Raw genomic sequence first — 72,089 nt, 5'->3', positions numbered from 1 at the left:
ATAAAAGTAGGCATGTAGACTTCAAAGTAAAAATGTTGCTGTGACATGCTATCACTCCACTATGAGCACTGTGGGCACGTTGACATCAGCAAGCCACTATGCTAACGCCTGAGCCTTAAACACAGCCCCCTTCTGATTACAACGACAGAAACCATGCTAAGAGTGAACTCGAAAACATAACTTTTGGGGAAGGCTCAAAATACCATAAGCAGGTCTGGAGTATCATAATAATGCTTTGGGAAGGTGATATTAGTGCCTAGAAAGGGCTCTGGACAACTAGAGGTTGTGTGGTAAACAGAATCAATCCACAGTTATTCAGGGAATCAGTAGCTGGTGGGGGAAGCTGCAGTGAGCTAGTTCTCTGAAAAGAGCTTATGGACAACTATGGGGGAACCATAACTGCACGTCGCTCCTATCCAATACAGCATTTTAGCACTAAAATTCCAATAATAAATGCTAATTGAGAAGTATTTAATAATTGAATACTAAGTAATAATGTAATAGTGTACTCTGTTTACAAGTATCTGTATACAATATGCTCTTTTAATACCATAAACAGCATCCATTTGCTTGTCAGTGCTGTTCTTTAGGAGAGAAATCAGTGTAGCAGCCATGCAGTACTGTAGTAGCTGCTACAAAGTAGTCGAGGCCTTATGAACTCACCCTGAAACATACTACTATACATATTGATTCTGAGTATAAATATTGTTACATAGCATAACTTTATCAATTTAATTTTTAAAACTCCATCAAAATAATTTGGAAATTTACGTTTTTCAAAAATTGAGCAAGATGCCTTATTAACCACATTTGTTTTTATCTAAAAAAAGTCGGGTTCCTCACATTCTACAGTAGCTGTTTCTATATGAGACTGCCAGTACTCAGAGTAGAGGTTGCCTTATGTTACACACATGCAACACAATATACATATTTATCCCTCATATAATATTAATAATAAAATAGCAGAAACAGAAAACCTTAACATGAGCTCAGCAAAACAGTCTAGAAGGAGAAAAAAGGCGGATTAATCATATGTGAAACAAAACTCTTTATGAGTAAGGAGCTGGGCTCGAAATTGACCTAAGTTTTCTCCCATAAGATGTGTTGTTGAAGAGCATTATCCTTTCCTCTGTAGGTGAGATACTAATATTAAGTGTTATAGCAAAGATCCTGCAGAAATGGTTCACACTCTTGAATAGTTCTTCCAAATACCCTATCACATACAGAGTGGATCTGGTTTTCCTCATGTTTTGAGGCATGGGAAAACATGGGGCATGCTTATCCTCAGAGAGTTGGCCCTATCCCCAACTATGCAGAATTAACATTATGATCTTCTCTATAGAGCTATGAGGGTGAAAGGCTTCTCTCTGCTTTCTCTCTAGCCTCTACAAGTCAACATAGTAATTGAGTAAATTGAGGATACCTTCTAAGACAGCTTTTATGTACCGTATATAAACTGGGCAATTAGGGAATTTGTCAATAAGAGCATACACTAGAGACCACAGACATATTGGTAAAATGAAATGCTTGATACACCTCTTAGAAATGTACTTGAGGAAAGGCCTGCAACTGGGGCAGTTATGAAAAGCTACCACTGGGTGTCAGGTAATAGAGAAAGGCTAATGATAAATGGCAAGACTGAAAAAATGCCAAATGCAGACACACAGGGATTGCTCATAGAATTTCTTTACCCACAAGTATCTATCCAGACTGTAGAGGGCTGCAAAATGACTCCAGCACGGTGAAGCTTAAATGCGACAGGAGGCAGGACTAAGCCTGTGCAGGATGGCGGGGAGAGGCTAGGCTCATTTCTGATAAAGCAGGAAAGCATTAATCAAGGTAGGCAGATATTTTGGAGCAATTTGCCAACAAATGAGTGGTGTGGACAGGCCTTGAGCACATTGAGTGAGCAACTGAACCTTGGCTTGCTCACATGCCCCTTGCATTGGCCAAATACAGGGAGTGAAATGGAGCCAACTTCACACCTGGGCTGATTCTAATTTAGGGCCTCAGATAGGTTTAGGTCTTGGTGGTGACTGAGAATATGCCTTATTAAGATGGCTACCACACATTTCTAGTTCCCTGCTTTGTACTGCATACCCTCACGAGTGCCTGGTAGCAGCCCTGTTTGCTTTGCGGCTGCCTTCATGATGAGGGCTCTCAGCTTTCATGGCTGCTGGAAACATCAAAAACAGTCCCAAAGCACAGTCTAGCATATAGTCATCTTTAGGCCACTCCCCAGTGTTAGAGTTATTATATTTTGCCATTTTCCATTCAGGGAAGACAAGATATGCGGTATCAAGGCTCTCAAGCCAATTCTCCCTCCTCAGAGTCACATCAGAGCAGCTCCAGCCTGCTTGGGACAGCATCATTTTATATTTGTCCTACTCATGGGCTTTAGTCCCAGCTGCAGCAGTAATTAGTTCCTTGCTTACATATTTTACCATTTGCTGTTGTCTGGAATCTACATTTGTCATTTATCTGTCTCTGAGTGATTCAGCGTCCTATGTTACATGTGGAGGGACAACGAGAGCGCTTGCTCTGAAGGTGTAGCACAGACCTTGCTCTATCAAATGCCTGGGCACTGATATACTACAGAGCTCATAGCAATCCCTGGCAGTGGGGTCATTCACCATAAATATTCAACAGAAAGATGCTTGGAAAATAGTGATACCGAGATAACTAAGGGTGATAGCTCTAGAGAAATAAATTACCCCCAAAGCCTGTATGATTTCCTGCCTCATACACTGAAGCATCAAGACACAGAATAGCCTTATTAATAGCTTATTGTGAGGGAGATTTGGGACTGGGGGTTTATTTTGCTGAGAGACACCAAACATCTTGAGAGAGATAATATACTTTATCAGGCCATATGAGAAAGCTGGAAAAAGCAACTACATTTTCTAGAACACGGGACCTGCATGAAGTCATTTAATGTTTTGATCCTTTGAACATCACCTCTCTTGGCTCAGTTTGGGCACTGCATCTTTCCAAAGGCACTAAATGATTTGGCTCTGCACGAGATGAATAAGAATACAACAACTAAAGATTTATTCTTGAATAGAATGCTGAGGAATGAGTAATATACCTCTTTTTCCACTAATTTCTATAATAGGTTCTAATTAAATATGGCAAAGAAAAAGATAGGTAGGTTGCCTCATTCAGAAACAAGTAGATCATCCAAGCAACAAATTTGTGGTACGGCAGTTTGGCATTTACCTCTAGCCTAGAAATTTGTACCAATTATCTTACCATTAGTGGAACATGGTACACACAGATTGCATACTCCAGGCATGTAATTTCAAGGGCAGGAAAGGCATATCAAAACCATCATTTTCTAATTCTGTAGATGAGGGTTTGTTTACACAATCTTATACCATTTCAGATGAATGGAAGCAAGATCAGTAGAAAAAATACGCTTTCCTATAGATAATGTGAGCCTCAGCAGGCCTATTTCTTAAGGCTTATATTAATGTCAATACAAGTTTAAAGGGATTACCCATAGGATACTCTTGAAAATAAGATGTCACATTTCAATGAATTTAACCCAAGGCACAAATTTTTAAGTGTACACTATAAATATTAAATAAATTTGTCTACTCTCTTGTAGCTGCTGATTATTGTTTGAGAAATATTTCAACTTAACTAAAAACTGTGAAAATTTTGGCATGTGCCAAAAGAATTTTAGAATTTTGACATAAACTGTGATCTAATTAAACAATAAGACCTGACAAAACAGTCACCACTGTCTGATAATCACCTCCTGGGGCAGTTATACTAAAGCAAAGCAGAACAGACTGAGAAGGTCAGCAGCAGCACTAAGAAACCTATTACAAGAGGTCTAATCATTCTTGTAGCTCTCACTTTCTTTGTTTTATTTTTCTTCTATTTAAAAAATAAACCACACATACAGAAATATAGAAAAAACATTGTTCTGAATTATTTGCAAGTACAAAAACTCTGAAATATAACTATGTGGTCTGATAAATAGTCTCAGTCTGGCTGGCATATTATTTTGCAAATTCCATTAAAACATAATTATTGTTCTCATCTAGGATAATGAATACCAACACACTGGGGCTAAAAAGAATGTGATGGAGACAGACTGTACAAGGTATTTATACTACTGCTAGTTTATGTATCCCTCTAAAATGGAGGCCAGAATGTATACAGCTCTGCATCTTCTGTCAGATATTAGCAAAAGGTTCAAGTTCACAGTGTGGACAGAGTCTTTTTATACGGATTGCCCCAAACTGAGCTATTCACATGAAATTTAGGATTTTCAGGCATTTTACTAATGTGCAATTGAAAGTACCTAATTTCAGTGAGTTAAGCTGTGCCCATATAGTAACTCAAAATGATGGATACATTCATGGGTTAATTCAAGGTTTTTAAGTGATATACCTAAGTTTACACTGCAAAACATACTTCTGTGGCCAGCTTCCTTTTCATCCACGACAAAATAGAGCACTTTTTAAGGTACAGAATTAATCTAGGGAGATATTTATATTACTTCTTTTTTATAATGCAGTTAAGTAACTGGAAACACAGCACAGGCATCTCCTCATGGAGCTGACAGAAATATAGCATTTCTCTTTACAGACCAGCAGTAGGGCCCATTCGTTTGTTATTTGCTCGTTCTTTGAAAGACCACTGGTTGAGAAAAATGTGCTACATACAACATCAAATTACTCTATAAATTCGATTTCTGAAGTCAATTAAAAGTTTACACATAACACAAAAAAGGTAATTCCCTGCAGAAAGGTAGGGACCATATCCTGGTATAAAGTCTCTTCCTAATTTGGAGAAAAAATCCACAGAAATACATGTACGTGCATACACTGAAACTGCATGTAACTTGCTGCTCTGTAACATCCCAGCAGCATGGCAATTATTACAGTAATCTTATGACATTTACTCCCTCTAAGGATAGGTTTTTGTATATTCCAGAAAAATTAATCCCAATATGCTAATATTTTTTTTGCTAATTAAGAATATCAGAGCACATGATATGCAAAAAATGATCCTATTTGCTTTTGTATATGCAAAAAGGATTCATTCACCCTCCTTTTCCCCTAAAACATTTTGATTTGTTTTTTAGTTTTTAAGTAGTTAATGCTATCTTTACCTGCCGACTTCCACTGGGGTTTCTGCATGGTTTAGTCTAATTACTCTTGATGCTGGACCTCTCATGCTATGAGCAACTTCAAAGGAGAAAACTAGAAAAGGGATTGCTTTTCTAAAAAGTGCAATATCAAGGAGAAAAGATAGCATTTTGTTCTCATGATATGATGGACAAATCATAGAGAAAATCTATTGAAATGATAAATGGTATAAATTTTAATATAAAACACCAGCAGAGATGCATTTTTTTTCCTGGAGTGGCTTTGAAATTATACAGTCTCTGTTTTGTCCAAATTTATTGCTAAAGCCTCTAGTTGAAAAGTTTGCCAATGAACAGAATCAAAGTAATCAGATTTTTACATTACAAGAACTAGTAAAATCTTGGTTCACAGCTATGATTTCCTAATGAAGCACCAGCACCTATAAATGAATATAATTTCCTGCCTCAAGGCTCCCCTGTGTTTTAAGTACAGCGCCCGTTTATCCATCAGCACTGACCAGATACTGTTGGATTATGATCTGCTTTTTGGACGCAGCATAAAGCAGGTCCGTTTTTTTAAGGTTTAATGTAGCATGGAGTTTATTGTATTTTTTCTGGTCAAAGGAATTTTTCCATAAATATTCCAATACATCCCAATCAAAACATAGTTTTGGTTCCTAGAGCAAACTTTTTTTCCTGATCAACAATTGGTGCTTTATTATTAATCCAAACAAATATACGTGTTAAAGCAACGTTATGATGTTTTGATTAGAAGATGCAGACTGGCAGTCAGTCACTCAGTGGTACTGATCAGAGGGAACAAATTTAAGCTAAGGTTCCAGAACAAATTCAAACCAAAATTATGTCAGCTTCTACCAATCTATGCCAAAGCCCAGTGCCCTGTTCAGTGGTGGCAGCAGGGGAATGAAAGTACCACAGCTGCCCAAAACGTGTGCTATACAGCCAAGCAGCAAATGGCCAGAGCAATAGAGGAATGCACTGATTCAGCAGCCGCTAACAGCAAGGCTCATATGAAATCCCAACCACAAATTAAATTAATCTCCTTCCATCATCAGAAAACACCAAAGGAAGGCAGAGTGCAACGAGCCATGCTGAAACAAGAAAGTGTTATTTATATCTTCCAGACCCAGCACTGGTGAATTTGGCCCTTCATCTATAAATTACCCATTTATGCCTTTAATAGGTATTTCAGGGCCAATGATTTGTAAGACAAAAAAGAGGGTTGAGACTCATGCAATAGCTCAGTGCAGTTATGTGTTAACCAATAGGTTCAGCCTTCGCCCTAAATTTTCTGGGCCAAACTATAGCATTAATCAGAGTGCAGTTAACCAAGTTGCAGGGCTATATTTGAAGGTAGAAGTTAGTTCCCTGTTTGGTGGGTTTCAGTGTCTTCAGTAGCACAATATGTTCCCAAGCATTATTTCCATGCATTTGTCAAGATTTGCGGGCTTCTGGAAAGAACATATGTTTGAGACCATTTTGTAGTTTATTATATCCCAGCATCTGAGGTGTTAACTTGTTTCATTGTTGGTCTGAGTGGAAATCTGGCAAACAATGGGATTTTTAAATGATCAAATAAAAATAATAAAAAGCTTTCTTACATTGTAAACCATTCTTAAGCATTATTTTTTTGGCATTTTGTAAATGTAAAAATAACCAGATTTTAAAAAAAAGCAATAGTTTATAATTATATGGGTAAGTTCATCTTAAAGAGCAGGTTGTCTGTCTAAGTTACAACTCCTAATAAACGTGGATTTATAATAAAACTAATGACAAACATTAACCACAGAGGTGTCAGCAGGTACCACTGTAATTATTACTGTGAACCGCTTATTGACAGCTGTAACAAATTCTAGCAGACAGAAGCTGGAATCTTAAGGGTAGCAACTGGACTACATGTAAGTACTATTAGATACTAACTAGTAAGAACTGTCAGGCTGGCCTTACTTCAAAACATAAGGAAAATATCCCCAAAAGGAAGACTTTTTTTTTAGCTCATCCCTCTTCCTTTTTCTTGAAAGAGCTTAACAGGCTGCAAAAAATTTCTGAGTAGTGGTCATTAGGGTGACGTAAAGGGCTGCAGTCTGCTCTCCAGTACTGCGTTCAGAGAGAATCAGCCTACAAACAAGTTACCATAGGGTAACCCAGGGTGTGAACTTAACAGTGCATCAGCTGCTCTCCGGTAATTGCCTGTGTGCGTGCTTTTATCGTCTGGTTACTTCAAGGTTGTTTATCTTTCTTTCATAGAGAGGTAAACTGCCTTGAATTATCTGATTAGCTGAGGGGCAAGAGGGTGCAGATGGGCTGACCCTCTGAAGCAGGTGATGTGCTGTGGGTCCACACTCTCCCTTACCCCACAGTAACGGGCTCTGAGTTCTTCCAGCTCCAGTGACCTAACTCCAGCTGAGTGGTGTGACTCAGGATTTACATCACTGGATCTGTGAGCAATCCTGAGCCGTTACTCTTCATCACACAGGGCCAAACTGTATCATCAATTTTTAAGTCTAAGTCCCAATTGGAATCAGTTAAGAGATCAGCCTAAAAATCAATGACACAATATGGCCCAGAGATAGCAGCAATCCTTCCTGTAGATCTCACATCTTTGCTTTTAAATCTCCTCTCTTGGGCAGACCTGGCTTGTTTTGTTCTACCTCTACTATATCTGAGTAAAAATCAGAGATGGGTCCACAGTAAAACATGGTGCCTGAATTCCAGTCACCTGGATATCTCTGATATTTGAATTCAGACCTTGGCTCTCATTTTGTACATGGTCCTAACGTCACACAGATGGCCACATCCTACACTTGCTGATTCTCCTGAGTGCTGGGGGAATGCAAATTCTCTACTAATGATGGCAAAGAGCAACAGAAGTAATTTTCAAGCAATTTTCACTACTTTGCAAGATCACGTACTTATCACTATGGGATAAGACACTATGATACCTCTTAAAATGGAAAGTCTCACTCTGACCTTCTACCTTCAGCCCTTGCAGAGCTCCAGAGCAGCCGAAGAACCTCTCTGTTTGGGACTTCCACTTTGGTTTCACACCTGAATGCCAAGAGTTCAGCTCTGCATCTGTCTCTGTAACTGGAAAGAAGAATGTCTTCTTAATAGCAGTCTCCATGAGTGTATCTTCCTGAATGAAAGACACACAGTTATCTTTCAGCAGTGCAAAGGGTTTATGGGTTCTCCCTGTTCAGCTGCCCGTGCTCATAAGCTGCTACTCAAAGAAGGTGGTATGTGGATGTCTCATTTAAACATGATCAAGATGATTGACAGGTGGAAGCTCACAAATTCAATGAAAAGTACCAGGGCAGTACAGATTTCTTAAACTAAGTGCATTTGGCTAGTTTTTAAAATAGCAATATATTTTGGAGACAAAAATGCCACTGTCAAGGCTGGCTATAACTTCTGTGAGGTGAAAAAGATTAAAAAGATTTTTGGCATTCTTGCCATAGGGACGCCACCCCACAAGCATACCACAGCAACCTCCACCTGCAGGGGTGAGAGTCGGACCGTGTGTGTCTGTGCATGTAGGTGTACACATGCCCACACTTGGTTTCTCAGCCAAAGTGGATTTAGAATCCCGTGGCTAAATTCTGTGCTCATTTACACCCCCTCTAATCCCAGCAAAATTAGTGGGAACGCAGGCATGTGAGGCAGCACAGAGCTGGCCTCCAGGCTGTGTGATTCCATTCAATAAACACACTGAGGCACTTGTGTTGAATGAATGCTTTTACCTTCTCCCTTTAAACCTGATATTTTAGATATTAAGAGAAAATAATTACATCCTCCTCCTGGGAGGTTTATTTCAAATCCTTGCTAGGGCCCCACTGTGGCCAGTGCTTACATTTTTCAAAATTGATTTTAGGCAGTATAAATAGTCTGAAGCTGCACGTGACATTTCCTCACCCTAACAATGACATACTATTGCGGAAATGTTTCCGAATGCAACACGTGGTTTTGGTTTTTGGCACCACTTATTCATTAACCCTTTTGTCCTACACCAATAAGTGATACCTTTACCACGTGAACAAACTTATTACTTTTGACAATTAGAAGAGGGCCTCAGATTAATATCATAGTATACAGGCTCATGCTTAAAAGTGGTTGTGGTCCTGTAACTTCTTAACTTACTGCTTGTCAGCTGAACAACAGAAACAGATCACGCATGTGCCTTCAGCTAGTCCTAAAGGTGGACTAAAATACATCAGTTTAAATCACCTTCCTCGTATTGCCTGCTCCTCTCAAACTGCATGCATGAACACTCTCCGTTGAGAAGCAAATCAAATCAATTTACCCCCTATTTCATATAAAAACTGTTCTTAGCAATTCTTTGTTAAGGTGAGGGAAGAACATTTTAATTCTTAAATTTGCTTAATTATTTCTATTTCTGACTCTGTTTCTGGACAGCTAATCTGGGGAAAAAAATAAAAGAAAAAGACAACCCGTCTCTCATGAAATAGGCTTTGACTACTAGAGCTTATGTTAATTTAAAAATAAAAATCAATGTAAGTCTTTATTTCTAGGCTGGTATTCTAAGCCCATAAATGCAGGGTAAAAGGCATATATATGAAGAAAAACCTATTTAGTAACTTTAATGATTGAGCTGTGTGGATCAAAGGTATTCAGCACGTTGTAACTTCTGGAGGTAAATGCTCCAAGTTATAATTTTTATGCTTGATATTTACACAGACCTCTTTCTGCTGCAAGCCACAGAGACTCTGTCCATCCTTTCAGCTTTCACCTTTCTTCCTATTTCTATATATGTATTTTTAAATCCAGGATGTCATGAGGTGACAAAATGCTTATGATGATTGATGTAAATACTTTAAATGTGAAAGCAAATAGCTACTATCCCAGCTGAGCACCATGACCACTAATAGCTTGCCTAAAATCAACTTCTGAAGATGAGAGGCACTGATGAAACAGTACAGAGTGTTTCATCATTCCACAGCTTGAAGGCTGAGTCCAATACAAACGTCTTAACTAACCTGGCAAAATCTGCAGAGCTCTGCGAGGAACTCTAATGTTAGTGGCCTTCTTACTTCCACCACATGCAGAACCGGCTCACTACTTCAATTAAAATGTAATCTTAAAGGAAAATCCCCAAAGGCCAATTTCAGTAGAAAAACACTTCTACAGATTTTTATTGGCTCTAGACATGGCCACCGATACTCCTAGCCGTGTCTTGATATGATTTTGGTCTGAAGAAGTCTGAATGCTTTAAATCCCTGAGCTTAAAACTCCTTCCTATGAGCTGAATTTAAAACACATGGGTGTGACTGTGCTATGCACACAAACACACATCAGTGAAAACAGCAGCGACTGCCCTTTGCTAAAACATTTGTCTATTGATTTTGTTACAGTATTAGTTACAGCCATATCGTGAGTCTATGCTGTAAATCTGTTGCTGTTTAAATGATAGTATAAAACTCAGATCATATTGATGTTGCGGGTAAATGATGTTTTAGCTCAGTGAGTTGCTGGAACAACGCTTAGCCAACTCTCTGAATTACTGCACTTCCTAGAAATTCTGTACTTCTGGAATGTGAGCAGAGTTTCAGTCTCTGGTTTTCTAACGTTACAGTAGCTGCTTAGCAAGAGCTCCTTTCTTCCACAATAAGCCTTTTCCATGAGTATTTCAGTTTGCTATATTTCATTAACACTTGTGTGTGCATGCACACATATGCATGCACACATTTAGTTGTTTATTTATAAAGCACAGGATTCAATATGATAATGTTGTATCAAAAAGAATCCAGGAGACAGCAGCAGTAAAGAATTTGGCCTGAAAACCTTCCATCAAACATCTTGAAGTGAAGTTGCTTTGTTTGTTACACTGACCTACATGAGCTGTTATTGCCATTTGGCTCTGAATTATTAACAATCAGTAGAAAGATTTAGCACCTCTTCAACTCCATCCTTGTCTGTATCCTCCAAGATAAAAACAGTTTACTCTCTGTGTTAGTTAGAAAACATCTGTGAGCACCCCAGCACTCAGCTTCTAGTGATAACCTTGTTAGTGCTCCATATAACTACATGTAACCACTCAGCATGACAACCTTTAGCATTTCTCTTTATGAATAATTTTGTTATACCACATCCATTTTCATGTGCTCTTTATTACAGCATGCGACTACATTTATTAGAGTCCCCATAAGAGAATTCTTCTTCTTGTTATCCTTAATGGTACCATGTACTGCCCTCTCTGGACTAGAAGCTTGACACTTTTCAAATCCCATTCACTAGGGGTTTTTTCACATTTTTTTTTAAATTCCTGCAAAGAATTTCATAGGTGGAAAAATACTTAAATAAGTACTCAACACACATATAAGAAGCAAGTTAAACACAGAAGGAAGAATTTCAGAGGAGTGTAGGATGAAAATGGAGTGGAAGGTGAACTCTCTGTTACTTCAATATAACATTTTATGTGGGAACACTGTGATTTTTCAACCAAAAATTTAATTTTCTCTTGACTGACAAATGAGACCAAATCTTGGACCTATCCACAAACTTTTTTTTGGGACCAGTTACCAATTTATTTACCATATAAACTGGAAAATTGACAACAGAGTAGGAAAAAAAGACTAGATGTACTGCTCTACTTTCACTAAGGTGACAAAAAGGACCAATTACAGAATTTGAGGGGAAATGTAATGCTATTTGTGGTGTATTTTCATATCCCTAAATCTGGTTTCATTCAAAAATATCATGACCTTCAGGGCATGCTTTAAAGCCTAATGTTCCCAGGCATTTAATAGAGATTTGTAGGTGGGAACCAGGACCCAAGCTCCTTCCTCTTTGCTAATAAAGATGATACACTTTGGGAAATTGAGGTGTCAGGGGGAAAGGTTCTTGAGCAAACTGGTAATTATAAAAACAATGAGTCATCAGGAACAGATGATGACATTACACCAAGAGTTCAGAAGGCCTAGCAGCTAGGCTGCTGGCAAAAGGCAAGCTCTTACCTGAGAAAGGTACTGTTCCAAAGCAGTCAGGCCAAGTGAATATCACCTCTTCAGTGCATAAGTGACATCTCAGAATGATCAGGGAATTAGAGCCTTGTATCATCCATCATATGTCTGACCATCTGAATTTGGTAAACTGGTTCAAGTAATAGGAAATTGTACCTCACTTAATTTCTTGTGATTCATCATGTCTGTGCCAGTATCACAGTAGCTAAGGAAAGCTGCTTGACACAGGGTAACTCCAGTTAGAAAGGGCCTATGATAACTTTTTTCATGAGAAGCTACTAAGGAAGCCAAATGGTTAGGAAGACATACACTGCAGGGGTAAAAATCTGTGTAGCAGAAAGTTGACTACAGCATTCAGGTCAATTTGCTGTGTAACAAAAGGCTAACTATTGAAGGTCTCATGTTCTGTACTATACCTCTAGTTATTTAATTGTCTACTAATGCTTTGGGAGGTCCAGGAGCAGTGAAATGGCAGCAAGAGTATTTAACTTACGACAAAGGAAGACCGTGATGATACGCTGAGACATCAGAAGAAGCTATGCGAATGGACAAGAGATTAATTGTTGACAGTTGTGAAGTAATGTACATCAAAGTAAAAAATTTGCACCTTTTAAGTCAAGAGCAGGACCTAAAAAACCACAATGAAACCTCAGCAAAATCTGCAACTGCCAGAAAAGAGGGGGAAAAAAGTGTTAGGTGATTAATGAGATATAGTGAATAACAATTAGTCTGTTTGAATGCTCTGAAAAGACTAAGATTATTTACCCTAGAAGGCAGATGAACAAGAGGGGGACATATTGAAAGCATACTAATGAATGGCACAGAGAAGGTAAATCATGTCTTTTCTGTCATGACCAAGAACTAAAAAAACCTCTATCAAGTCAAAAGTTGGGAAATTCAAAACATTTTGTACCATTTATAGCCACTGGAAATAAATGAGACAAAAGACTTTTCAAAATACAAAACTGGCACAACGTCTACAGAAGGAAAGGAAAAAAAAAAAAAAACAGATTTATCAAAACTGAGTTTTGAAAATACTGTTGAAGGAATACTAAAATCCTTCCTTCCAAATTTAAATCAGTCTCAGAATATTATGTATTATCAAGACATTGAATACTGTAAGGCAGAAAAGTCATTCCATACCTTCCTAATGCAGGACAAATGTAGCCACTTGTTATCTCAAGTGTCTGCCATGGATCACTGTCAGAGACAAATCTAAAGTACTTTCCAGAGTGCAGACAGCTCCATTTCTTTGTTTTGATTGTATTTATTTCAATTTGCCAAGCAGGCAGGTCAACACTGCAGGATCAGTAACCAACTAATAGCAGATGAACGTTAAACTATCTGCTGTCACTAAATAATGATATATTCACAATGTTCATAATGGAGAAGGTGGTTATTTTGTTACATGGACTATAATTCAGACCCTCCTTTGTACTCTTTTGGCCGTGAGAAACAGTCCACTTCTCCAAATGCTGCAGGTGCTGATACTTAAGCCAGTCATTAAGACTCTGCTCTTCACACACACTGAAGACTTGCCTAGCTATATCATACAGAAGAACTCAGTGTTTGCAGAGTGCTACAGACTTGACTTGATGTGGTATGAAAACTGATAGTCACCTTAGGACTCAACTACAAGAATACAAAAATGAATGCCACAATACTTTGAAACACGTTTTTCACTGTAAATTTCCAAATAATATTTTTCAATATTCATAACAGAAAAATAGTTGGCAAAGTAGTAATATTTTTTGTAAAATTACTATTAAGATTTCATATGCTCTAATGTCAAGTTTTGTGAAGGAGAACCCAAAAATCTGCTGCAGTCCATGTGGAGAGGACATCTGGGCCTTTCATTCACACTCCAAAGTCTCACATTTATTTAAAAATGAATAAGCTTATAGTTTGTATAATTTCAAAGAAAAAAAAAAAAAAACATAATACAAACCAAGTAAAACAAATGCAGATAGATTTGCTTGAGTTTGGAAGGAGCCTGAAAAAGTAGCTCAAAATATAAACTGTCCTGTTCATCTCAAAATGGAAAAACTATGAAACTAAGTGATATATTCAATGTTAGCACCTGTAACTTATTCACTAGAATATACAGCAAAGGTGAGGAACGTTATTGACTAAAATCTACAGAGAATAACCCAGACTACAACATGCCTCCCTGGGAGAACATGTGTGAAAGCCTAGCTATACAGGATACAGAAGGTTAAGACAGGTATATCTTAATCAACACACTGGGGTTGGGTTGCAGGGACTCAATCTTTGAACAGTTCATGAAACAAAGTTATAAGAGCCAGTCAAAGTACATTTCCACAGCAGCTTGCAATTAGACAAGGTATGCACTGTTCAACACTACAAACAAGTTTCAATGATACCAGCAAGTTTCATGAACCAAATGCAATGGTGGTCACACGGTATTCTACAAAGTCCTCTTTTTTATGAACAAGTAATAAAGAGTTACAATGAATTTTGTCAAGATTAATGAGTAAGATGCTTAAATCATTGCTTCGTTGGTAGAGCAAAATTCAGCTTTCCAGTAAAAGTTTAAACAAATATTAAAGCTGGTCATCCGTAAGGGGGAAAACTGGGTCTATTGCTATTAGTAAAAAAGGGGTCTATTGCTACCAGTAAAAGAAGGAAGAATTGGAAAAGTCCTTCAAGAACATCACACTGCCAGTGGAAGATTATCTGTGGAAGGTTTACAGATTATTTGTACACGTCCTTGTTACATAAGAGGCTACAATGAAAATCAGATGGCTCAGCTCCTACCTTTGTCTTTATTCAGACTGATGAAATTAACCTTTAACCAATTTTGCTGTGCAAACTTCTATAAGAGAGGCATACGGATGTATGTGTCTTAGAGCTGGAACGCTTAACGACTCACTGTAATATGTTTTTCTAAATGCACTGAGAGGTACTTGGGTGAAAGGCTCTAACTATGCATATGGTATAACTGTAGGTTAACAGTAATGAAAACCTGTTTGGGTAAAAGGATTTTTCTTGCTTGCAACTCTACATGTGAAAACTGCAGGGCTAAGCAATACTGATGCCTTCAAAATTCCAAGAGAGGGGATACAGTTTTCCCCTACAGTGTCATCCAACTAGTGCACAGTAATATATGAATGAAAATACATGTATTTATAACTTTTAAATATATAATTCAAGGTACAAATTGAAGTATTTTTTTTCTTTTAAATGTCCAGGAATACATCCCATTCATAAATTAACTGTTCAAAGATTGCACTGGGACTCAGAAGACACACCAGCCACCATCTTCACAAGACAATCAGCCTACTAGGCATCCCCAGTGCTCTCTGAATGGCTCAGATACTTCTGGCAAAATAAAAGAGAAGCATCTGAGAACACTGGGGAATAATGAGCGGTGACTGGCTGCTTATGAGATGTATTAATAATATGTCTTGGAGGAAAGGTAGCAGATGACTTCATTTAATAACTTGGTTACAGTGAGTCATTGCCAGGAATGGAAAGAGGTGACCAAGCTGATCTGCTGACTTTCCATTCTGACATTCCTTATGCTATCACAGTGCCTTGTCGCCTCTGCAACCACAGGGCATGTGCAACAGCTGCACCCCAAGCACTTGCTTTGCTCACCTTTTCCCCAGTATAAGAAGAGGAAAAAGGTCAGTATCTCCTCTTGGCCACAATTCTTGACCCAAACCATGATGGGACAGGAGAGATGAGAAGGTGGCAGGGACCAGCCCATTTTAAAGATTTGATTTGCTTTGTCCATGATACTTTGCATTGCTGCTACAGGCAAGAATTGACAAGAGAGGGAGAAAACCATATCCCATAGCAAACTGATCTATCCGTTGGCTTCTCAGGAGGAGTTGGCTGTATATCCTGGAATGCTTAATGTTCAGAAAATTTATCTTGGTAAAGGCTCAGGAAAATGTATGTTTTTATTTTACCCAAAGTAAAAATATTGGTCAATGTGAAATTAAAAAGTGAAAATAATACTCCCCCTTGTAAAAAATTCCAGCCTCCTACACTCACTGTATCTCATAGACTTCTAAAACAAATAACATGCATTTTATGTGGGTTTTTTTCTACTAACATTTTATTGGTATTTATAATGTAGTACAGAAGAGACTTTTAAGAGGGAAAAAGGCAAGTTACAATAACATACCAAAGCGTTTAGAAAAGGCTGTGATTGCAGAGGACACAGACCATGCTACCTTCCTTTTTCTTTCAAGGTGAGGAACAGAAAACATCAAGCAAGTAATGCAAATCCTTTCTGTTGCCACTGAGGCACACATTGGCATAGAAAGAATATATTTCAGAAGGCCACCTTTTCAGACCTCCTATTCTGATTCAAGCAAAAAAACTATGTCTGCAGACCCGCAGAAGTAGTATATCTAGATCACCATAAACACAGGGGGTATCAAACAATCCCCAAAGCCCCTAAGCATAGTAGGCTATGCTCAGCTAAAAAAGAATATGCAGAAGGGGGAACAGCATGGGTGATAGCTTCATAACTAAACAGAGTTCAGAGTACATTTTTCTCTTAATTGCTTGAGCCAGGTGTCAGTAACTACACTGTTTGGAAAGGTGAAGTTTCTAATTATGCTTTTTATATCTCTGACCAGGTATCCAAGACATGTTTGAGATGTACCAATATGATTGCTCATGGCACTTGTTGAACATAGCAGATTTTATACCCAGAGTGCATGACTGATGTTAGCCAGTTAATCCTTCAGAATTCCCATAAATTAGCTCTCAAGACTTCTCTTCAGGAGAGTAATGGATAGTCTGTTATTTGGATTTTACAGTTATTGACACCTGACAACCTTTTTCAGCTGCCAGTGTCATCTACTGCTGTCCTAATAGGGAAAATTTAAGCAAGACCTCCTTCCCCTCCCAGCCCCAAGGACAATGGTCTTGAAATTAGAAGCTCTGGTGTCTTATTTCAAATCCAAAAGTTGTCCCTATTTAGAGGGATATCTGGTCATCTGGATTCAGACTAGACACAGAGCAAAGCACAGAGCTGCCTTTGCAAGACTGGATACAGAAAGTGATGGGCCTCCAACAAGCTAGCTGAAAGACTCAGCTGATCCTCTAATGCCCCGGGCTGGGGTGTGAGGGGCTGCCGGTACTCCACTGAGGGGTGGGCTGAATTCTACATCATTTCTGGCATGTTGCTAATAACATATGTGAATCTGGTGCTTTTTCTCATGACTTCCACCAACGCTTGTAAGTTTTGAAAGACAATGCTACTGATACCACATCTTCCTTCTGCTGCTGTCCCTTCGTCCTCAGGATTGCTGTAATCACAGCTGCTCAGTCCTATTTCAGAGTGGCAGAATTAAACTGCACATGTCCATCAACCTAACACTTATCTGACGCTAAAAGAGATATACAATGGACAATTGTTTTCCTTACAGTATGAAGCAATATAACCACTGCTTACCTCAAGTTGTTTCAGTAAATACAAGGTACTGAAGTAAGTTTAGCATAAGTTATATTAATACACACATCTCTCACTTAAGGGCATACTGCCCTTAAATATGTTTTATGTTTGTGAATTAAGCCAGAAGTTCTTTCACAGATCTGCTTTTTTCAGAACTGTAGTCACAATAAAGGCATCAAAGTAATAAAGGCCTGGTATCCAATAATAATAATCTGTTAATTCCAATACCACATAATGGTAAAATTCCTTCACATGTCAGCAAACAATCTGTCTTTCTTGCAGGCTATAACTGCACAGATGACTAAGGCAGTCTCTGAGGGGGTGGAAAGGCATGTAGAAATGTTCTGGGTTGCAGCTTGTTAACCATTCCAATGGAAGCAGAGTCTACCACCTATAATGAGCTCACTATTTTAAAACAAAGATATGGCAACAACTGCAGAGCTCACTGGTGCCACCAATTAGTGAAAATACAGGTTTGGCTATTGTTCCTCCTAAGGTAAAACTGTCATTTGAGAGCATCAAAGCCACTCTCATCATTGGTGAAAGCACAGTTCACTGTACCATCTCTGAAAAATCATCCACAGGACGGAAAAATAAAAATAAATAGTATATTAAGAATAATGTTATGATGGCTGCTATACAGACGCAGTTGTTAGCTCTTACTCCTCTATTTAATTTTTTCAAGCATGGAACCTTGTAAATGTGTGACTTTTATATCAGACTGCCTGTCTGCAAGGCACAATGTTTTCGATTAGTGAATTAGTTTAACATGAGATACTAGGACATGGAAAAAGATGGGAGTTTCTGATACAATGTCAGACACAACACCACCACCTTTCTCGTGCAGTAGTGAAAGTCAGTCTGAGGTTAAGAAAGAGGCTGTTACTGAAACCAGTAGGAACATGATGACCATGTTACATCACTGCACAATTTGGTGAGACACACAGGAAATGAGGAAGCCTTCAGGGAACCAGCACAAGGGTTTAGGACAAAAAGCACCTTGAGCTAGGAACCTGGACAGCAGGGAGGAAACAGAAGAGTTGCTGAAATACTACCAGGTCAAAACAAGTCCAAGGAGCAACCCCAGTAAAACTAGGGCACAAATGAGTGTCAGGCTCTGTCACAGACATTTTTGTCCCAAAACTAAAAAAGAATGAGGAGATACATTAGAAACACAGTGGGTTCTGTTCACATGACAGACTGAAACCTCCACAAGAGAAACACATAGGCTATGTAGCATGTTTAGTTCCTAAGGGTGCAAGAGAGGCAGTCCTGATTGAGAACCTATAACTGATCATTAAGTTGTTAGTTCTGTCCTCTAGGAAGAATCAGAAATCACAACATCGAACAGCACTTCTCCCTTTGAGGCTGCAGCTATTGACTTCCCCACCACCACCCCTTTACTGTCTGACTAGCCAGGCTGTTCCATCTAGGAAGTAGTCAGGAGGCAAATTCCTCAAACTCCTGTCCTGTCAGTAACCCACGCCCCAAAACAGATAACTTTTATTACATCATACTTTTGCACTTAGTAATTGCCATTTGCTTGCATTTTACAAGAAGTGCTGGTCTAAAACCAAACAACATATGAACTATCTCAAATCGCTGGAAACTAGAGCTCATTGGGAATTCTCCAGTGAAACTTGCTTGTTGAAAATGCTGGTTCATCAAAATCTATGTATTTCCCCCAAAGTCTCTATTTCAGCCAACATCTGATGAAATCCTGTCTGTCAGGCAGGTCGTGGCATGTCTGGCTTCCTGCCAGCCTGTCTGCTGAGCTACTGGGAAGCCCAGTTTCCCAGACTGTTGTTATGTCCTTCTGCTGAAGTTCTCAGAACTGGATTCTTATCTGTCCAGAAGCCTTGCCAACCTCGGTCAAACCAGAGCTTTTGGGACCAAGGACCCTTGCCACATGCCTGAAAATGGCTTTCAGGGCCTATAGGTTTTAGGTGCCTGCAGGATGACATCTGTCATCATACTGAATCCTAAAGCTTTCAGATTCCCACTTCTGCTACCTGTGCAGGCTGCTTGGCTCCTATACTGCTCCATAAGTTGAGAGTCAAGAGGTCTAGAAATCTTGGGTTCTTGCTCTTAGGAAGGTTGTACGATGGAGTGGGGGCACTGGAAGCTTTGGCACCAACAGAATTCCCTCCACTTTGACTCTTCTCTGCAACTTACAGCACTAAAACTGACCAAAATTATGTCAGACACCATCAGTCAGCTCAGCGTTCCCTGCAGCACAGTTAATTTTGGATATACCATGTTTCCTGTGGTTTTGGCTTTTGTCAAAAATCGGAGGTAATTCTCCCCTCTTCCTTCCTCCAACCTCAAAGAAAACATTAAAATCAATGGTAGAATGGAAATTTGATTTCCCAGCCAGCTCTACCTGCACTGTTAGAAGCGACGTATTTGGCTATTTCATGACAATATCCAGAGATGTCTGTAATGCAGACATTGGTATTTCAAGGTCTGTTTTCTACAGCTCTTCTCTATTAGGAAGAGATTTATTTTCCTTTCACCAGGGAGAGGAGAATGCACCTTGCCCTGCAGAGGCATTTTTAAGTTTCGAAATAGGCTTTTCTATTTCCAGCATTTTCTTTGCGATTGCTTCAGTCAGTGCTTGATAAAGTAACCTGCACTGTATCAAACTGTTGATGCAGAAGCCCCAGGAAATCATAATTTTCCAAAACCTTTATGCTAAGTCTCTCAACTTCTGCTACAGGAGCTAATACAGTATGAACAACACTCATCCCCTTAAAACTTTGGGTTCCTATGTCTAAAAATTAATTCCTTTAGGGTTTGTTTGTTTCTAGATATCACAGGCTCAGTGCAGGATACATAACGCTTTGTCAAGAATATGAAGAAAAAAGCAAAAGCATCTTCAAGAAGTATAACTGAAAGACTGCCAGAAAGCTCACAGAACGTCAAAATGGTGTGCAACATGTCCAGGCTTGTTTTCTTTTCCAGTTAACTGAATGTTAGGCATAATTTAAAGCCTGATTTAGTACAAAATACACTGACAGTTTCCCTAAAGTAAAAGCTTGCATAAGGCTTCTGTAACGCTGAGCCTGAATGAGTTCTTTGCTAAATCAGGCCCTCAGGATTCCCAGCGTGCATACGTAAGCATGGCTGGAAACGGAGAAAGAAAAGGGGGCAGACTCCTTACCACTGCAGTGCAGGCCTGAGCTGTGTAGCAGACCAGAAGGTCACAGTGGAGGGTGGGAGGAAGCACTGTTCTGCTCCACTCGGGCAGAAGAATTTTATGTTTGTTCAGAAGCATAAGAAACTTTGAAACACCATATAAGGGCTGAGACTCAAGCTCTGCTGGAAAAACCTGCTGGAGCTGAGCTCTGTGCATAACTCATATGAACATTAATGAGAGTTAAATGCATGCATTGAAAGAAGAATAGACCCCTTAGTGATTTGTCAAGATAAAATTCAAAATAACTTTGAATGCTCAGAGGTAAATATTAGGTTTAGGAATTAAAAACAGCAGAAGTAGTGGAACAATTGCTTATAATGAGATCCAGGAACAATCTACCCCCTGTACCAGGTTTTCATTAGAGTTATGGCCTGCAGCCATACCACCTTGTGCTGTGATCTTAAAAGCTAAGACGGGTTGGGCTGGTTAGTATTTGGAAGGGAGACCTCCAAGCAAGCTTACCACTGCAGGAACAGCTTAGTGATGCCATAGATAATGTTCTTCCTTCTGATTCAGTATTGAATCCAGGTGTTAGGAGATCTGAAGGTCTTTTGTGCAATATCTAAATCTGAGGATCTGATGATCTGTGGTCATTAAATATGCCTGTCATTTCGTATGAGTGTACAATGTCACTTTGAAATGGCTACTGCATTTCACTGTAGAGGTGGTTGCATGTCAGCAATAGATAAGTGCTGCCAATGTAACGTAACAATCAACTTCAGAGGGAGGTTGAAAAGCTGTATTTGCCAATATGGGATAAGTGGTTTAAGTCCCAAAAGCTCCAGAGAGGTGCTAGAAAGTGTTTTCTGTAATTGTTTATGGGTCCATATCTACCCTGGAAACATCGTTCCACCTCAGAGCTCTGAGAAGGGAGGGCACTTTTAACCCTGGGGTACCACTGACGACATTATCACATGCATGTCTATGTGCTCTAACCCCTGCACACACAGCTGAGCTGCCTTTGCAGCAGCACCTGAACAGTCAGAGCCCACAAAATGGGCTCCAAGCTGTTAACAGTGGTGGTGGAGGAGCAGCACCTGAGGAAGCTCAGCTGTCTAGCTGATGGGAGAATGGCAGACAGCTTGTCAACTGTCCCATCCTTGCTCTTAAATCTGCTGGGATTAAACCCCTCAGGCATTAGCCTTGCAAGGAATTAGGTGCATATTCAGTTGTACACACTGAATAGTTCCCTATATCTAAATCAGTTGAACTAGGCACAGTGCATGAAGTTAAAGATGCATCTGTCTCCAAAGAATGAAGGCATAAATGAGCAGTGCAGCTACACAATTACTAATTGATGTTCTTGATTTATTAACCTCCCCGGTTGTCATCCAGGACACTGTACTAACATTGTTTTGTTTGTCCATGTACGACATGATCCTGAATACTGCTGAGAGCCCTTGAGTCTGTAGTGCTCAGAGGGCTGACTTCATCAGGAATTCACTGAAATACATCAATTGGAGTTCATTGAATTCAATGGGATTTGAGAGCATTTGGCATCCCTTAGGAGGCAATTAGCACCTTCCAGAAAATGGGCCTTAGACAATCAGGTCTAGGAAGTTCAGACAGGTTTTCCTCTGGGTTTTGGAGCAGTTACTATTTGTATATATAGTAAATAGCTGTTTTAATTTTTTGCTTTCATTTTAACTGTAATTTTGAACAGAGCTTGAGGTGTCTATTAACATTTGGTATCATGCTAGGACTGGACACAGCAACAGGTCTCTGATACTGGTGAGTAACCTACTGGTGATTTGCCAGAACTGAGTTGCTAAATGGATCTAATATGGAAATTAATTATAACGTGACACAAATAAAACATCTCTCCCCCTTTACCATGTGGCTGAATAAAGTGATCTGTTCGAGATACCCATACAACTTCCAATAGTTGCTCATCTCTGACTTCTTGCAGTGGCAAGGAGGAATCTGTGAGTCTGTTGGCTTTAAGTAGCTTCCAGGCTATGTCATGACTTGTGTTTGTACATGAGCCATATTTGCTTAATATCCCAGTTTCACCATTGACTTCATGGGAACAAGCAGGGTCACATAAACCAGCTGGTGATACATATTTGTGAAGAGAAGGGAAACTATCAGCACACATTAGCCGCTGTCTTATATCAAAAACTCTTCCAACTTACTGTAAATGAAGTTGGAAACTGGAGCCGTAAGAAAAGCCCTTCCTTAATTTTGATATTTTTCTTTGCACTAAAATTTAGCCCTATGACTTCACTCCTATTGCCACAGGCATTCCTCTTGAATGAATATGTTTGATATCTGTGTCTGTTATCATAACGCTGAGAAAATGCTGTGGCTGTTCAGCACAATGAAGACTTTACTACCCAAAATGCTGGATAGGCTCCTGTGAACTGACAAATTGCATATGAAATCAGTTATTCAGGACAACCTGGTGATCTGCTTGAGTGAAAAGACCTTGGAAGATTTTCTGTGAACAAAATGGTGGTCAGGGAAGAGAAATTACCAGCTGAAAATATCTGTTATAGCCAATGATAGTGTTAAGGCAAGCACCTTGAGCCCACTCAGAGAGACCTTTCAATGGCGTCCTGCGTTTGCAACAGCTCCAACCTTGTTTGGATAAATGAGACTTCCTTCCTTCCTTGAGGTATGATCCAAAGACCACTGGAGTCCATAGGAATCAAATAGAATAGGTTTTGGATTAGTCTCTTAAAAAAGGACAATTTTGCAGGAAAAAGAAGCATTGTAGTTAGTACATTTTGTCAACTAAGTATTTCATACTAATAAATAACAGAATGCATTAAAGCCTGCACACTGTTCCTTCTCTGCTTTGCTGTTTGTATGTTTATAACTACAAATTATAACACAACGAATCATGTAAATGTTCGGTACTCAATACAATCAGAAGAACTGAAGGAAGCATGTCCCCATTTAGTTTTCAAATGCTGCTCTAATCCCTCCTAAAATCCTAACAGCTTCTACAGCACTGCATGGAAATCCTTATGCTTCAGAAATACATCTTATTTATCCATGCAATAGGCAGCTCAAGGCAATAGAAAAAATCCACATTAGAAAGAAGAAGAGTGTAATGCTTTTATAGCATCCTATATCAGCCTTCACACCAGAAAGATGTAAACCACCAAATGTCGAAAGAGTGTATTATCCAGGATAAACTGAGCACTGCTGCCACTGTCAACTGCTTTAATATATATGCACTTGAAGCACTGACAGCAAAAAGCGAAATTCCTGTTTACTTTTTTTTTTTTAAGAAATACACATCCACTTTTTTTTTTTTTTCTCCAGATAATGATGTAAAGTTCTACCAAGAGGTTACACAAAACAACTGCAAATAAAGTGCATGTACATAAATAACCTTGTCTGACTTTTCATTTAATGTCCAAGATGATTGGAACAGATTGTATCATGAACTACTTTCCCTTTGGCTAACTAAATAGCCGTCCCCGCTTACCATAAAGCATATTCTTATTAAAAGAAGTATCTATATTCACTCTCTTGGATAAATTACTTCCAAGTAAGTGCCATAAAGCCCATTACATTCCTGCTTTAGAAGTGGATCAGGTCCAAACAGACAATCAAAGGATTTCACTGGGATTATTTTAGATTAGAAAAACTACGGAAGACATGAGGCACTGACAAGATCGTAAAGACATAAAGGATAAATTAGCAGTTACATACCAAATAAAGTACTCCAGCAGTTCCTAGCACATTCAAAAAGGGGGGAAAAAAGAAGAAAGAAAAAAAGGAAAAAACTCTTCTTGTACTAATCTAAACCCAAATGGAAATATGTTTATGCAGAAATAAAATGTCATGACTAAATGTTATCTCCCATACAAATCAAATATTTGAAAGTTTAAAAAACAACAATATACAAAAATAACCAAGTTCACCAACTAGCTGAGTAGGAACTTATTTCTCTCCACAAGTTCCTTTTTAAATTGAATAGAAAAGACCATGTTATGATTTACCATATTAATGAGCCATTATTGCATAACTGTATTTTTATTGCAGATATATTACCTGCTAAATGATGTTGTTTTTCCAGAATAAGTTCACAGTACAGATTCTATGGGAATGTTTCCTGCTGACAGTTCCTAAATCTTTCAGAAGCTGTCAGCAACCTCAGAAATCAAGTTTGCAGTACCCTAGCAAGCAGCAGCACATGCACAGGCTTTCTATTTTTAAACTGCAATCCAAACCATTAAAGAAATGCCTTAAACATAAAAGATTATTGAAAATAAGATGATCCTATCTCACTTGTCAATCTAAAGGACACTGTCAATTACATGTAATCTAAGCTGCAATTTCTATAAATATAACTTGACATTTAAAATCTACTTTTTTTTTCCCCCACTAACTTCTGCCCAAACTGATTATCCTCAGAAGCACATTAACAAATCCTTGATACTAAAATAAGTAACATTAAGTAAAATAAACATTTCCACAGACAACACTGATCCATGGGGAACACCCTGTCTTTTCTGTTTACCTGTGCCCAGCCTGCCTATCACACATTATTCACCCATGGAGCTCATGAAAAGATAGCAAGTTAGCCAGAAGGTTACAAGGAATTAAGCAAAAAAAAAAAAAAAAAGGCTATAATTGCAATCAGTTACTAATGATGACCTGCCAGAATTTTGTAATGTCCTCATGCTTTGCTTCACTGTAATGCTCTTGTTCTGCTTTTTACATTTTTTTTTGGAATGAAGACACAGAGGAACCAGACCCAACTGAGTGTAACTGTTTGCTAGAAACCAGACTGTACCAGTACAGTGCCCTATTATACACTGAACATGAGCACAAACATTACTTACCAAAGCTTACTAGAAAAACTGATTACCAATGCTTCCATCCAATCTGATTACTCCCTTTTTATTATAGTGGCCATTTTCAAAGTGGTGCTCAGGAGTTTACAGACACAAACTCCGTTACTAGTAAATTGGATTTTTATGACTAATTTCCCCATTTGCTGTTTGTTATGAAGATTTGTGCACATAAACCTGGTACACAATTTCATTACTGGATTTTAGAATGTCCCTTTGTTTTGGATCTCAGCTAGAAGATAACTTTCTCAAGAGCATAATGTACTCTAATATACAATATTCCACGCTGCTTTTCAGCTGGCTTGAACAACACAGAGTAGCAAGAAAACTGCCACAGTGGGAAAGGGAAATTTCCTCATCACAGCCAAGAGTTTGAAGGTTTTACTACCTCCAAACCGACCTCTCTTACATTCTTCAGGGCTGTGAATCAGGGCAAGGGTTGTATTCCAGAAATCACTGGCTGGCAGAACATTTTCTGTGAAGACCTGCTGATCTTAGCTTAATAAGTAATGATTCAAACAGATGTAGATCAACTTCAAGACAGGAAAGAAAAGGCAACTTAGAGCAGTCATTTCCACATATCTTGCAGATGCTGCCTTGAGACCTAGTTTAGTAGTCCAGCCCATCATCTATACACATCTGTGTGAAAACTACTGGCTACTCACAAACAAAACTAAACTGATTCATAACTCCTGGATGGGATCTCATCAGAACAAACTGCGACTGCTCTGAAGGGCAGACAAAATCTGCAGTTTTTTAACTTTATCACCACAAGTGCTGCAGGTTCAACAGTTCCATACTCATTACACTTAAATAATAAAAAGTGATAGTAAAAATTATTTCTGAAAAGTATTAAGGATTTTTTTGCTAGTCTCAATTAAGCTTTTCAAATAAACACTTAACTGCAGTTGGCACTATAGAAAATTCTGTAAAAGCAGAACCCATGGCCATGAAGGCTGCTTTAAAACTGAAGCCCAAGAAAAGAACAGGAAAATGTGGATTTTGATTTCTTACAAAGAGAGAAAGCAAAGGATGGATCATAAAATATAAAGTATGTGCATGGAGACATATATATATTTTATACACACACTTGTATCTATATGCATACTTATATACACTTCTGATCTATGTGTATATTTGACAACATACATATTGTTCAGCAAGTAAGCAAACTACAGTGCAGGGTTTTCATTTTGCGTAAGACTTACAGTAAGTCCAGAATCTAAAAATATTTCTGTATTTTATTATTTTATCATTGCCAGTTGCCTCTCCTCTGCTGTGGATTGACGTAAACATCTTCACGTGAAAAACAGGAGTTTGCCTTCCACCCCTAACTTCAGTTACAAAACTTCTAACTGAACTTCAACAAACTAACATCAATCCAGCAAACACTTTACAGATCTGCTCCTGTGTAGATAGGCATTTTCTGGGGTAATAGCACACTTTTAACAAAGTTTTGGAGAGACCAGAGAACAAATGTTCAGCGGATATTGTTTGTCATATACTGTCAAAAGCTTTTCAGAAAACCACCACTTGGTGTTGAGAACTACTTTTAGGTCTTCAGCAAATCTACAAAGCCCTCCTTAATTTCAGTTCTCCACCTGCAAAGTAGAGACAGTGATCATACTTAACTTCCTTCATAAAAACCTTTGATACCTATTGAATAAAAACACCTTGTAAGAAACTTGCACACAGAGTTGATTTCCTATATAAGTGAATTACACCTATGTGTATAGATGCATGTATAGAACAGATTGGCAAATTAATGTTCCTACAAAAACAGAACTATAGAAGTATGATAACACTTATGGTCAAACTTTATTTGTTTTGTAAATTGTATGGAGCCATAAGCCAAGCTTGAGCATTATGCTATATACTATGTATTCTGAATGGACAGAATTTCTAAAGAACTACCTACTAGACACTTAATGCGTTTCTTAACCCAGAGGTTTGTCTTCAGTCTCAAATGAGCACTCCAAAGAAGTCTTCTTACGAAAAACTACAACCATTCTTACAGCTAAGTTTCTCATATATATCATACATCACTCACATACTCTACATAAGTATGACTGGAATGGATTGAATAATTTGTAGGTTTTTTAAAAATTCAAATCTTCACATTTGTTTTTATTTGCATATATGGAAATAAAACTACTTTCCCCCCAAAAAATTTCCATTTTTTCCAATGAATATATTAAAAGACCTCTCAAAGCTGTTACTCAGATACTTTTAAAAACGTACACTGAGCTTCAACAAGGCAGGATAATATTTTGCTCTAAGTGCATTAAGTCTTCTGAAGAGGATTGATTGTATATGATACACACGAGCTCACTTACTAGAATTGTTCATTTTTCTGAGGTGAATGTTCAGCTATATGCCTCAGGGCACAATTATTGGGCTGAGTCACTTTTTGAGGTAGCATATTTTGGTGAGTGTGTAGTGGTTACACATATGCAAACACAGACTAGTGGGAGCAAAAGGAGCAGCAGAAAGATGAATGCTAATATTTATGAAGTTAAAGGGTTTAGCAGGCTTAGAAACAGAAGCATTTTGTTTATCCATAATCCAGCTACAATTTAGAGGGTGTCAATGCAAACTTCTAACAATCATGCAAAAAAATGACAAAAACCAGTAAGAACCAGCTCAGTATAAAGTCTGCCTGTGGTTAAAAAAAAGTCATTAAAATATGGTAACAGTTACATAGCAGATTTTAAATATGCTTTTTATCTGATTTTCTCCATACTTTTAATCTCAGCAGACATCTACTATCAGCAATGTTGACTGACTGTGTCCTCTAGCCAGCCCTTGCAGGCATCAGCATGTCCCTCAGGCTTTCATCCTCCTAGAACACCTGGTTCGTAGCTATCACATAATCTCTCTTTTTGCCTCTCCATGGTCCTTCTCAACTGAGACTTGGTATCTGCAAAACCCTTGAGATTCTCCTCTCCAAGGAGCTCTATTTCCCATCTTCCTCTCATGCTTGTTTCTTTCAGCAGGCAACATGCTGTGCTAGAGGCCAACTTTTTTTTTTTGTCAAGTTTTAACAAGCCTTGTAAAATGTGTTACCTCAAATCTCCTGATTTTTATCATGAAGTGAATGAACTACTACTAAACACTTGGGAATTGCTAAAATGGGAAGAAAAGGGTTTCCTTCTGCTGTGGCCTTTAAGTGTTGTTTAGTGGTATATTTTGGTTATTTCAGCCTTTCCCAGCAGCAAGTCCTTCTCCCTCTCTTCTTTACAGCTCAGATTACAGATATTTGCTAGTTCCCTGTCTCTCCAGCATCTGTCCTTCCCTGGGCCTACAAACGTAAGAAGAATCTATAGCTGAAGGTCACAGGAGGTATTGTCAGTCTTAGGTAAGTGGACAGTGACCCACATCTTCTTTGGACCATTCTGTCTAATTGAGAGGTGCACCTACCTCACAGGATGCTGTTTTGGTCTGTTACCACTGTTGTACAACTGCATTTAGGACTCTCTCTGAGCAGTAGAGGAATAACCCTTGTTTCTTCTTCCCCTCCCAGGTGTTACAGTGGGTGTCTCCTTAGAATTTCACCAATACGTCATGCCTGGAAAAGAATGGGATGAAGTTAAAACAGCAGTTCCTTAGATGTGAACAAATGGCCCTGGTGTTAGATGACAACACTGCCTACCTTCTGCTTAGTTTTAACAGAAAATGCTATGTATTGTCTAACAACAGAGCTCTAATAGCTCTCTGGCTTATGGTTGCTATTGAAATAAAGTGATATATCTATCCATACCAGCAACACCATCTTTCTTAGGGCCTAAATACAATTTATCAATTCCAGAAGCCACATTTCTAATACAATCATCATTCAGATTTTCCAAGAACCCTGTGGACAGACATAGTCTAGCAGATAGGGGAGTCTATCCTGCCATCATTCTGACATTGAGGACAAGAATCAAGAAGTCATTTAATATTTCAGTAAAATCAGGTTATTTCTCCAGGCTTTTTCCTTTTTGTGGTATTTAAGAATGGAACCATGTCAGATAAAAGATCCATCTAGTGAAGTATCCTGACTCTGACGATGTCCAGCAGACACTGACAAACACACAAATAGAAGTAAGCACGTAGTGATATTTCTCCAGAACACTTTCCCAGCAGAGATACCAGCACTAGGCTTGTATACAATAACCCCGATGGATTCCCCCTTGACTCTGGTTGTCCCCTATCATTTTTGAAGTTGTGTAAAATTTTAGCATCATGTGACGAGGATTTCCACAGTGCCTGCCTGTTCTGCTGTAACAGATCACCTTCAATCAGGAAGTGTCACTCAGAATTCCAGGTTCTTTTTAAACGATACATCTTTTACACAATCTTGAGAATAAGTAAGAAAAAATATATTTTTTCTTTATCAATCAAACACTTCCCTTTGAAACACTGTATTTATGTTATTACATAAAAATCCCAAAATAAAGCAAGTAAGAAATGACAAATCAAGTAAGCAACATTTGTTACAGGAAACAGAAAAACCCCAAAGAACCCAGGAAAGAGAATTTTGGGGTTTTAAAAAACAATTTCAGTTTACCCGATGGAAGAAAGGCTGCTAGGTACCGTTAAACATGCTCAGCCATAGCACATGGAGGGGTGGTGATGCCCAGGCATCCTCATTGCCAGCACTCCTGCTCAGGCTCCTTCACAACCACAGGAAGACATTACCAAGAGCCCTTTGTGCCTGCTGGTTTCAGAGGTATGCCAAGCAAAAGCAGAGAGCATATCCCATAAAACAGATCTGACTGCCTCAGATAAACTTTCTCCTGTGTTTCCATACAAGGACTCACATAGAGCAGAACACAGTTCCTACCATCACACAGTAATTTCTTTTGAAATCCTTGCCACACAGGCAGCATGGTAAGGCAGAGGGTTGAAGACAAGAACTTTCAAGAGATACTTAGAAGACTGAAAGTACAGGCATGGACAAGTGCCTTGTAGAGGTAAGTACCCCCTCTACTGACCCTAAGATGATATCTTCCCAACAGACTAGAAGTATAGCATGTACATGTGTGTGATTACACACACTATATGGGCATATATGTATGCACTGATATATTCACAAAAATGCCAACCAGTAATATGGCAATTTTTTCTCTCTCGAGATGTATCAATATTGGTTTATTTCAAAGGTCTAAAGCTAATTTAAACTCTGGGTCATACAAACTTCATCTTATAGCACACCCATTTATCAAGTATGTCATACTGCATCACCAAGAAAAAGTGTTGAGCTGCTTTCTAAATCAGCTCCTTTTGCCAAGAGTATTTTGGACAATGCCACCTGCCCAAGGAATTATTCCTGCTAAACTGTGTCTTAAAGCCCTGTTGGCTGTGGGGCTGCTTCCACTCTTCAGTAAAATCAATGGATACCCTTGACTTCAGTGACAACAGGGTAAGGCTTCATGCTATAAAAATATAATGCCCACAATATTTGTCAGAGAAACTTAATTCTGAGATCCTCTGTCACTGTGAGGAAAACCCAATTACTGGCTCACTTTAAAACTGAACTGTGGTTTAAGACCAAGTGCTAAATCAAATTCAGTCATACACAGCTTAGGATTTAAATATATATTTCAGAAAGACAGTTAAAGAGCAGTTTAGGCACCACATCCACCAGCTAATTCATGTTTAAAGTAAGTCTGATGCAATCTGAAGTATGTAGTATATTTGTACTTCAGAATGCAATGTTTGTTGGGATATCTGAGGCAGTTCAGTACCAGAAATATACAACCCATGACTGTCCAGCACTCAGTGAGTCCAACATGCTCGCAGAAGCTCGTTTAAAGCTCAAATAAGCTCACATAGTGTAGAACTGGGTGGTATAGAAATACACATCTTATTAAGGTCAGCTAGCTAAAATACATCTGTTCACATCTGGTGGGATGGAGTTGAAAATCATCTGTCCTAATTCAGACAAGGCCTCAGAACTGATGTGTGAAGGACAGTTAGGCTAAAATGAGAGAAAGATGCATGTGTAAGACAGTCCAGGATGATGAAAAGATGGAACATGCCAAAGAAGAGAAGTTGCTCAGAAGTTGCATTAGTTTGGGCTCTCTTTATATTAATTTAAAATAATCCTGGAACTACCCTGTGCTAGTAAGCTGTTTCCTGAAATTCCAGCTGCTCATTTAAAATTTTAGTTGCATAAGCTTTTAAGCTTCTAGAATTATTAAATAATGATAAAATAAAATGTCTGAAGAACATAAGAGCAGTCAAGGCATGAAAATGAGTATAACAGCACTAAGTTGTTTGTTAACAAAAACATTATTTCATACAAATTTAGGTATCAGTGATAATGAGAATTATTACTTTCATGACTGCTAGATTGCTAAAGGATATTTGAATGCCAGCTTTTAAAGATGAGGATTTAATCAAATTCATACTTGTAAGACATCAGTGGCAGACAACTTGAAATACTTCTATATCAGCAATAGCATAATGTAATGAGAAAGAGCTGATACCTTGTGAAGTCAACATCATCATCTGTTCTGGTACAGGCCAAATTTAAGTGATTCCTGCTAGTTCTGCCACTTACCTTGGCCATTCCCTTTTATCACACCTTATATTTGTGTTGATCCCAAGGTAGGTCACTGAAAGATTTTTTGTTGACAAGAAATCCAGTTACTGAGGTCAGCCCTTCAAAATGGAAATGTACAACTAGCAGGTAGGAATAATCTAAAACTATCCTGTAGTTCTCTTAACTCCTCAAGCAATTGCTTCATTCCCACTAGCAGCACCTTTGTACACAAGTACGGTAAGTGTTAAGCCTCACAAACCATGAAAACTTGAGATAACAGTGGCTGTACATCAAGGTCCATCAGGTGGTGGATATCAAACTGCTGCTCTCAGTGCTGTGGGCTCCATATATTAGCACTCAGAATAGTTGAATCAGCACACAAGTCCATTTCTTGAAAGGTATTAATCTTTTTAAAGGTGAAGAATTAATAACACAGAGAGAGAGAAAGGGTGAGAGAAATGCAATCTGTTACAGGACTGGGAGAGTGCAAATGAAGATTAGAGCTGTAGTTAGCTGTCGCAAGAGACTGCAGCCTCTGGTGAACAAACCCTCTAAACTCTCTGGCATTTGTCACTCTCCAGCTTTCTAACCTAAATTACATTTAAAATAATTTGAGACAGTGGAATTGTTCATAACCTGTGTATAAGAGAATATGAGTATGGCAGGAGGCTGGAAGTAATGAAAAGGTGGGGATAGATTCTTTATTGATTAACATGTATTCCTTGCAGAAGAAATAGGCAGAAGGGAGCAAAGCAGTATGGATTTTCTAGCTTGTATTAAACTACAAGATGGAAATAACTGCAAGTACATAACTATCTGCAAAATTTCAGAGACTCAGCAGGGCTTTTAAAATAATCCATGTTTCTCTAATCCCAGTCTTCTACTTGATGTGTTTCAGAAAAGGCAAATGAGAATCAGGAATACATCTGCAGAATAGATGCAAGCAGATCAGACATGTCCAAATATGGTCAGCAGCCACACTAAATCCTCCTGGGACTGGAGCTGATGGGACAGCAACTGGAACCTCCAGGTCTAGAAGCTGTTTCCTGTCATTCCCCTCTGCTACTGAAATCAGCCCATAAAGCTAGATGGAGCCACTCTGGGTTTGGGATTCTGCTGGACTGTACAGACTGAAAGCTCAAGGCTTGTGCCAGCACCAACACATCCACCGGCAAAGGGATGGTGGCGCCGCGTCCGAGCGATGGGCTCAACACCCAGTGCCACACAGTGCAGTAAGAGATTGTTTAAGGTTTCTGCTGCCAGTAGAGCTGCAAGAGAAAGATGTATAGAACTTCCTTTTCACAGCAAGTACCCAGCCATAGTGAAATGAGGGATGACTTAAAAGAAACAGGCTTCAGCCAGGCTAGTTCATGCCAGATCCCAACTTTTGGGAGTGATTTTCCCTATGCTATGAAGACTCACAGCAATTACATATTTTTATCTTTACTAATACATACTACTGACATACACACATATATATGGATATTGACCCTTTTTGTTCATTTGTTTTACCTAATCTGGCTTACAACTTCAAGGATAACCTGTGGTAAGAGAGCATATATGTTTATTCTGTGATAAGGAAAACCCATTGCCACAGTTATGTCCTGTCTTTTATCGTAATTTTGTATCCCTTTGTTCTTGCCATAGGTAGGAAGCTTCAGTGGTGCACCTGAGAGAGCTGCTCTAAACTTCTCTGTTTTCATTTGCCTACTTTGCCAGTTGCCAAAGTGTCCCATAAACAGGCCTAAATCTTTTCAATCTCCTTCATGATCAGTGGGAGAACTCATGTGGAAGAGTTTGCAAGACTGACGTCTAAATATTTCATTTTAGTCTTGCAAATTAATTTACAAGCAATAACATAACATAATTAAGATTTTTTGTTACTATTTGAGAGAAAAAACATGCAAAAAAATGGTTAGAATACAGCACAGTAACTACATTGTGTAGTAGCCTTCATACAAACTGTGGCCCAAAACACTGTACAAAGTTATAAAAAATAATAGCTTAAATTACATAGTGCAGTTACAAAGACATTGTATGATTAATAAATTAAAGTACTTGATCATAAATCCAATGAGAGAGAGGAATTAACAAGCAAAAGCAAGGCCGAAAGATGCATTTTAAGATGGATGTGAGAGGAGATGGAGAATCAGTGAAGCAGACACAAAAGAAGGTTGGTCCATGCTGGCAAAGCACAGAAAAAGAGTCTTGTGATGAGGAGCTGTGGTTAAGGGCAGAAAAACTCGAGAAAGAGGGTGGGAGCAGTAACAAAGGAGCTGGTGCTCCACTGCCTTGCCGCTCATCCTCTTAATTTACCCCTAGGAAATGGGATGAAGTACAGACACATTAGACCTCACTCATCCCTCCTTCATCTGAAACAGACCCAAGCCTGGGCCAACCGCCACTGATCTGTGGGTGATTAATTTACAATGTTTTTCCATTGGAATGCAGATTCACCATGATTTAACATAAAATAATATCTGAATATCAAGTCATGTTAATAGATACAGACTAAAAGAGCACAAACAGAATTTGTAAATGTGCTGCACAGCTCCTTGTGACAAGATACCATGAGTTAACCCTTTGTGGTAAGCTGCAGTGACTCTCCACTCAATGTAACAATGAAAGTCTGCCACTAAGGTATCAGACCAGTCCTTGCCTCACCCTTCCTCATTCAACATTGTATGCTGAAAACATTTTCCAGACAGAGCACCTCGTCTTTAAAGACAGGATAAAACCAGAAAGAGAAAATGGGAGGCAGAAAGATAGGTCTAACCCAGTTCGGTGTAATTTTTAAATGGAGTCAGTGTTTTTTCACTCTAGATGCCTACTTACTTATTCAACTCAAGTTCATTCTTAGGGGGATCTTGTCAATAAAGTCAAATAAGGCTCTCTGTGAGCAGTGAGGTTTTTGAGGGTCTTTTTAGAGGGCTTCATTAAAAGCAGACAGTTTCTCTAACCTTTTAGCAGAACCTGTTATCTGATGACGTGAATTAAAGTCTCTCAAATGACTAATAATCATATCAAGGCTGCCATGTCAGCTTGTAGATTTGAATAAGAGGGTCTGAAAACATTTGCATGCCTCGATGTGCCAGTGCTAAGAAGCTAATGTGATAGTGCTGTCATAAAGCACTGGAAAGACATGACTTAATGTAATCTGTCATGTCATATGCTAATCTTCAGCCATTACTTGAGTGCAGTAAGTAAGTAGAAAGCATTTGGGAGAAATCCTTTTCAATTTCTCTGAGTACCACTTCTGCTGCTGGTCAGCTCAAATGGGTTTTCTGCATTTAATGCAGAGCTCAAGTCAAGTTGGTTTAGGTCACACTTAATTAACCAGCACATTGATGGGTTGGGCTGGTACAGCACTATGGAAAATGGGTATTCCTGATACTGCCTAACAAGTAAATATTTCATATGCTAAAGGAACAAAAAAAAAAAAAAAAAAAAAAGGACTTTCTCAGTCCTTGCTAAGCATGTGTCCTTTCACAAAAACACACTGACTTTTTAGCGCGATACTGTTTTCTGTGCCTCACCTTGCTTCTATGTGTGAAGACAATTTAAACAAAAATGATTATAAATAGTTAAAGACATTTCCACTTGTAACTGCAAACTTTTAAAGCACCTGCTCTGGACTTGTCATTTAAACAGCAATAGAGAAGAGGCAGCTTTAAATGCAATGTATTTTTTAATAAGAACAGAGAAAATGATCAAAGGGAAAATTTTACTTTACTTATTTGTTTTAGGAAAATGACACCAACATTTCTTTAATGTACAGCAGGTAGAAGAGGAAGAAATTCTCACACTGCTAAGTACAGCATGTGGGACGGAAAATGAAACATATTAGTGAGAATGACAGAAATTTCAGGACAATTTTAGCAAAGTGTGAAGGGATTTTGAGTCAACACTTGAAGGTTATTTTAATAATAGCTACAGCCTATTCAAATAAAAGCTTAAGAACCCTGTGCCTTTTGCAGCTATGAGGATGTTTAGCAGGGCTCAGCAGTTTGCAACCTGCCCCAGCTAAACACGAAGGCTTTGTGCTCAAGGATTTCAGATCATTTAGATTAAGACCACCATAAGGAAACGTGGGAACATTAAACCCACACCAAGAATAAGAAAACTTTCCTTGTTCTGTTTTCTCAGTGGTCATACTGGAATCAAATCCTACAAATGCTAGACACTTCATAGATCTCCAGGAAAGAGACACAGACAATCTTTACAGTATTAGGTCATTATATTCATTCTCTTGCCAATGCTGGATTGTTCCCCATAGTAAATTCTGAAGTGCTTCATTCAGTCTAAATTTAAAATGACTCATTTTAATAGGGCTTCCATCATTCCCAAAGGGAAAGTCTAAAGTATTCTTACCCTCCAGCGTCAAGAGTGGCTGTTCCCTCTTCAGTTCTAAGTCCCTGACCTACCTTGCCACAGCACAGGGAAAACTGTGTTACAATTTCAAGCCTCAGTTTCCCTTCATACTAAAACACTTTAGCGTTTCTTATCAAGAAACAGTCTTCCTCATGTGGAGGAATAAAAAGACACAAAATACACTGTCATCTCTGTATGGGATCAATAATCCTTCAGTCCTTTAATACTCGGCTGTTCAGCTGTGCTCTCAAGCTAAAGACCTCCTTCCTTCCCATTTAATGGGACTAATCCTTTAAAACACTAGTCTTTTAGAGGCTTTTTTCTCAAGTTCCTTATTTGCTGATGAGAATACTACAATGAAATAAAGTTGTTTTTCTGCATCACAGTGCTATGACAGCAGGTCTTCCTCCCATTCTTACTAGAAGTACCAACTGGAAAGGTAAGGACTTAGGGCAGAGGCAACTACAGGACCTCAAGCCTTCACCGGTTCATCAGTATAGTAAAATGAGGGTCTCATCTCCTGGTGATCTGTCTGGCTTCAAATCATCTGAGTACTTTTGCTGTGGAGTAACTCAGGACCAGATGTAGTCCAACCGTATGCACAACAGTTTTACAGAGACAGTTTCCCTGATTATTGAGAGTCATGTCTATAATCTAAAAGATGTCACTATCATGAAGATGCCCCAGACAGCCAGAGAGCCAACCTATTTATATTTCTTTTCCTCCTTCCTCATATATTCTTCATTCCAACTTGTTAATAATTTTTGTAGTGTTCTCTTAACTCCTTTCAAATTGTCTACCTTTGGATGTAATGGTGTCCAGAACTATTTGTTAAGAAGTTCCTCAGAGCTGTGAGAGGGACTGCATATCTAGAAGGTGAGGCTGATTCATTTCATCGTCCTGTACTGTATTTAAGGGGAAGCATGCCATTTCATTCACCAGCAAACAGAAAGGGGCTGTTTTCAGAGATGAACAGACAAGCAAGCTGGACTTCAGCTGTATTGACTTGCTTGTCTCATACTTATCATTGCCAGGTATTATGTTTTTTGGAGTATTTGCCTTTTGCTAGAGACAAACATCTACTCAAACACACATTGGGCTTTGTCTTTGCTGTATTAGCTCGAACTGTAACTCCAGCTGTGCATATAATTTGAGTTCCATCTGCACACAGTAGGCAAGCTTTGGTGGAGGACCTAATAAATACTAATTCAAACTAACCCTTGCAGTGAGATGACTTAGCAGACATTCTAAAGCATAGGTGATACTCTCAGTCTATCTCCAATTCATCATTGCCTTCTGAAGGCCATCCCAAAGACTGCAGGTCAATATTTGATTCACCTGTTGAGGATACCATGAAGGGCCCTAGTTAACACCATCTGTGATGGTACTTGCCAACCAGGAGGAGTGTGATAAAGCTACCTGCTGATTTCACTTGTGGCAAATATAGCCAGCCATCAGGAAGAAGCATTTTCAATTATTGTCATCTGAGTTGGCAGGCTATGACTCAGAATGTCTGTGTGCATGAGTACACACACTCCGTTATCCAAACAAAGCAAACAAGGTCTAAGCTAGTTCAAAATTACTATTTACTGGTCTACATAGTGATATTTATCATGTGTCACAGAAGTATGGAGCATCAAAAAAGACTGTAAAGGCATCCATTATTGTAAAACCCACTTACAATTGGTTTCAAAAGTTTGTAATAAACTTTTAAAAGAAGATGAAATGTATCTTAAGTTTTTCATGGTTTATGACCAATAGACTATAGGAAATCAGCTCAAAATGACAATATTCAACTATGAATGTTTGTGTGCACCACTGCAGATAACTACCTGAAAGATGGAAATCAATAATATAACAGATGGGAAAAAGAGAGATTATTTTTGTATGCAAATGGAATGACTTAAACTAGTACAAATCAGAAATCAAGACTGTTCAGCAAAAGGTTTTCTGAAGGTTATCAAATTTATATTTATTAGTGATTTCTTCTTGTCATTGGGGGGAACACTGAGACTGGAAAAATACAAAAGTGAGATCCTCCATATTGCTTTCTCTGATACCAATGTGATTTTATTCTTCAGAAATATGATGCAGCAGTACTGAAAGGAGACAAAGTTTATAGACAAGCTAAGTAAACTATGATTCAGAAATACTAATCAACACAGATTATTAACAGACTAACTGCACAAAGAAGCAATTAAAAGCAGAGAGATGAATGTAACTGTTTAAAAACCTCCTCATCCCATGTTAAACTGACTTTTTCAAAGTAATTTATGGCTTGATCTGTCTGTATGAGAGTGATCACTGCGGAAGGCACCTCATGGGCTAGCTTTATAGGACTGACATCCAGATGTGAGAGACAGATTTGAGGATCCGTTTGTATTTACTTGCCAATTGTAAGGCAATTTGATGATAAAATTTCTTAAACTCCGTTAATATGGATTAATGAAACTAATATGGACAAATGAAAGAACAGTGTTTTACATTTTCACTGAAATACGGTCAGATTTTTTAATATAACACAAGAAATCCATACTCAATATTCTCCAGGCCTTACAGCATAAAATCGTTCAAATTAGGAATGAAGAGATATTTCCTCATTTGGGAAACCTAACATTTACCATATCAGATTAATCAGAAATACTTGCACACAAAGAAAGTCTTCCCACCAGTACCACCATTTTCCACAGTAAACTAGGCAGGTTGGATATTTGTAGGACTTCACAGATGTAGTTTTCTGTTCTCTAGACACATCTGCTAGTGTCATTAGTCACAGACACAGGGGTGGGTCCCCCATTTTCTTGGCCCAAGTTATGACCTCCCTTAAAAAGGCATACGAAAAGCCAGCGGGCACCAATTTAGCTCCTTGCTTTTCCATAAGCAACAGGGCCAATGGCAAACAGTCAAAATATTCCCTTAGAAGCTTGAAGTGTCATTAATACGAGCTTGGGACTTTACCAAGATCTTTGAGTACAGAATTTAAACTTTTCTGCTGTAACTCTACACATATGAATGTTCTGAAGCTTCCATTACCTGCAGGCTTTTTTAAAAACAGAAGAATGTTTGATTTGGATGGTTGCATTAAATTAGGGGATATTAATGGATTATACCCACAGCCTCAAAAGTAATTGCCAGTTGTCTACAAGTGACTACTTCTATATGAAGGCCAAAATTATCAAAGCAAACCACAAACAGTAATTCACAAGCACCGAACATGTGCTCCCTGTTTATCTTTCTAGGTCAGTGCCTCCAGTCTAGGCAGAAACTTCATTACTTCTCAAATACAATAGACAGCAGTTAGAATTCAGAAACTCAGCTTTATTTACACATTAATGTCCTCTTTTGGGGCAATTATTGCAACATGGGCATCCTAGAGACATATACACACTCACACTCAAACCTAAAATGAGTGCATTTGGAAGATAGCAAGAAAAAATGTGTATTGGATGTTCCTTAGTAGTGCTATTGTACAGGCAAATAGAGGGCTTCAGATTTTCTTTAGTACAGACTCTTTCACAAGTACATCATCCTCAAATCCAAACTACAGTATAGATTTATAAACACATGTATATATGTGTGCATGTACAAACATAAAACTTGCATATAGTTTTAACTGTATAATGCTACAAAGATACACTGCAAAGGGAAATAGAAATACAATATTAAAACCAAAAGATTGAATTTAAGAAAAAAGTTCATCTGAACCTCTTATGGTCTGAAGCATCATAATGCAAATTGCCATTCAGCAGTGCCAATCTACTAACCAACAACATGATGGTCAACCGAGAAGAAACCTAAAAAGTGCATTTGAGTAGACCATATCAGTTCTGAAGTCTGAAGAAATTAACTAAATAAGTATTTATAGAGAGCTGTTGTTTATCCATAGACTTTCGAGTAAGATTAATACACCTTAAAACTTTTGGAAATAGCTAACAGGACAGTTCTGCCCTCACAGGAGCATTTGTGTCCACGTGCTATAACTAGTAATGGACCCTGTTTGCATGTTCACAACAAAATATTGTTAACTCTTACACACTGTGACTGGACACACACATATTTGGATCTGATGACTAATGCTAGACACTCAAGTTTGTACAAGTCTGCCAAAACACCTATACCATGCATTTGCACATAGCCTACAAATTGTTCTGATGCCTTCTATGCAAACAGTTATAAACCTGAAGCTGCCTCAATGGAAATAAAGTATATGCACCACCCAACCCTGACTGGGAGTATATCTATCCACAATACTTATACAACAAGCAATGGTTTCTCACTCAGATTTGTTTGTTTGTTGTTTGTTTGTTTGTTTTAATTTCTTCTATTCAGTCCAATTTAAAATAAACCATTTTTTTTCTGGTTTTCCTTTCTTCACCGTATTGTGTCTTTTTTTGTATTTTGAATTTTACAGTAGCTATGCATAATATAGATGAGAAAATACCTGTATCAACACAGAAAATAATTCTAGACATTAGTATTTAAATGATAATGCATAGTATATTTATTTTCAGAGTAGCTGTAGCTTGACTACTTCGCACATCTTCAAACACAAAAACATTTACATCTCTAGGATGAAGTCTCACATAATAGGGTAAAAGTAATATTTTATGAAATATAACAGAATTAAGAATATGAGCAACACCTCTTATTGTTTGCACCATCGTTGCTTCCATAACATCACAAAACTATCCAATTCTTTCTTTGGGAAGCTGACCCTTTGAAAAAAGTAGCAGAAATCTGGGTTGTATAATTTACTTCAACATTCTGAAATTTCAACGTTGACACTGACCTCTGACAAAGAACCAAGAGAGCCAAAAAGAAGGTGGAACAGTGTAAGAATGCACTGATAGATCTGAACGTAAAATCCAACTCATCATATCATCAGACCAGTTCTGAGAACACACAGATGCCCAAAGTAAACAACAAAAGATTTGGGTATCTAGAAAGAATTGCCTGAAGAATAAAAATTCAATAGAAAGGCCTCCTTCAAGAAAAGAGGGGTATAACATTCACTCTCAGGAAGTTCATGATTTCGTAAGACAAGCCTCTTGTCAGGATTCTGTTTTTAGACAGGATGACAGAACAGAAATCAAGTTCTAAGTATGCAGTGGTATCAACTTGGAAGAAACAACAAATTATGAGGAACAACATAATGTGATATGGAAGACATTTGATCTTTTAAAAATCCAAGTTAATAGATACTAAATGCAATTTGGTGGAAGTATTCACCCATGAAGGAAACAAAACCTACAAAATGATAAATAGTCTGCTGATCAAAGAAAGATTACTTTGAAAATACATTATATTGAAATGATTGCTGGTAGAAAGAGAGAGTTGTTTGTCAGAAGGAAAGCAGACAGGCATTCTCATGTGAATTTAGCAGTCTCCAACCACATGGCTATGGCTAGGGCGTAACAATATAAATCCCGTTTTATTTTAGGTATGAAATGGGATCTCTGTGCTTCTGAGATGTCAGGGTCTCTACTAACTGAGCCAAAGTCAACTTCTTGTATGGTGAAACAGTGTTTCTAAAAGATTTTAGACTTCAAAATAGCTGTTATTAAAGAGCTGTTCAGATTTGAGTCAAATTTTATCTGTACAGAAGACTTGGAAAAGGATTAGTCCACACACAAGGACCGGACATCCACATACATACTGGAAGGATCATACAGCCAAGACTTTCTTCATCCCTAAAAGTATCACTAGAATTCACAGCTATTACCATCATTATGGCAGCTTTCCACATTATGTTTTTCTGGTTTAAGTGCCATCTGAATGCCTGCAGAGTATGAAGGGTGGGTTTATTCTAGCCAAAATTCTGTAAATAAAGTCTAAATTGATTATATGGTGCAAAACCATTAAAAAAAGACCACAACGATTAGAACACAGTGCTCCAACCTTAGAAAGTTAATACAGAGAAGAGAAAAAACAAATATTCCACCAAAATGTTTAACAGATTAGGCCCAAATCAGTCACCAACGATATCTTCAGATATGTTATAATAACATTTAGCCATAACAGACAGGTATAAATGGCTTTCTGAAGTCTTTCCATACTTTTTTTCTCCAGCCTATGATGTACATGGACAAGAACTGAAACTCTTCTAATCTAGGAAGACAAATATCTTCTAATACACTGTCATTAGTGAAAGCAATGTTTCAAGCAGGAAACATTCTTTTATAAACTACCCTGAAACTTTGTGAAGGTAAGCTGAAGTAAAATGAGTGCTGCAACTAAGGTTTAAAGTGGATTTGAACTGGGCCATGAGTGTCTGATGTGAGACAGCATGGCAAGGGAAAGGGAGAAGAAAGTGATAGAAAACAAGTGGAATGCAAGAGGAAAACGCCAAATATTGTAAGGTTCAAATTCTTCTCAGTGCCTGTACTTTGGGGTCCTCATTTGGCAGAATGAATACTTTTTTTTTTTTTTTCCTGGAGCAGAGCGTAATTTTTCCTTCTTTCCCTCTCTTTCCACATCTTTATATTGCCTTTGGCATAACAGAGAAAAACAAAGTTAACAAAGAAAGGACTAGTTTTCTTTAAAATGTTTCATTGTCAATTGTAATTCAGCTTTAAATGGACTCTTGTCAGTTAGGGAATTGGTCTCAATTATACTTTTTCTGAATGTAAGAACACCGAGTGTGAACTACAAAATATGACTTTATTTATCAGCATTGTACAAGATGCCCTATGGGATCTCCCCTTTCTTTTCCATTCCACCCTCTTTGAAGCATTTCTGTCATTATGGTACCATGCCTCAGGATTGCTGTTTATCTGAAGACTCTTCTAGAAGCAAGAACTGAGAATAAAATGGGGAAGAAAAGGGAGGAGGGAAAAAAATCTGAGGTTTGTGGCTTTGCCTATATGCTTATGTCCATATGCTTTTTTTTCTCCTCTTCCTGCTGCCTTCTGTCAACCAAATTTTTTAAAAAAATATTCAGTGTCTGCTATTGTATTGAAATATCTCAGGCAGTTCATCAGTCTATCACAGCTAATATTGGTTTTAGTCTTTAGATAAAAAGTGAATACTTTTTCTCTGGCTCTTGTTATATATACACGACTCCTAAAAAATGCCTCAAAATTCACCTGCATGTACTTTGACTGACATTAATATAGTCTAGAGAACTCAGTTCCTGTAGAATATCTGTACATGTAGGTGCTACCAGTCTTCTCTCAAAAAGGAAAAGTTATTTATATTGAGTGTCATTCATTCACTTTCATCTTCACCCACACAGAAGAAAGTGCCAAGATCCGACTTTCAAAGGGATCAGACCTTTGACCAATCTGACTTTCCCCACAGGCTGAGGAAGGTTCAAAAGAGCAATAGAGGAAGTCTGACACATCCTTGTTCTGTGAAATAGACTGTAAATGAAAACTATTGAGAAGCAGCATGGCTTCGCTACTCAACACACAAAGGACAATATTAAAGAATGCAATTAAGTGTTTCCCAGATCCTCAGCTCTTAAAAAGATGATCCATTGCTCACTGCTTTGATAGAAATTCCAATATTACACCAAGCATAAATGACCATATTAAAATTGTAAAGAGAAACTGAAATCTTAACTGAAGGTCAAGTAAGACACCGGCTGATTGGACCAGCAGCATAGTTATTATCATAATACTAAAATGTAAGGTACAGGTCTGAAAGACTAAACACAGCCAGAAAACAGTAAGTGCAATGGAAAATATCATGTCTAAGTTTAGTGACAGATTTCTAATGATGAAATAACAGAAGTATGAAATAAAAGGATTAAAAATGTTAGAAATTGCCCACTGGACTTTTCAGCCCATAAATAGCTTTGAAAATCCATTCTAGCAGAACTTTTGAAAGTGTAATTCCAAAACCTTCTACCAAAATATCTCAGTACAAAGAATGCAGATCGTGTATCTTCAGTCTTATCACTGTCAGTTCTACAGCTAGGTAGTTTTCCTTCAGTCTTAGAACCTGCAATGTAGCAAATTACCATGATCTACAGACTTTCTTTAATTTTTAATTAACGATGATGTCTCACTTTGGGGTAGAAATACTCAAGATAGTGTAAAATCATGCAGCAGTCCAAAAAAATATTGCCTTGAGTAGTAAACAGAAGAAAACTAATGTAATCAGGATGAAGTTGGAAGTGTGCAGACTGTGAATGTTAGAAGTGAGGCAGTTGAGATTGAGAAAGAAAGCTGATGACAGTAGCGTAAATGGGGTGTTGAATATCTTAACCACTTATTTCCTTGCTTTTTGTTTGTGTTGGCATACAGGAAGTCTAGCAGTCTTAACCAGAAGCTGATAAAATCTGAGTGTGTGGCTAGACAGACAGAGAAGTAGACAAATACAAGCGTAATATACATTATCACAGAGCATAAATAACATTGACTAAGAATCTAGAACAGCTTTGTTCATATATCACAAAGTAGAGACAGAAATACTATATAGCATAATACAACACAGCTGAATGGAAGTGAAAAAACAAATTGAGGACTTACGTGATTTTAGCTCAACAGGAGGCAGTAGCACTTGCAGACTTGTTTAAAAGTAGTTCAAGGTTCTTCATACGTGAACCATTCTGTTTGTAAGAAAAGACACGCTGAGTAAAAGTTTGAGACATGGGGACTGGCCCACCTCAACTGAAAGAGACAAGGAGAGTTTGGAGACATTCATTGCAGAAGGACAAAGGAATATGTTTTAAGAACGACTGACACCAGTGACCAGTGATCAGTGAGCTTTAGAGGAACCCAAGAAAAGGTGTCATGTTCAAATGAGTAAATGACAACATGGAAAACAGGTAAGCAGACTATGTTATCTAGTACTCCCTTTACAACAAACCATGAGAGCACATGGGAATTGCAACAGTGAATAGGACCCATTCAGAAAGGCTCCAAAAGCACCTACTGTGTATTTTTTTTAAATGATGAGGTACCTTGTGTTCCCCACATGCCAAGTTCTTTGTCACAACATCCTAAACCAATGCAAGGCAACTACTTTGATCTTCATCTGAAAGTGGAATGCATAATCCAATGAATCATATATGCACTCTGCATGGTTAAAGAACTGTTGAAAGAATTACTACGCAGAGCTCCAGAAACCAGCCTCAATGGCAAACTGTGCTACAGTATCATCCCTTTTGCTTTTCTGATCAGGCCTGTTCCTGTCATTGCTACGCTCGGAACACGTATTGTTTTTCCCCTATCAAAAAAAAAAAAGTTCATGGCTGCAAGGAGAGGCAAGTATGGCAATGGATAAGTCTCTTTATTGACTGGAGAAGTTTGCAAAAGCAGGGAGAAATGTAGAGTGGAGGGTAATCACACTGATGATGTCTAGCCAAGGAGGACAGGCAAATTCCCTACATCACCAATAAATAGATGGACTCCTCTTGAGGGTCACTTAGGGGAACAGAATTTTCCTCTCTGAACAACTTTGAAATGCTTTCTTGTCCCACCTTTATTTTTTTTGTTTGGTTTGGTTTGGGGGTTTTTGTTAAGTTTCCCAACTAGACTTTGCAATTGCAGACCTAAAGTAAAATCACTATTAGTTCTTTCTTCCTGTGAACTGGACCACAAAGCTAGATTTTATATTTGTTTAAAAGAAAGGGTCCAGGTCCTGGAAGATGCTGAGTGCTCTCAGCTTGATGACTTCGTAGATCAGAAAATCACTTGGCAGCAGTACAGATGCAATTGTTTTTGGATTACGTAGTCTGACATCTGTCTCTCTTATGCAGACTTTTCCCCTCCCAGTCTCTCCTACCCACCCCACCATCTCCATACAACCTCTTCTTGCTTTTCTCTTCTGAATTCCACATACATAAGTATAACAGCCCCCAGGTTTCTTCCTTCCTAGGATAGTTGGGAAATAATGCAGGACTTCTGTAGGGGTGTTTTTTCTTCACACAGAGTCCACAGTCTTACCAACCAGTAAGGGTGAATGGTATCAAGACAGTGACAAAGAGTGTCCAAGAGACCCTTCTAGTCAGAGTAATACAGTCAATTCCTCTCCCCTTCCAAGGCATGGCCAGAAGCTGGACACTTCACTGTATCACTTATGTCATTGTTCTGGAACACTATGGCAGAGCTTCCTCGCAAACAATGTGCATTTTGAAAATGCCTTTCTAAAGGCTGAAGTCATATTTCTAAATAAAATCATAAATGTACATACCACATTTTGAACAGTAAAATAATATTATAATTTTTAAAACCTGCATTATATTCTATCAAGATACAATTTACCATTAGACAAGTGAAACAAGAGCTCAATGAAAAAGTGTTAGGGTGAGAGTTTGGTTGAAGACAGTATTTCAACAGGTATATTTCAAAGTTATAATGCAATTAGAATTAAACCCACCCTGAGACCTGTGTAGCTGAAGACTTGAAGTTTAAAAAGAACTGTGTCACTCTGCTATAGTAGCTTATTCCAGACTTCCCTATCTCTGTGATATAGTGTGCATGAATTATATAACATTAACCAAAATTTAAAGGTATAAGAGCAAAAAAAACCTCCAAACAAGTTGAAAGCTGTTTTTCAGCCAGTATGCATGATTGTCTACATGAATTAATTCAATTAACAGAATACAGAATATCATTAACTTTTTTTCTTCATCTATCTTAATTTTCTAAGCAGCTCAGTTAAAAAAAAAAAAAAAAGTGCTGTTTCTTATTCATTGCCATGAGTTTCATATGTTAAACAAAGACAGATCAACCTTAAGCCTTTTGATAAATATGATACTGTGGTAACTGCAGCATTCACTTCATATCCCATTTCTCCAAGTTCCTGTCAGCCAGATGTCACTTGCAATGCAAACACGAGAAAAATATGAAATAATAATTTCATACATCATCTATGTGAGCACGAGCCAGTCAAACATTCATTACAAATTCAAACTGCTACTACACATAAAGCAAATATCATCCAAATAATATTTAGAATGATTGAAAGGCTTTTGATTTGGAAGTGTATTCTCTTAAACTAAGTGGTCCCCAAGACCATCTAGAAAATTCAATTGTTTCATTTTAAAATGTTTTCTGCCCAAAATTATATCAAATCCTAATGTCTCAGTAGAAACACATGGGATTGGATTGCTGACTGGGCGCCTGATGTCAAAGAAGAATCTAATTTTCCAATGGCATTTCCTCATACTGTCTCACCAAAACACAAAATTGATAAAATTTTAATGGATAATTTTCAGAGCAGGACATTAGCCATCATGCTGGGAAATAGTGAAGGAGAACACCATGTAGCATCAGAAAGGCAATGTATCAGAAGACAGTTTGAATAAATATTACTGTACAGCACACATGTCGCATTCTGCATTTTTCTCTTGTAAGCAGAAACAGAATTCAGAAGGTAAGTTTTGCAATAATAGGCACATCTCTCTTTCCCTCCTTTTCCAGGGTATTTTTTACAAGTGATCTCTTAAAAATATAGGTGCAATACATTATTTAAAAGGGTACAGTGTTCATCTTTTACTGGGGTGACACAGTCACAGTCAACACGGTCCTGACTGAAATAAATTGTGAAAGTCATATTGACTTCAGTGACTACACCACTACACACTTCATATAACTAAATGTTTTTGTTAAGTAACTCTACAGCAAAGATTGCAGTGATGGAATAAATGAAATATCAGCCTTCTGGATCTCCTGATGGGGCTAGGTACTGCAAGCATTGAACATAACACAAGATAAAAAGGACTAAAATCTGCTCCTGATGACAAAGAATTTATACTAGGGAGAAAGGTACTCATTAACTGTATTATGTTATCACTCAGTAATGATGCAAAATATGTGTATGGCAATGTGCTATTTAAGCATGTTCTCCTCCAAAGAATTTTCCTTTCGATTAAGTTAGGTCATTAATCATGTAAAATTTAAAACTTATTTAGGAGATACAAGTGGGCAAGCGGAAAAAAAAAAAAAAAGTGAAATAAGATTATACTAACCTTTGTAATTTACTCTGAATTTATAATGAAAGTGTAACACAGTGAAATATATGGTGAACAGGACTGACCCAGCAATCATTTCATGTCACTTATTACTAGTGGGGTTTTGACATCTGTATGTATATATTCAGTATATTCAGGTTATTGTTTATGCCAATTCAGAGAGGAAGAGCAGCATTTATGGCTAGGAGACCTGTATCTTCTTTCATCAAGACTTAAGCATTAAAAAACTTCAATAAATATCTAAGTAAAACTTGCAGAACATTAAAAAGACCACAACAAAGGAAATCACAGTGATTAAAGTGGAGAAGTTTAATCTTCTGGGGGAAAAAAGGCCTGTCCACACCACATGCCAAGTCTGCCACAGGTTAGGATTTTTCTTTCACAGTGATCTGAAAAACATCACTGAAGTCCTCAAATTGGTTAAAGACTAGGGCTGGTCATGTAGCCAAAGATACCTCTGTAACTACACCATTCTTTCAGAAATGCTCAGTTTTATTTCACTGCTCAGAGGCCAGAACTCTTCTGAAGAAGAAATTAGTATTTTTCCAAGTTCTTTGTGGTTAAATGCATGCTCTCTTCCAGTTAGCCTTGGTAAGAGATTTCTCTAGATGTAGTCAATAAGATGCTTTTGGCACAATGCAAAAGCCAGGCTAGAGATTGATAAGACGTAGTTTCCCCAAACCCGAACTATGAACATAACCAACCCACAATTGCCTGTCCCATGAATCCATCAGTTAGTTATGCCCTTTCTCAGTGCTTTCATCATTTCTACAACAACAGTCTGAGAGATTGCCACATCCAGTCCATCCTCCACTGCCAGTCACCTTTGTTTCTCCTGCAACTCAAAGGAGTTCCCCTTTTAGAATTAAAAACAAAATGGAAAAACAGAAGGCTGAGTTGGATGCTTTTTCTTCAGTGTGTGAGTGGGAGAAACAAGATACCCCCTCCTTCTTTCCTCTTTCCCAGTCAATACAATTATAAGGGAGTCTCTGTTCTCTATTCTTCAAAGGCAGTAGAGGAGAGCTCTGCTTACATTGCATAAAGGTTCAATTGGGAAAGGCATCCAGTGCAGGAAAGGAACTGTTTCCAGAGAGGACTGAAATTCTCAGAGGGTTGGCAAGATCTGTATTGTCTTGATTTGGCTGCTCACAGTAATGAAATCTAAACAGACTTTTATTAACAAGCCTTTTCACACCTCCTCTGCTCTCAGCAGCTGAGCTCAGCACAGAGAGACAGACTATAATGCAGTAACTTTGAGAAGCTTTCTGTGCCTCTCTTAAATGGAGCATGCATTGGTTACCTAACTGTGCATGAGTACAATACAGCACAGGCGTCAGCTTCTGCCAAAACTCTATTACTGGAGGAAATTGCAAAGTTGACAGATTTGCCATCCTAAAGTCATAATGGCCTAAGAATGAAGAGGAGAGTGAAATGGCCAATTCCCCCAGTAGACTTTGCTCTGAATCCTGGCTGATTTGCACTGATAGCCCTTGGTAGTTCAAGGGCTCGGAAGAACTCTTTAATTATCAAATTGACTTATGAGTCTACTTCCAGCTTTGCAAACACCACCGAACTTTTACTTTAACCAGAAAAAAAGCACACTGAAAACACACCATAGCTGCCAACACTTTTCTTCCTCATTTCTAGAGAAATGTTCAGTCTGAGGCTTGTAGTTTTACCTTCCAGTCTGTCCCTTCTCCTCCTCAAAAGAATTTCACTGCACTCAGTGCCAGCTGAACCTCTCTTTCCTGGTTCTCTCCTTGTAAAACTTTGAACTTTCTAAGCAAGCAGATTAGATGGATATCTATCTGTCCAAGAGTACAAGACTCTGTGGGCCATATTCATAATACCTAATACAAGGCGGGTAGATGCTGGAGCTGATGGAGAGAAGCAGGCATAGCAGAAGTGCTGCAGAGGCTGTTGGTAGTCTGAATAACTGGTGTGTCTGTGCAACGTAACTACATATTTTGACTCTACTCAAACAACACACCCCTTTGTATGACTTGCCAGTGGTTTCCTATAGCAGGCACTTCATCAAATAAAACCTGAAATTACTACAGTAAGTTCTTCACACAATGAAGAAGGAGCCCTGCATGCAATAACACAGTGTTGCTTTCCACAAGCTGGGATCATTGACCCACTACAGGGAGAAATGATACCATAAATGCCACTTTGCGCTATTTAACCTTGAAAATGTGCAATGGGGCATAGGTTGGACTTACACGTCTGTATTCTCTGTGCTTAAGGGTTGTTTAGATACACATCTGCATCTCCAAGACAAAGCGCTTGTTAACTACCTCATGTTTGCACTGCACTTTTAGGAAAGAAAAAGCTATATAAGTGCTAAGTGCTATTAACATCATCCCCTTCTATTTTTCTTTTTCAGCTTTTAAGTGAATATAGTGCTTGTGAAAGTTGTTGGATTGACAGCCCTGGAGACTGAAGTCTAAAGTGCAGCACACCCACTGAGCCAAACAGAACTAAAATGTACAAAAGCTTCTCACCAAATTTTAAATACATGCTTCATTTAGTTATTGTTATATGGCTGGGTGTAATACTAATACTGAAAGTTTTGCTGCTCCCATTTATTTGTTCTAAACATCAGTTCAAACTCTTTATTTTCTACTTTCAAAAATAATTTCTTACTGATGTGCAACACTCCAGAGACTGCTTCCCTGCCTTCAAAATCCTACGTTACAATGGAATGCTGTTGAAGCATAACTTCATGCTACTGCAGTCAGGTACAATGCTGCGTCCTGGCATTCACTTTGCACATCACAGAAAAGTACATTAGCTAATCTCATACAGTTTTAGTACCGATCACACTAAGTGCTTGGCTGCAGAAGTGCTGCTCTATACTATAATCTAAATCTGAAGCTAGGAGACTTCCAATGGAAGATCTGCTCCTTTAGTTAGGAATACTAGTGTTTCTGAGCAGACTAAGTCAATACTTAAACAACAATTCAACGTTTTCTGAGAAAGGGGACATTTTGTTTTGGTTTGAACACTCTAGATTTCCAGGAGTACACTTTTAACCACTGAACTATAGTGTTCTGGGGTTCTTTTACTTACTTTTTAAAAATCCTTTTTTGGTATACCTATATACAAATCTTAACCTTCTGAGAAATCTCTCTTTGTACAAATACATTCAGCTTGCTTGTAAAGTTTCCCCATGACTTCAGCTAGGGCCACCACTCCTTCTAGGAGACTGCCATTCCTGCTTTCTTGTAAACAGGTTCTCCGAATTACATAAACATTTACTGGCTGTAGGTTTCACACTCTCCTTTTATCCACTGTCTGCTTGCTTCCAGATGGGAGTGTTTCAGATTTAAGTGAAGGCACTGATCCCCACTGAGCAGAGTGAGCACATGAGATGCAGAACACCTTCAGTGTGTAGAGCTGCTAGTAACAGCTGCAGTTTCACATGCTTCCAGGACATTCTTTCACTTGTCTTGACAGGTCCAAATTTGGTGCCTGGGTCATCTTCAGTCCAGAGTAACTTCAAGACCTGGCACTTACAGAAAGTCATTCCTTAGCATTTCCAGTTACTTTTCAGTTCAGGAAATTTCTCAGGGTTTCCTGTCAGGGCAGGCTGGTCTTTTATGATTTTCAGCCTGCAATGCTGCTCCTTTCTATTTCATCTTGACTTAATGTCATTAGTCTTCTTTCACAGAAACCTGAGCATTCTTTTCTTAATTTATCTAGATGGTACCCTGACAGCATCTCCCTTGATCAAGACTTTGCCATTTATGTCGCTTCTCCCGTTAATCATTCTCTGAAATGAGATTTGTAGTAAGAAAGAATTAAATCAAGTCTGACTGCCTTCAAATTTCTTTCTGGGATTCTGAATGCTCACTCAGGCCAGGCCCTTTGGAGACACTGTGCTTTCTCTGATTTACTAAACAGGCTGTTAGGGCTATTTTCCTATACTGCAGGGTCAAAGCAGGTTTTACAATTGGTGAAACTAAGTAGAGGTTTACAAGACACAGCTATGACACCAAGACACATTGCTGTTTGATAATTCTCCCCAAAAGTATCCATCTTTTTCTATTTCTGGTTGCACATTTAAAAAATTTAATCTGGAGGCAAAGTGGCCACCTGATAATTTTTCTTGTCTGTGCTTCCTGAAAACAAGAATTCTCTATTATGCACAAATGTCTACATTGAACTCCAGGCTCCCAGCTGTTCTCTTTCCTTCAGATATTGATCTTCTACCACTTCATATGTGGGGAGAAGAAGGTAAAAGACTAGTGATTCATTGGAAAGTGATATTTAAAAAACCCTTTTTGTAAGAGTGGTCTACACCTTATGTTTATCTGCTCCATGTTTCATGAGGTCTGATTTTGAATTAAAATCTCCAGCTTGTACAATGCTGCAGGATCTCTTCTCAGCAGGATGATCCATCTCATACAGGTCAGACTTGTTCTCTGCTGCCAGCAGATTTTTGCAAGTTCAATTATTAGTCGCTGTGTCCGAGGCATCTGTGGCCTGGTCCCTAAAAGTTTAAAAGGCGAATCATGCCCAACATCTCTATTTCTCTGATCAGTGGAAGTCTCTACATTAAGAGTAAAGCTCATTTGTGAAGATAAAACCTTCATCAACCTGAGATGATAAAATTAACTGCCCCAAGTGAATAAAAAAATACCACAGTATTTAGCACTTTCCACCTCAATGCAAGGCACATTTCTTTATGACTGCTGACATAAACACAGATATAAGATGAGCCCAAACTTCTTAAACAGGAAGTGTTATTGGTGATCTCCCAGCTTGGGGAAAAGCAGGAAGCAAAAAATGACACGATAGATATGCAGTCACATTATTTGGTTCAAAGCCAGAAGGTGCTGAGATTTTCCAGTTACAGTGCTTCATATGTTATAGGAAGGTGTGTGTGTGTGTGTGTACAAAATAGTTACAAGACTACATGCAGATCTACATATGTATAGAGCATGGTTAAAAAAAAAAAAAAAAAACAAAACAGTAAAACCCCTACATTAGGACTTCTGTGACATCTCATATGACATACCTGCATTTGTTGTTAAGCCAGAAACGATCATCCAGCTTTGTCAAACACCACTGACTTTTACTAGAAATAGGTTTACAGTCTGCTAAATTCAAGGCAAATCGTCATCCAGTTCGTTGTAGTACAAATGGCTGCATTTAAAGCACGTTCTTGTTATCAGGCCTAAAGCATTACAAGACCAAAATGTTCTGTATCTCATCTCAAATTTTCAAACAATCCAATATCCAGGCTATATATAGATATATTCTTGCTGTTCAATCTCTCAAAAATCAATCAATATTAATGTGTCTGCTTTAAACTTTTAAGGTCATTGTCTCCCTTCTGACATCTTTAACTACATCAACATCACATTATATCATTATAGACTCATGAAGCAATGTACTTTTACATTTTTGCAAGATAATGTCTCTTTTGTGTTTCGGTTTTTATCATAATATAAATCTTGAAATGTAATTTGCATATCTTTTGTTTAGTGAAGGAGACCCCCATTTAAGACTTTGTCATTTTAATACATAGACTTAAAAGTGGATGACTTTTTAAACGAAATGCACCAAAATATTCCAATTTATTCTTCAACTGAAGCGTCTGCTGCACTAGTGAATTAGTAAATTCCCTTAACAATACACTTGCTAACAATTATAGTCTGCCTGCCTTGGGCTCGCTTGTCAGTAGGGCTGCCATCTGTTGAGAAGTCCATTCATGGATTTTAGAGGGCTATTTATAATTTTTTATTTTAAACATTGCAAAATACCTCTTTACTCTTCACCCTTCCCTCCACTTATTCTCTTCCCTGCCTTCTGTTCACCCTTCTTTCCACCCTGCTAAAGAGCACCGATATACTTCCAACATCGAACTGTCTTTCTGCACCAGCAGCCACATCACTGCTAAAGGCTTTCAGGTGCATTCAATTCTGAGGGACGTCTGGTCCATTTTTAATGGCCAAGGTGCTCAAGCAGAGAGGGAAGACACTTATGGAGAGGAATGGACAGAAATGAACAGGATCAATCAAGAAATTCAAAAGCAGCCATGAAGGAAACAAAATCAAGACGATGAATGGGAAAGGGATACTAGGAGCCCCAGCCCTGGATAGATGGGTATTTCATGAATTCCTTCAATAAACAGGGAACCTCTAGGGAAATTCAACACCTGGCAAACTTAGTGGATAGTGGTGCTGCAAAGAAAGCATAATGTTCACCACTCTGGTAAATTCAAGCAATTAAACCCCCTCAAAAAAAAAGGCCCTCTTAGGCTTTCTGCCCAGTAAACTCACAGTGAAAAGCAACTTTAATAAATGTTATAAATCTCACCTCTGAGCCAACAGGAAATTCAAATGTTTGCATGTGCAGGAGCCAGGGAGCTGCTGAAACAAAAGGTAAACTTGTATAGTAGAATAGGTTATGCCCATACTCTGACTGGACAGAAGCAGAAGCATGAGTCCCACAAACATGTCAGGTTTTTGAAAGCATCCTTTCTGGTGCCACCTTTGACCATTTCTATTTGTGTTACACCAGAGTTCTCCTTTCTTTGGGAGTGCATGAATTTGTTTAGTGATGAGTTTGCTGGTTTGATGAATTCAGGATTACTCCTTCTCGTGCAACATTACTGGAAAGCAGTTGTGAGTTTCAATGTTTTAGACATAAAACTAAATAAAGAAATGGCAACAAATATCTGTGGTTTGTAAAATGAAAATATCAAAAAAAAAGAGACTGTGGAGAATTTTTGATTAACACCCTGACAAGGGGTGTTAGTTTTAATAAACAGTAAGAATTTTAGGCCATTATGAAGCATGAGATGCAGTCTCAGCTGTGTTTCTAATTTCCTTTCTTGCCTTTACTGCTGTTATATAAAGCTCTGTAGTGACGAAAAACATTTATTGAAAAAATCTGAGCACACCGTTCGGGATTACATCACTTCATCTGCACGGAGCCTTCCCAGCCAATGAGAAATATTTATTTCTCCACCCTCCATGGTGCCAAGAGCTGCAGGCACATTCTGTGTATGGGACAAACCACTGGACAGAGATGCACTTGTATAAGTGAATAAGGATTTTGTTATTGGGTCTGAAGACTAAATGATCATGGAATAATGTTCATTTTGATTGCTGTTCTTTTAAAGTTGTATATAAACACGGCCAGAGCTTTGTGCACATTTTTTAAAAGTGAAGTTAAGAATATAAAACCAATACATAGTTGGCAACATATCCTGTGAGAAAGAGGTTTTCTGAAAAATTTCTGGTAACACGCTGTCTACCATGCTATGAATACAATGCTTATTGTCCACCACACACTCTATAGGCTTATGAAATCACAAAAGACAATGAAAATTAAGATGAAGAAAAACTGAAGGAGAGATAGAAGGCTGGATGGAAATAAATTATATTTGCTGCTTGAATTATTCACAGGAATCAGGACAGAGGCCTCTTCATTCTTCCACTCTTAATTTTTGGGGCCTTTCAGGTGGGCAGAGAGGGTTGGTATGAGAGAAGTCTCTCCAGAAATCTCTTCATCACCCTTGAAAAAAGGTCGGAATTAATTATTTTATTACAAGATGGGGTGCAGAGAATGAGTCTCTCTTTGTTATAATGACTCCATCTGTGGCTTTCCACCTACAGTATCTTTCCTTAGGGGATTATCAAGATTATTAGCAATTATTACTAATAAGTTGTTACTATGAATAGTGGTAATTACAGTATCGTTTGAGGACCCTACTCATAATCACTGTGGAAAACTTATGAGCATAGTGAAGACCAAGGCTTTGCAACAGCTCATCTGAATCTCCTAAGAAAAAATGAACAAGCATAGAGATACAGTCCAGAGAGCACACCATTCAAAGCCTTTCATCCCTAAACTGCCAACAGCAGCATCAAACCCAGTGTTTGTCCACAGACAAACAATTGACAAATTTTAGCGAGAAATTTTGTTTTAAAATAAAACAAAACTAAAACAGTGTTTTTTTCTCTTTACATTTTAGGTTTTGGGAGCACTGGTAGAACCACACAATCCCATCTCTAGACCAAATAACTTCTGGTTGTGTGACATCTCTGATTATAGTAAATAATGTGTATAAAAACCTGTGTAGATCCAGACACCAAATGGATTATGGATGCATGGAGAACATTCACCCACTATGGATATTCCACAGAAGGGCAAGGAGCTTTTTTTTTTTTCCCATCCAGTTGGCTTGGTCTGTGTCCTTTATTCAACAGAGTTGTATCTTTTTCATTTAACAGACAGCAAAACCCTACTTGTTACAAGTTATTGTCAAACATGTGCTCGGAGTGGACACACCTTAATTTTCCCAGTTTTTACATTTGTTTTTCAGGTTTTCTCTCAGGAACACACAATCTCCCTTTTCTCTTTGCCTCTTCACATTAGCTCTAAATCCTTATCTATCTTGCCTTACATCTTCAGAGTCATGACAGAACTCTTCTAAAAGCACTGTGCTGACAATTTCTGATCTGGTTTTCCACTAAGATAAGTGGAACTGCATTTATAACCTTTTAACTTCACATATATAACTTCATAACTTTAGTTTACAACTATATAAAATTTTGTAAGGTGTTATTTTTAAAGGATGGCCTTATCATAACATGAGATATGGAGTCACACATTTAGGGGGTTTTTACATGGATAATACACACTCTCTGTGCATATATATATACTATATACATATTATATATGTATATCGTTACAAACGGAGAGATGCTTCTGAGAAAACATGAAGAGAGGACCTTTCATACCATAAAAAATGGTATTTGCAACTGTAATCCAGTATATACCACAAGGGGTATGAAAGCATGTATAGTTCTATTTTAAAGAAAAACATTTTCCAATATAGCATGCTGCAGCTGTGTTTGTTAGAGATCCTGTTCACAGGGGTCACTGCAAGAAACTGAGCACTACTTTAGCAAAGGTGACCAGAAGCACTCTGCACAAAAGTATCTTTCCCTCTGTATTAGAGGAGGAATTGCAGGTCAGATGCTCACAAGCACGTCCATCAAAGCAAAAAAAATATTTTTGTAAAACTATATTTAAGAACCTAAACCCAGTCAAAAAAATTACAGAAGCTGGCTATCCAACCTCTTTATTACTCTGGCATTACATCTACTTAATTTCTGGTACAATCCAGGTGCAGCTGAATTTCAATATACAAACCTTAGTTCTTGGCTGTCAAGCTCCACATTCCGGTTTACATGAATTTAACAACAGTACAGGGCTAAAAAAGATAAGCATTTAGTGCTGTAAATGTGTGACAACCACTGTGCCAAAGCTTCTACAATGTACAGAGCAATTGCCAGTTAGGCTAGCTCTGTTATCTTAAGTATAGAATCTTTTCCAATGCCTTATTCCTAAAAATTAGGTAGGCCTGATAGGCCTTACCTATTTTCATAGAAATGCCTACTAAGTCTTTCATGTTGGCTAGGTTAAGCAACTTTTAAATTAATCTTATCACAAGTAAGGTACTTACTAAAGAAAGAAAAATGCACATCATGGGAAGTTCTATTAATTTCAACTACACAATTTTGAAGTTTGGTTTATAGCTCTAGTTTTTTAAACTAGATTTCTATCAAAAATTTTTGCTTGTTTGGTTGTTTTTCTCTGTTGTGGAAAGAAAAGCAAAAATTCAGTAAAGATCTGCTTTTGATATGAAATGTCATATGATAATATTTTGGAATTTTTCAGTTTTGACTAATGAAAATTATCATGCTATTATATGCCCCCCATTCCTGTGTGAAATCTCAAGATACCTCTCAGGACTTTCAACGAGCAAGTGTGTTCCCCAAAAGTAGAAATGAAATACAAAAAATACAATTATTGAGATTTAAGCCACAAGGTCACTTCAAAGTTTACTAATTTTTAATAACCAATACATACCTAATGCCCTTGTTCTGCATCAGCCATGAAAATAGACATAAGATGTGTTCTTTGCTTTGTTGCTGTAGGAAACCCTGTCTACATTAAACATTTTTGCTGGGTCTTTAAGCATTAAGTTAGGCAGAGAGAGCATGACAGACAAGTTGATATTTCAGACTTGAAACAGCACCTGGAGGGCCAAGACCTTTCACAGTTTAATAGTGGACAGAGAATCGTGGTAGTGATCGGGGTCATGTGGTGGGTGAGGCAATCACTGATACTGAAATATCAGATGTCACCTTGACAGCTGTAATAACCAGGGCTTACTTCTTTTAGCTAAAAAACATCCACAGAATGTGGTGAATACACTGCTGCAGTATGTACCTCTTCTACCTTTCTTTCATACTATAAACATTTTAACTCCTGAAGGCTCACACTGCAAGAATAGAGCAACTAACTGTCACAATATATTTTACATTGTAGGGGAAATACGTCAGAAGAAGAGGGTTTTTTTAAAATCTTGAGAATTCAACAGAAAAGTTATTATTTGCTTGTTATTGACAATTCATTCCTCTGAGATAAAATAACTTAGTTACTAGAGGATCCCAAGGAGACAGCTGGCAGTGATGAACAGAACAACATTCAGTCCGCAGCAAGTGTACATCATAAAACAGGCACCACTGGATTAAAAAGTAACCTTAAACTGTTTAGTGTACACAAAGGCAGCCTAGTCAAAACACTTCAACAATGATTTAAAATCTCAAGTTAGAGGCCAGTTTCAACCTTCAGGGAAGCCTTCTCTATTCATAAGGAGCTTAACTAATCATAACTTTCCATGACTTATCGGAACTGGATGCAGTGTGTCGCACCATGATAACCAAGCTCTGGAAATGTAACAAAAGATGCCTTTTTCATAAAAATAATGGTGAGACTAAATCCCAAATTTTAATCTTTGAACTTAGTGGGGGAAAAACATCCTGTTACTCATTAAATGTTTCCATTAGCATGCAGGGAGTCTTAGCCAGGCAGCTCCTGTTCACATTACTGAATGATGCGTAGGGCAGCACGTGTATCAGGAAAGGAGCAGAGCTCTGAAATCCAGTCCCAGGATGCTACATAAAGTGCATCGCCAGGAAACAGAACAGCCAGTATCAGACACACTGCATTTCTGCAGATAGCTAGCTACAGAAATAGGTAGGTCTACCTGAAACATAATACCACTTTCTGTCGATCTACTTGTTCAGTATTAACAACTTAGTGTTTAAGAAAACGTAGTATTTATTTTTTAACATGAGAAATATTCTAGTTGTAAGAAAGCTTCAAATTGAGGGTTAAATGGAGCCCCAAAAGGACCAGATCTCTATCTGTATTTTCCTCAGTGCAGTTCCAGATGCACTAAGACCTCAGCAGAGACCTGCAAATATTATGTACGGCTTTCTTTTATCTTCTTGAAAAAAAGGGGGGGGGGGCAGGGAAACAGTATGAAAGAATAAAGCAGTGCCAAACACTACAAGAAAGGCTTAATAAATAGAGCCCAGGGTCACAATGCTGCTCTTATTTGCCCTGAAATATATCACTGAACTTCTGTATATTCATATTTGTTTACATTATAAATGTACTAAATGAGCTAATTATAGTGATCATAATTTACAATTAAAAACAAACAGTTCGAAATTTCAAAGGCTTTCAATATCTTTTCTTTAATCATTCACCCAGGCTCAAAATATGCATTTTTTAGATTAAAGCATTAAAGTTGCTAATTATATTCTCAGAACTAACAATTATTTCTTTACCCTTTTACTACCTTCTTCTGGCAACAAAAAAATGTCAGCACTGATTTAATTTTTTGTTATTACAGGATTAAAAGAAGTTTCTAAAATGCAATTAAATGTGCCCTATAGCTATAGTAACTTTCCTATCAGCATCCAAAGCCTCTTCACTAAAACAACAGCATAAAAAAATTATTCAGACTTTCTAGACATACTTTTTTTCTCCTTTTATAACACATTCCTTTGGTGATTATCTCCAATGACAACTCAACCATCTTAATGAGACTCTGCGCACAACTAGATCTTGGTGAAAGTAGATTAATAGGAGAAAATGAAAGTTAAAGAGGCTGTTAAGAGTGCAAAACCCCACACATGTCAAGTACTGGTTCTTCACCTTTGGGAGCCTGGTTCAAGTTCACCCTGAGGCCCTAAGTGAAAAGTTCAATAGTCTCAACTATGTCCCTACTTGATATATCACAAAATCAATTATCTTATGGTGGTACACTTGGTAACCTATGCTCAGACAGAATCAAGTTTTTTTCCCATTGGGAATTCACCAATTATCTACTCAGTGAATTATTTTCAGATAAAATAGAAATACCTGCTGTCAGCAGGAGTTTCTCATTATACTGCCTACCAGTTTAGTAGTTGATCTGTTTTGGAACAGTGATGTTGCACTCAGACCATGCGCCATTAGCCACTGTGCGATCACAGCGATGCATGGTGACAGGACACCAAAGCATGATTCAGTGTCCAAATCTGTAGCATTTTGGAAAAGAAAAATAGTCATTGTAAGCAACCAAAATTGCACCAGAGAAAAACTGTAGCAAGGAATGTCACTGAAAATTCTACAGTTGCTCAAGGACTTAGCTTCCTCTAGATAAACCTGAATGGTAAGGCCCTGTGTTTAATTCGCAGATGTGAACACCATTTTCTAATCACTGTCAACAGCATGCTTGGCCCAGGCTGCAGGAGCATGCTGATCCACCTTATTAGTAGCACTCCCAAGTCTACATCTTGTGTTACTTAATATGACGTGCCTGTTGCTGAAGTTGATGTATTTATGTTAATTATTTTAAATTGTTTCCAATCTAAATACATAGAGTTTTCACATAAGTGAATGACAGTTTGAATAATAAATAGAAGTGACTGAGTGCCTTAGATATGGAATATGCACTCTGTATGCTGGTGCATGACTGTTTAAATCAAGCTCCATTCATTGCAAAGGACTATTTCACACCCTGCAGTGGCCTGTCCAAACTAAGCTCAATTTGCTTACTCTAATTTTCAGCAGTTAGAATTTTGTTTCACAAAGCCACGAGCAACAAAATTAATGTTAACCAACATCCTCTGTCAAACTAGGCTAATGGCATACACATTCACTGTCCCTGAAAGCGATTACTCAGTCCTAGGACCAAGTAAGTCAGCACTGATACTGTCCATGTTGTAGTCATTTTGCGGAATCTATTTTGGTTTAAAAATACATCTTTCAGACAAAAATATTTCAGAGTTAAAATTAAACAGAATTTTAGTCTTATTCTCTCTAAAGTGGAAATGTCTAGATATGAGCAGTGAAAATGATGGGGGTCTAAAGGGAAATCCCAAATGTGCAAAGATTAAAAAGACAAAGACTGCCCAAATAAAGGATGGTGTAATAGAGAGAGGCCATGTAATGAATGACAGAAAGACGAAAAGTCAAAATTCCTGTTTACCCTTACACATAATACAGGAACATAAGGACATGCAATGTCATTGAGGATGTAAATTTAAAAACAGGATGACTTTTAGTCATGTTGACTTCTTACCACTGCTCAGCAAATTTACACTTTCCCAGCTATAAAATGGGGGTCATATTCTTGTCTCCCCCCATACAGAAAAACTCATTGGGGAAGTATTCAAATAATTCCATAATGAAGAATGCCATTCAAAGCAGTAAAAATAAACTAATAATTCCAAATGCAGTGCAGGTTTGGATTACACTAGCTAGCACAGTGCACAATAAATAGGGCCTAAGACTACAGACTAGACAATAAAGTTAAAAGAACTAATCTACACCGTCTTTATTCCCTGAGAATCTTCGCTCTTGTGCACAAAGCGAGGCAAAAATAATACGTGATTTGTAAATAAGGATGCTATCATAACTCCTATGTGAGGGAAGCTGACTTAGGATTCTAGGGCCATCCTCTAAATTGGGAGTGCTTGATCTTGCAACCTAAATGACTTGTGATGTGGTTTTTAATACACAGTTACAAACAAGTCATCATTTCTAGAAAAATAATCTGATTATGAAGTTTGCAAATAATTATGAAATGCTTTCATTGCTTCTCTAGAGAGGTGCAAAAAAATTTTGCTTGTAGCCTTCTATTCTGTGAGCATTTAGTGAGTTTTTCATAAGAAAAATGCACTGCTAGGAGCATTTAAATTCCTCTGTAAATGTTACATTCCTCTAGTGAACTCTATCAACAAGCCCACTCAAAGCTCATGCTTAGTTTACTGCGTCTTGCCAAGCAGACTCTTTCTTCATCAGGACCAAAACTACGCCCATTAAATGGTGATGAAGAACGATGGGACAATTCAGAATTTCACAAGTGCAGAACCTAATGTACCTGCTCTAATTTAAGGAGGCCTCTGGACAGTTATCAGGCCAAAATCTTGATGGAAGGATTTTGAAGACTGAATAAATCATCTAAAATGAAACAAAGGAGTAAGTATACCAAAAGTTGTGATACATACTTTATTTAATGTGCAGTCCTGAACAAAGTGGACTTACAGCAGGCTATAAAAGCTAGTATAACACAGCACATGTTTTTTTGTAACAGCTCAGTGGTTATACTTACTGATAGATTTGAAAATATAAAACCTCAAGGTAAATTTCTGGATGAGATGGCTACAGCACAAATTGTGCTTTTCATACCTTCTGGTAGGTTGGATGAGATGAACTGGGATGGGTCAGAAAGACCAAAGCATGAACTATCTAACAGAATGGAGGGTAAGACATTATGAAAAATTTCTTCACTGAAAAGGTTATCAAGCACTGGAACAGGCTGCCCAGGGAAGTGGTTGATCATCATCTCTAGAGGTATTTAAAAGACATGTAGATGTGGTGCTTAGGGACATGGTTTAACGGTGGACTTGGCAGTGTTAGGTTTACAGTTGGACTCGATGATCATAAGGGCCTTTTCCAACTTAAATGACTCTATTATTCTATATATGTTTTCCTGGGATGTTGGACTGTTACCTTGGGACACTCGAGTATCCTACCATCATCCCCTTCTGAGCTCCACTGGTACCTCAGGATGAACTCTAGAAAGTACATCCATCCACCATTCCAGAAGAGATGAATGGTTCTACTTGAGCAAATCACTGTCAGATCACAAACCTGCCTGATGATCAGCCGGCAGGAATACGGGCTGCCCAATGTCTGTATCAAGTCAGGAAATGTTTTGAAGGAATGACTGGAAGCAACATGCAACTGGCAGATCCTTACCCACTGAGGATAAGAGGGCTGCCGTCTGTATTGTAGGCAAGCTGCCCAGCCACATCAAAACAAAATCCTACTGAGACCATCTATGGGTTTAGAGCAGTATTCACAACAACTTATTCTCCATATTCACAGGTATTCCTCAATTCAGGCTGAATCTGGACACTTAAACAGTACCATATAGGTTTGTTCTCTGAATAAAAGATTCATAAACCAAAAGGTTTTCAAACTACACATACAAAACTTTCCTGCATGATACACTATTCTGTTGTTACAATCTTCAGAAAATAAAATCCACCTGGTCCAACTGCTGACAAAAAAGCAGTGAAGTGGGTCATGTCACAAGGGTGCTAGGGTATCTAGAGAAGCAACTAGTAAGGAAATTTTATGAAGTAATTTACCCAGTCTCCTGTCTACATTGGCATATATCATTTGCTTTATCTGGAGTTAAAAAGGCAAGAATCCATTACAGAGGAAGTCCACAGCATAATTAGAAAACAAGCAACACTTTTTCTAATGCTGATTTTTTCTTCACTTTAAACTGCTTCATTGACTTTAATTAAACTTGCTCTAGGTTATGAATCCAGCAAGCTGCAGAAACATTTAAAAATAAATAAAATAAAACCATCTTTCTTGTCAGGAGGGTTTTTACCACCTTGCTTACCTGTACCAGACTTCTGATTTAGAGGATTTTTAAATTATTAGAAATTCTGCAAGACTCTGTTGCTTTTTGCTCATGAATTCAAATGACCTCCCACTGCCACAGTAAGAATCACATAAATAAATTGTTGAGATTCTCTCCATTGCTCTAGATTCACTGCAGAATTCCTTTGCTGGTTTCTCAGAAATGGTATGAAGCTGTCATCACAGACTTTTATACCTGCCCAACTCCTGATTTTGCCTAATGCCAAAAAAAATGAATGTTATATATCTAGGATATTGGCAATTTCCATGACAATAGCTCAGCCCAAGGTTAAAATTACACAGCACTGACTTTGGAGAAATATAGGGATGGTCTGTGTCCTGCCCTGGCCTGGGCCTGGCTCATGAGAATATGAACAAAAGTCATAAGAATAAGAGAGAATGGAATAACTTATAATCATCAAGAGAAAAGAACGTGGGAACAACTGTATCAAATATAGTGCAGCCTGGAGTCCTCTAGTTTCATTAGACAGTGACCCTTACTTTATTAAAATACTAAATAAAATCAGTTCAGGTTAAAGATAGGTACCCTCAAAACATTAGGAAAATTCAGGTCTGAATTAACTTTATAATTTGGTCTGTTTTGAGTTGCTCACTGAGACATATTCTCTTTGTCTCCTCCAAGAAACTTACTAGAGACAAGTGAGAAGGGTTCAAAACCTGCGCTTTTTATCTCTAGAAAATTTATTAAAGCAAAAATATATTTTGCCAAAATTCCAAACTTTGCTAAGAAAATACAGAGTACCAATTACTTGCAACTTCATTCATTCCTTGATGAAGTGCCATGGAGTATCGTAGTTTAGGTATTGATCTGGGGTTCAAAAGACTTGAATTCAATTTTTGAACAACTTCTTTATTTCTCTTTTTCTGCACACATCCACAGAGCACAGAAAACAGGATTTCCATGCCTCAGAAGGCTACCATGCCCTACTGTTCTTAAGGTATTACCTAGACAGTCTCACTAAAATCAAAAGCAAGATCTCCATAAAGTTCAGTGACACCAGGATTAATCATATATATCTGTAAATTTAACAGATATTATATCTCCAAGAGAATACATATATAATATGGTAATTGACATTCATTATATCTTGAATATTCACATAATGTTGATGAGATGTGAAGAGTTTTCCAAACTGGTGAAGATATACAGTGCAAGCAATTTATAATAAGATACAGGCTCTACTTATGTCAACTCAAGCTGTTTAATACCACAACAGAATTACACCATAGTTTACGGACATTTTCCTTCACCAAAGTCTTTGAGAACTTTCCATTGACTTCAATAGATGCCAGAACAGGCCTGAGAGCAGGAAATGAAGAAATATACTGTACCCAAATGAAATTGCAGTGGGAATTTAGGTAGGCAGAATGTAATTACTCACACTTGAACCTGGATAGAGAACTAGGTTTATATCCCCATTCTGGCAGACATATAATGAGATACATAATAATGAAGAGGGTCAGTATGCTGGGTTTGTGTGAGTGGCAGGGTTTTTGGTAGCAGGGGAGGGGACTACAGCAGTGGCCCTCTGTGAGAAGCTTCCTGAATCTCCCCTGGCTCCAAGCCAGCCCCACCTCTGCACCAAAGCCAAGCCAATTAGCTGCACCTCTGCAATAATGTATTTAAGAAGGGGAACCTGGGAGGAGGAGTTAGAGTTGCGGGGAGGAGTTGAAACACCTGTGTGAACACTGAGGTCAGTGGAAGAACAGAGGAGGAAAGTGGGGAAGGTGCACTGGTGCAGAGTCCGCTGTATCTTCTGGTGAGACAACAGGGGCCACCCCCTCCCTGCCACTCATGGAGGTCTACAGTGGAGCAGATGCCCACCTGCAGCCTGTAGATGATCCCACACTAGATCAGGAGATTGTGCCCAAATGAGGCTGGGACTCTGTGGGAAGAAGCAACTCCTGCTGTTGTAGTTCAGCACTGGGAGAATAACAACATGTGGGGGTGTCCCATGCTGGAGCAGCTTGGGAAACGCTGTAACCCATAGGAGGAACTCATGTTGGAGAAAGTTTGTGGAAGACCGTCTCCTGTGACAGTGGGACCAGGAGGGAGCAGGGGGAGAATGCGAGGAGTTCCCTCCACTCTGAGGAGGAAGCAGAGGCAGGACTGACTACACACCCCCATCCCCTGTCCCCTGCACCACTGTGGGGAGGAGTTAGAGAAATCAGGAGCAAAGCTGAGCCTGTGAAGAAGGGAGAGGTGGAGGGAAGGTGTTTTTAGGGTGTGGTAACGCTTCTCACTGTTCTACTCTGTCTGTTAAGTGTTGTTGTTGTTAGTGCCTGTATTAAATCTATGTGGTTTTTTTTATTCCCCTAAAGAGTCTGCCTTTTGCCTGTGACTGTAATGGAGTCATCACTCCCTCCCCTTATCTAGATTCCCAAGCCTTTTGCTTTATTTTCTCCTTCCCAGCACTGTGGGGGGTAAAGGGGGAGTGAGCAGCTGCATGGTGCTCAGGTGCCCTCTGAACTCAAACCACAACAAGCAGGGCTACTGGCTCTCCTCTCAGTCAAAGGATAAGACTTAAAGAATGAGGTGATCTGCTTGGTTTAATATTGAGTAAAAGGAAGGAGTGACATTTATTGCATCATCTGCGAGACTTGCCAAGAAACAAAATGTATTAAGTAAATAATGACATTTTTGGGGATCTTCATCTAGAATGTAGTCATTGCTTGTGAAATAAAGAGGTTTTGAAAAATTAAAAACTTGGGGTTTTGCTGGGCATGCACATAGGCACATATGCAAATGAAAATGCATAGTTTTCTTTCTTTTGTGGACAGCCCTAGGGGACAACCTCTGGAAATTAGTGCATTTGCAAAATACTAATACTTATCATTTCTGTATTCATTGATGCAGTTGAGGACACCAAGAAGCACTGAAAAAATAATGGATTCTCTTGCAAATGTAGTGGATTGTAAAATAACAAAAAATTTAAAATCTTGTAATAGAACTGCATTACATTCTAGAAATGTGGATCCATTTCTGAGGTGGAACATGACAGCTTTTTAACTTTCTACAAGAATATGTGACAGAAGAATACTACATTCAGTTGATACCGTAGGGCGATTTATGGAGGCAGAATGTAATAATATAAATTGAGTTTCAGAAAAGACACTGTGACTAATCTTACAAAAAATGCTATGGGATGTTAATAATTCTGGTGGGTCAGAAGTTGTTCTTCAAAAAATTCCCTTAAGACTGATTGTTATTAAAGTATGTACTGCATTTGGTTCATTTTTCATTTAACTATGTAGTCTAAAACTGCTGTCAAGTTCAAATATTTCAGTTGTAATTGGACACCCATACAAATGGAATAGAGCCACCAACCCTCAACCAAAATTACAATCATAGAACATTCAAGGTAGTAAATGACTTTTGAAGAGCCACGAGACAAACATCTGTCCACATCTCTTGAGCTATCCCTAGCAGCTCTCATTGGTGTTTATTGTTCCATTCATCAAAAATAAAGCATCAGGAATAAGGCAACACACTAGAACTCCTTCCTTGCATTCACTCTGTAATCTTCTTCCATTGCCTCCCCTCAGCATTTACGGCTATGGTGCTTATTCATTAAACTATGAGTGGTAATTCTGAGCAGATTGAAGTGAGCAGAGAGGAGGGGAGAATATAGCATACATAGTTAAGGGGTTTGACTCAAAGCCCTTAGAAATTAGCAGAAGTCTATGTTTTACTTACCTTGCCTCTGTATTATTCCTAGTGAGGAAGTGGAGAGGTTTCTGTAGTTCTCTCACCGTCTGCAGGAAGGCTGCAACTGCACACATTTGAAGTCCTGATCTGAGCCTATATGGTTTTACAAGATGAGAAAGAAACAGTCACCAGTCGGCGGGTCTGACATATTCTGCAACACTACGACACGCAGCCCTCCTGCTTTACCGTTTAACACTGGGAACCCCGCAGGGGATGGCAGGGCAGGGCCCGGCCGCCAGGGCCCGTCCCACCCCTCTCCAGGAGGGGCAGCCCCGGCCCGGGCACTGGGCACCGCCCTGGGGACGGGGATGGGCCTATGGGTGGGCCCAGCTCACGCGGGGCCCACGGCCCGGGAGGGCAGGGCTGGGGGAGCTGGAGGCGGGCCCTGCTGCAGGGTGGCTGGGGCAGGCCCGAAATGGGGGTCCTGTCCGTGGGCAGGGTGAGGGAGCCCCGAGGGGGCTGGTGGTGCCCTCAGGGCACTGACGCTTAAGAATAAAAAATCAGGAAAACAAATCTTACATTCATTTTGTTTCATAGGACTTCCCCTGTCTTCATTTTGAATTTTCCCTTGCATTTTCCCCTGCATTTTCTTCATGATTCAAATTCTGCTTAGCCATGGCTTTCAGTACTGCATTCAGCGCTTTTCAGTTCACCATTGTTAATGAGAACAAATGAAAAATAATGTTTGTGCTTTTTCAAAGTCTATCCAAATGAGCTGAGATCCACTTACATGGTATCCATTCATTGGCTTCACAAAAAAACCCAATATTTTTGTGACACTGGAAAATTTGCTCCACCTAAAGGTTTGGCTAACACTAGCATTTTCATCCCAGATTTTGCGCTTCTTATAATGACATAAAGTTTTTGTTAACAAACCCACGAGTTCCTTAAAGAACTTTTCTCAGAAGGTAAATAGTAAGATGTTTAATATATACAGTATGTCAGGTTTGGTCCCAATATCTTTCTTATGGCTCTCAGACTTTTCCACCACACAATACAGTATGTGGCAGAGACCACCCAGCAATTATTTTTTTCACTGTGTTTCACATTACTTCTTTGTTAAGTTTAGTTGTAGACTTCAACTCCATAAGGTAAAATATTCCTAGATACTTAATACACTGTGGCTTTCAATCTATATTTAAACCCTGCCTTATCCACTGATCATACAATATGTTCAGGGACATAAACTTCAACTTACCTCACTTGATTCACCATTCAGATACGCTTGCAAAACTCTCATCTGGCTTCTACATATCTTTTTATGTTCTAGGAGCTGAAATAAAAATACCATTTATGCTGTATGATACTTATTAGAGGTGAATAAACAATACATAGCAAATAACTTATAAAACTATTATTTACTAAATATCTATAATCTGATCATGATTTCTTTGAATTTTTCCAACATTCTCCAGTTGTTACAGTTTTTACTCATTGCTTTTGAACTTACACATTTCAAATGTTTAATAGTCAATAGCCAATCTACATAGTATAGCTCTGATGTGTCTGAGTAGTGATTTTTAAAACCTTCACCAGTAAAATTTGAGCATGTAACTCTGGTGATATTAATATTTGTCTTGACTTTGACAAACATCTGTGCAATGGTTTCTGAACTAGTTGCAGCTACACTTGGATGTACCAGTGTAGCAGAACTGGAAGCAGCACAGCATCATCTGTGAGGCACTGTCCCTGATTAATTACCACCATCAAGATAGAGGATGTATTAGCTTAGGTGCAATATCACTTGACTGTGGCTCTCTTGATTTTAAAATCCAAGATAGTAACCTTTTACAATGCTGCCCAACTCCCTGTGGATGTATTATCCCCTCTGGAATTAGCTTGGTGTTTTTGTGTTGTCTTCCAACATGCAGGACTGTGGTAAGGGCACCATGTTTTCTGGCTAGGAGCAGAATCTTCAAAGTCAGCTCTTCTAAGGCTTTTCTCTTTCATAGACATTAACACAGAGAGCTGATATGAACATGAGTTGTCCTACTATTCTGGGACAAAATTTAAATACATATAGGACAGTCCAGAGATGGAATTATTCAAAAGTTACATGTCTGTGAAAAACGCTATTTTTCCTTAGAATTACCATTTCTGAGTTAGAGATATCATTAAGCAATATGACCAGAAAAAGGTTTGGCACTCAATAAAATCCATCTAAGCAAGGAATACATTGTATATTTAATTCTTTATGCACAGAGCTACTTGTACTAATGCAGAAGAAAAAGAGAAATAGAAGAAGGTTATTAGTTGATTTGTTAATGCACATAAGTGTAACAGGTGTGATCAACTGGGAGGAGGCAGGTGTTACCAATGTATTGGTGCTGTGATAGAAGAAGGATGTCCTGCAGAAGACTTAAATGTAAAGTTAAAATTGGAAAGCTGTCGAAATCCTCTATCAGCCATCACCTTACAAGTATTCCATGTCTGATTTAAAGCTGGAAATGTGCCAGAAAAAAACCCTATTACTTAAATATGTGAGTACTAAAATACTTGAACTTAACTCTGACATCTGCACGTTTAGGTTTTTACGTTCCATAAAGATGCTGTCTTCAAGGAAGGCATCCAACCCTATTTCCGTCTCCTGTAGATGTTAATTTGTAGTTTCAGCTAAGCACACCACCACCAGATAGCTGTCCTGATAAAATATTTTATTTGTATCTCCATTCTTAGCAATGAAGGGTTTAAAAATTAAGATTAAAAGTTCTTCATTTTGAGAACATGTAACTTAATGAGAAAAAAATACAATACAAAGACTTAAATAGAGAAAAAAACATAAACTGGCAACCTAAACAGAAATTCTAGAAAAGAGTGCTATTTTTGTACTAAAATATTTAATCCAATTAGTTTCTAGTTGATGTTACATATAAAATCTAAAAATAATCTTCACTTTTTTTTCCTTTATGTTTTTCTGAACATACTTCATTGCTTGTGAAAGGGATTAATAGCACTTGAGATGGGAAAGCACAGTGTAGATTGGCACAGAGCAAATTTTTCCTCAGCACAAGGCTGTTTTACTATACAAGGCTGGTTTAGTATATTTGAGTCCTGATCTACAAAAGCCCTTCTTTGCCAGTCCTCACAGAAATTAGAGATAGAAAAGATTTGTGAGATTTCTTAATTCCAGAACACTGGGATCAAAATCACTTCAATCTGTGTAGTCAGCATATTTTTTCTAGTACATTGTCTACTCTGCACTGAGTTATAAGTCCACCTAATGATGAAGGCTTACTATAGTTCCCTAAAACTTCTGTTCCAGTATCTCATAGATAGCTCCTTGGAAAATAACTTTTCTTCATATTTTCAAAAATCCGCTCACTTCATTACTCCTAACTACATATTCTTTTAACAGTCTTGGGCAGTGATGGCCAGTTCTAGTGAACTGTCCCAAATAAAGAGGTAGTTTCATAAAACGAATCACACAGATTTACATATCTGACCTTTTCCAAATTCCAAATAAATTCTGCAAAGGAGAAGGGCTATTGCATTAACTCAATTTGCCCATGTGGTAGAGAGACTAGAATGGTACTCCCCAGAGAAAGTAGTATGCTAAAGTCAAAGTACAATGTGTGAAATTCATTCTGGTGCAGAATACCGTGTAGATTTGTGATGGTCAAATCCCACACAACTCCTGTTTTAGGGCTAATGCCATTTAATGGGATACCAGTTGCTTGTTCTTTTCATGACATACATTTCACTCAAAACGTTAATTAAAAAAAGAATGGCCCTCTCTGGAAGATACATGATGTGCCAGCAAAAGAATTTCCTGAGCTATTATCCAGGCTGCAACATTTTTCCATAAAGCAGAACCGTCTATGTGGGGGTTTGTTTTTCTCTGAACTCTGTCACTACTCCATAGTTCCTCACAGCTACTATCTCCTGATCTGATCTGCTGATTGGCCAGTGCCTCTTGAAATCCCTTTGTTGGCGAAAACATTCTATGAGGGCATTGGCATTTTCTGCGTTGAACTAAATCATTCCATTTTATACAATAAAATTAGTACAAATGGCTGGTACAAAAGCATACAATTAAAATCTACTGAGCAAAAGACTTCTATAAAGAAAGATATTTCAGTGAAGAAAGCAACTAGAGCTGTGCAGTCTGTTTCATAGGGAATTTCAAAATGTGGTGTTGTTTGGATTTGTAATAAAAATCCCCAAATACATTAAAATTCAT

The 72,089-nt window shown here is 38.2% G+C and overlaps 2 long non-coding RNA genes across 3 annotated transcripts in view; both read right to left on the bottom strand.

The window, feature by feature from the left end:
- Positions 1–8,205, bottom strand: part of LOC116963528 — a 238,418-nt gene extending 230,213 nt beyond the window's left edge. For both annotated transcript variants that reach the window (XR_004408258.2, XR_004408259.2), the window contains exon 1: positions 8,096–8,205. This is a non-coding gene — a long non-coding RNA (uncharacterized LOC116963528). The remainder of the gene's footprint in view (positions 1–8,095) is intronic.
- Positions 8,206–28,975: 20,770 nt separating this feature from the next.
- Positions 28,976–47,202, bottom strand: LOC116963529. The gene is made up of 3 exons (XR_004408260.1): positions 47,131–47,202; positions 44,924–45,003; positions 28,976–29,117 (listed from the first exon to the last, which is right to left on the bottom strand). It is a non-coding gene; the product is annotated as an uncharacterized LOC116963529 (long non-coding RNA).
- Between the last annotated feature and the right edge of the window lie 24,887 nt (positions 47,203–72,089).

The sequence above is a fragment of the Tyto alba genome, unplaced genomic scaffold, assembly GCF_018691265.1.
Source record: "Tyto alba isolate M040663 unplaced genomic scaffold, T.alba_DEE_v4.0 Super-Scaffold_1000006, whole genome shotgun sequence".
Lineage (NCBI taxonomy): Eukaryota > Metazoa > Chordata > Aves > Strigiformes > Tytonidae > Tyto > Tyto alba.
Note: the sequence above shows the minus strand (reverse complement) of the source record. Positions and strands in the feature narration are given on the sequence as shown.